Genomic DNA, 72,089 nt, shown 5'->3' with positions numbered 1-72,089 from the left:
TTGTACACTGGTCATCAGGGTATTAAATTGACCCTTTGACCACTTCAGTACCGGTAGACCACCACCGGTTGCACCACCATCATCATCTTCATCTTCATTAGCCGCCGCCGACGACTGTTGTTCAGGGTATTCACCCTCCACATTGTGTGGATTTGATGGTTCAGCCATAGAGATGTAGAAGAAAAGAAAATGAGTACTAAACTCAAACAATCTCATCGGAATTTCAGAAAACCTTATCGGAGAAGACGGAGGAATTTTTTTTCTCTCACCGGAAATTTTTGAAATTTTGAACAAGTGAGGGGAAACCACAAACGGTTTCCCCTTATATACTCATCGCAATAAATGCGGAAGGAAACTGAATCATCACGTCCGAAAAGAACGAATTATGCGGCGACACGTGTCAAGCGACGTTTCAGCTGACGGTTACCACGCGCGCGTGGCCGCACACGCGCCTGACATAAGAGACGTTTACACTCCTGCTACAGTGCATTTATGACCTCGGGCAGTGCAAATGTCCTTTCATTTCAGCACATGCCAGGAAATCTCACCAACTTCCACCAACTCACACGTGCGTTCAACCACGTATGGAATAAAAAGCAACAACATTATCCAAACACAAGCGGCATGCGGTTTCTCTGGTATACCGCACCATAACCCATACCGCATGTCGTTTTTTTACACCCCCTCAAAAAATGCAAAAAATATATATCTCTATATTATAGGGGGATATAAATTATATCCGCACGTGCCCACGAGCACACGTGGAATATGCGGAAGTGACACACACGAGCCCGTACAGGTGTGTCAAATGCTTAGAACCAGCGTTGTTCTTTGGACTGAACCGCATCCCAGAAACAGGTAATCTGCACTGCCTTCATTCTCTTCAAGCTTCAAATCCCTCATGCCCGGTTCACAACCACAGAGGGTGCGCAAACAGCTTCTCCTTAGAGAAAAAGGATGGGAATGTATGCGACCGCACATCAGCAACCCTGACTCCTGATCCTTCAAGAGCCACATCCAAGCAACACACTCTTTTCAAGTGAGTCTGGGGTTACAAAACCGCAGACACTCATGAGTTGCTGCGGACGCACCTATAGCTCCGCAAATGGTTGCTACGGTAGAGCCACAACTAAGTCATCAGGCAGATGAACGAAGCTACTTCAAGGAAAGCTCCTCGGTACTGGAGCGTGAAGGAAAGTGGCTAAAGAAGAAATGCGGACGAGATTTCCAATAATCATAAGAAATCTCGTTGAACAACTAGCGGCCGAACAGCGGTAACAAGTCTGCTTATGACTTTGCTGCCCCACTTGTGAGACAGATAGAATAAACAACGGTGGGCATAACCATGCCTATGACCATGTTTATTTGACCATTATCCAGATTCGAATTGTTCGACCAAACACAGCCAACAATGACGCAAGCCTCCCACATTGTTCGGCCAAACGCGACCAACAATGCCAAGCAACGAGGTAACCGCAAAGGACGTGCGGTTACTTGAGAGCTAATTGGAAGAACATGAAGACCCCACAAAAAACAGGGATCATCATTAGATGTCCAATTGCTTCTGAAGACCACTCTCTTCTTCATTCACCATCTCGGAGGTTGGTTCGAAGTTTGTGGGAATCTTCAGCCACGATCTCAGAGGTTGGTTCGAAGTTTGTGGACACCCCCAGCAAGATCTCAGAGGTTGGTTCGACACACCAACAGGTGGCACCCAACCTTGATGACATCAGAAACAAAAAAACCCTAGGCTGAGAATTTCGCATCAGACGAAACTTTTTCACCGGTACGGAAGAGACGTCACATGACTCTTCCGGATCTCCAGCTTGATTTACGAAGAGCAAAGACCATCTACATGGCCTAGAATCTTCTCCAGACTCCAAACTACCTTCTAGACACCATAGTCTAGTACTCCTCCCACACGCAACTTGCATATGGCAGCAACACTAGACTTGGGGGACTTGAAGGGGTATGGTCCCAGATCTCGCGTCAGCACGACCGCGAGTGACCATTATCCTTATCAAAATCCCACTAGCTAACAACTTACCTGTGTCCGTGCGGGAACGCGCGAACACAGTGGTCGAATCCAATCTGCCCAACGATGGAGGAGGACTTACCTGGAATATGAGAACGGTATAGTAATGCGGCATGGCACCGCATCTGGTGTATGAAAACGGAAGTACTCACAGCGATGCGGCCTAGCACCGCATCCAGTGTAGACTTCTATCAATACAAGGGAGCTGGATAACAGCAACAGTCACCACAGACGAGGATGCGGCTTGGCACCGCATCTCGCGTATTTCTTGATCAAGGAATGAGACGCGGGAACATCTAGAGTTACCACAAGCAGCGATGCGGCCCGCACCGCATCCTGAGCACTCAGCAAGTGGGACTGACACCACAGAGCAAGTGGCACCAATGACGGTCGCCTGTCAGACCACACGTAAGCAACAGACTGGCACTGCAGTAGGACGTGGCACCATCTCCGCAACCGACAAGCCTGACACACCTGCATAAGGGATGCACGTCGTCAGTCTGTCTCTTCAACTCCTCTTTCACTCCTCGGCTATAAATACCAACCCCAAACCAGGTTTGAGGTATCTCTTGACAACTCTCACTACTACTACTATCACACTTTGTTTCCCAAGCAAATTACTGATTCTCACGCCGGAGAGTGGTAACAAGGAGCACCCCCCAACCCCATCCTCCTTGTTACGAGTCACGGTTTGTTTCCTTGTGAAGGAGATCAACCAGCGAACGATCTATCCAGCGATCCTCGAGAGGAAGGGATTAACCCTTCTTGACGAGACCAGTGAGTTAACCCTGCCCGGTTAACCATTGTTTCATCAACACCCCACCTCTTATTATCACCAAGAATATGATATTAATCGATGATGTACCTTACTAAGAATAACATTGCATGTGTTCTTAGCTAATTCCTTTTTAACTATTGTAAATTAAACATATAATTTTTACACGAAGATTAAATAGGTAAATTTGGATTAGTATCTAAATGCACTAATCGAACCTACAAATTTGGATTACCAAAATTCCTCTTTAATGCACTCCAATTGCTCAGCCAACAACCTACAACTTAAAAAAACATAAATAAAGGAGTGAGTTTATCTAAGATTGTATCACCAACTTTCTTTTTGTTCCAACATATTAAGCACTGTTCTTGTAATTTTTTTTTACATGAATAAAACTAATTATGTGGTCCTGTTCAACCAAAATAGTGATTTTAGGGAGAAATAGTGTTAAACCCATGCCTTACAAATTGAAAGAGAGAATGTCTGAAATAATTAACAAATAAATAAGTTACTGTATACCTAAACAATTAATGTTACATTAACAATTTACATCAACAAAGTTTATTGACATTATATGATTAAAGTTCGCCATAATACAAATGCAAGTACAAAAGTGGTTTTAATATTTTGTAGTGAACTCAATTGTTAGAATGCATCCCCACTCATTGATACAACTCAACATAATACATAAGATTTATTATCTACAACACCAATACTCACCTGAACACATTCATTACACATTTCACATGTATGTTGATTCAACAACTATATAAACTAAGAAAAAATCACTTTTGCATATGGATGCTTTGTTGACTTGATTCATTAGTTTGAGCCATTGACTTCCTACAACTCTAAAATACATACAAAATAATTCTATAAATTGATATTAGTTTGCCCTGTATAACACACAGGTCATTTTGACCCGTGTGAAAACAATTTATTTCCTAAGAATCCAATCAGTCTTTAACAATGAAAAAAAATATATTGTATCTTAAACAAAAGAACTAATATATACTTTCCTTAATGAATGCTAGATAACATAAATATTTGTTTTTCTATTGACTTGTGCTCTCATAGTTTGCTAATAATTGGGAACAATAAAACAAACAAACCCACAACAGGTTTGCTTCTCCTCATCAAAAAGTATTCTCAACACCTCTCCTTAAAATTGTAAAACCATCTAAAATCTTAAGCACCCACCACTGTATTCTAATTCCCACATCCAATATTTAATATCCAAGCTTACTTATTGAATTCAGAAACTTACCACTAAAAACATGAAATCTACTTCCTGCAAGCCTTGAAGGAACCAAACTCGAAGCTTCATGTTCCCCTCGTCTTCCTTCTTAAATCATCTCTTCCCGTTAGCCCCTGTAATTTCATTACGAATGGTAAGTTAAAATACACTTATAGTTAAATAAAACGACCCTTAAAAGGCCCAAAAAAAACACATGGCTTTGATAGGCAGTGAAAGAACCCTTATACATGCGAATGAAAAAGATAAACAAAATCTTAACATACAACACTTGGCCATTAATCATATATCAAAATACGAACAATAAACTTCATATAACTGGTAAAAAATTTAACTAAAATTACAAGATCACTAACCCAATGGAACAAATTGTCCTTATCAAGCAACAAATGTAAAACCTCACCTTTAAAATAATGGGTAATATAAAAACTTTAAGAGTACAAAATATCAAAGCTTTAATCACACACCCTTTGACATAGTTCTAAAAACCCATCACCCGGAAATTATAACAATGAAAGATCAAAACTTTAATCACATGCCCTTCTATACATCTCTAAAGCTCGTCACTGGACATTAAAACAATGAAAGATCAAAACTTTAAGCACATACCTTTCGATACAACTCTAAGAACCAATAACTTTAATTGTAAGATTAAATATATTTATTTTATATTTAATCTAGTAGCCATTATAATCATTTACATTATATGGATCAAAATATATAACAATCCTATTAAATAATTAGTTGGTAATTGTTGATGGGCCCAATTACCCTTATTAACTAATTAGGGTTTCCTCTTGGGGTGCTTATATAAGGAGAATTATGTAGAGGTTAAAGGGTTACTCAGTTACACACTTAGACATAACCTAATTAGCATAACATCAATCGGCCTCTTCTCCATAACCAAATCCCATATTCGGTTTCTTTTACCACCATCATTAGATTGCATCCTAAGGAGGAACCAGACCAAAACTGACAACTATGTCAAACACTGTTGCTGCATCTACATCTGGATTCTCTGCTGGCCTGTACTGATGCAATCAAAGGTATGTTTTCATGTTTTCCATTATGCCTAAAACAGAACTGAACCAACATGTGGTATCAGAGCATATGTTGATTAGTCAGTTCTGTTTTGTATCCATAAATCTGGAATAAAACTGGAAAACGGAATTAGAAAACCCTAAATAAATTTCGGATTTTTCATCCGAAACCCCATCTCGGATCTGTTCAAACTATATCGGATCATATGTTTTCATCAAATATTACTGTTCCGAAATCATAATGTTCCAGAATTGATTAAATGATTGATAAATTTTCCAGATTTCGGATATAAGGTTAAGGTTATTTTTTTTTTAGGGTTCATCATGTTCTTAGATGAAATTCGAAATTTCCTTTATGTTTTGGAATGTGATTTGAATTGTGGAATGTTTTCCTAATTTTTGATCTTATTTTATCTAATAAGTTTTTTCGAAATCTGTTAATGAGATAAACAGATTATGATTTCGAAATTTTATGATAAAAAAATAGATCAATGTTATAATTGGAAACTCTATCACAATTCTTAATTTTCGAATTTTCGGTTGTTATAACAATAAACAGCAACTGGATCGCACAAGATCAGATCACATAAGAGATGATCTGACCACATAAGATAATCGCACAAGATCAGATCACATAAGAGATGATTTGATCGCACACGACTGCATAATCGCACAAGACTTGTGGATCGCACAAGGCATTACTGATCGCACAAGTTTTGGGCTTTACTGATCGCACAAGTTTTGGGCCTTACTGATCGCACAAGTTTTGGGCCTTACTGATCGCAGAAGTTTTGGGCCTTACTGATCGCACAAGTTTTGGGCCTTACCGATCCGCGCTAACAGGTGGTTTGCTATTAAATGATTGGTTTTTGTAATTACTTAGTTAATTAATGAGGATCAAATAATGTTTTACAAAACCAAAATGTCTTAACTTGAATGAGTTTTTGATATATCATTTCTGGCCAACGCTGACTTGATACATCTACTTATCGTTCAAGTATTACGAAAGCTATGTTAAGTGTGCATCATAAGCATGAATGTTTTTAATATCTGGCCAAAGCTGATTTAATTCCTTCATAGATGGCATACTTAACAAGTGCATAACTAAAGTGATTGTCTCAATTTCTAGCCAAAGCTGATTTGTTACAACCACTTTGCACACATGCTTAAATGATTACACTTCTGGCCAAAGCTGTTTTGTCTTCGTTTAAGTAGAACTTTAAGTAGTCTATTATTTTGATGTTAGTAATAGACATATCACAACCTCTTCACATAATGATCCTTATATTAATGATCCTCAATTAATTTTTGTGATCATTTTGTCTGCCTTATTCTTAGTACCCATAATTTTACTCACTATAATTTTCTTCTATAAATCTATATCTCATCCACTCTAATTCCTAAATCTAATATGTTTTGCTTAAAGTTTCTATAAGAATTAGCTCTTAAATTAAATCCTTTATTATCTCTTAAGACACGATAATCATATTGCTCTCTTATGATAAAGCACTACAGAAGAAAAGTAGAGCATGATGATTAGGATAAATCGAACATGATGTCTCTTATGATAATCAAGAACTCTGTAACATAAGTGCTGTCACTAAAAAGTTATTCCAGGTTAAGTCTTTCCTAAGACTAATCTATTATTGTGGAATAATCACTAGAACTCCTAAGATGCATGCCTTCATTTAAAATTATATATTATAAAGCTAAGTGGTATATGTGAATACATAACAATGTACAATACCATGACCCATAAAGTTAAGGGCTTATGCATGGAAATAAGTACATTTTTCTAGTACATTACATACTAAGATTTTCACTTGTACAATTTGATGCCTTATAAATCAACTATAACACTCAAAAATACCAAAGTATAATGAGTGTGTTGATAAGCAACATATGTACATAGAAATAAATGTTTGAAACTGGAAAATAAGATGTTATTCACCTTACAACCACTAAAACCTTAAGAGAGGATTGTTCTAAGGTCCATAGACAAATTACAAGTGCTACTCCCAACGTTAAGGTTCTTCAAGGGAAAATCTCACTGCATAATTATGTCATTAGACTAGGCATAAGCAACGAGACTATCCATTATTCTAAAGAACAGTTGGATAAATTAATTAGATAGTAACTTAGTAATGATATTTAAGTCTGATAATTCTTTAATATTCCTATTAACACATGTTTAGTTGACTCTAGTTTTAAACGTTTCCTTACCAGAAGTCAACAAATAACTAACATGAGAGTTAGTGACAAAATTACTTGTTAGATAAATTAATTAGATAGTAACTTACTAATGATATTTAAGTCTGATAATTCTTTAATATTCCTATTAACACATGTTTAGTTGACTCTAGTTTTAAACGTTTCCTTACCAGAAGTCAACAAATAACTAACATGAGAGTTAGTGACAAAATTACTTGTTAAGGCTATAAGAGCCATAATAAGCAATCTTCAAACAACGCTTTTCGATACCTTATATATTCTGATTAATCAGAATATAGTATCATAATTAAGCAAAGATATGAAGATTGTGAGGTTTGCATAGTCAACATAAAGTCACACTTACCGTAAACTCTCATTTTATTTGTTCTAAATATCTGGATAGAAACATTACTAAGATGGAACTAGATGATACCTTACTTTTTCACAACTTTTGTCATCATGCAAATGAGAATTTAACAAAAGGAAAATGAGACTTATAAATTTCATCCATTAGAACCAAAATTCATGAGAAATCATAACATGGTTAATGAGGATGATTTTTTCATCTAATCTCATTTTAAGTGATTTTAAATCATGACGTTAAAGCCCTAAAATATGACTTGGCTTAAGGAATAAGCATGGGTCCATCATAAGTCATTCATTGACATTCGTGGAACTTATTCCAAATGGAATATTCAGACATAATTCATTTATCATTTGAAAGACTATCAACTTGTATCTAAATTTTGTCGCATATGGCCCACGGTCTTAGAAGAACTCTATTCATATATGTACTTAATAAGATTTCTATTAAATATGTCCCTAAAGTTTCTTATGATATCTGGACATTAAAGAAATCAAAAAAAGTCTAACGTATATGTGATAGGTTCCCACGTCACGTAGCTCATTGAAACTTCTCTTGTAGCATTCTAGAGATATTAAAGATCAGTGGGAGCATTAAGTGTCTTAATAATAACTTGCAATAGTTGCAAGAGGTGGGGGAGTGAAAATTTTACATTACCTAAATTTGCACCTCTTGTACAAGACACCGCTCTATCATGACACTGTTCCATCAATACTTGTCTCCTTAAAATCTAATGCTACTCTTACAAAAGGTTCATTGTTGCTTAATTGTGGGCACACTTAGATTTCTTACCTAAACTAACATAATACTCAACAAGAGAAATCACAACGACTAACGTCATTAATTTGTTTTCTCTATTAGAATTTGTTGGTCGTTAAATATTGACCCTAAGCATGCTGAGTTCCTAAAGATTTCTAAGGTCAGTAGGAGCAGTCAAAGTCCTTATCATGACTTGCAAGGAATACAAGAGGCGGGGGGAAGAGTGTCATTAAATTTCACTCCGAATTTAACTCCGATTACACCTCTTGTACACCATACTGCACCAAATCTTACAAACTTAGAATCCTGAAAATGATAGCAACCTAACCAAGAGCTAATCCATAAAACTGAAACTTCTAATGAACCCAATAATCAACTCAAGAGGTCATCTAGGTTTAAAAGCCTACTAACTTTGATGATTACATAACCTCCCTAACTAAAGTTGAAATGGATTTTGGAAATGTTTACTGATCCTATCTCTTCAAATTAACCCATTAGCGTCAATTAATCTTATAAATGGAATAAAACAGTTTTCTAGTAAAACTGATTTTATGTGTTCGTATAACGTTTGGGATTTGATTGAATTACCTAAGAGTGTTCATAACTAAACCAAATCCTGATAAAAGCGTTAAGACACTAAGAAGCATGATTGATTGTCAAAAGTTATACTTAGGAAGAGATAAATTATCAAAGATTTCTTTGAGGATCATCACTGTTCTAGTAGCTTATAATGGTTTAAAGCTACATTAGATGAACATTAAAAACAAATTTTCCTAACAAATGGCTGACACATTTACATGTTCATTAGATAACAACCTAAAGTTTCAAACTGAAGGTCAAAGAACACTTTATTTGTAAGCCAATAAAATCCATGTATGGGTTAATGCAAACATTATAATGTGATGAAATCTTAACGTAATTATTTTCATCAACAATCAAGTGGATTAATGTACCTACCTCAAGATGAGTGGGAGCAACTAAAATAAACTTGTCTATATAGATGACATTCTTTTGACAAGTATATGTTACATAAGTCAAAGCATTGTTAACACAAACTTTGATATAATAAACCTCAGAGATATCTTTTACGTGATTGATATCATAATATACTGAGATAGACCTAATGGGATATTAGTTCCGTTCCATAAGTTTAACATTAAATGGGTCCTTACATATGTAACAATCAATATTGCTCTCCTTTAGAGGATAATAGGATAAATGAGATTATTTATTTACGCTTCATTAATTAGAAGCCTTATGTAAGTTTAAGTCTATACTCGTTTAGATATTACTCACATTGCAACACACTAGATATGTCTAGATTAATGTGAAGCATCTAATGGAGTATTACAATATCTTTAAAGGAAACGAGAAGCTATAATTTGAAGAAGAAGTGAGAATTAAAACCGGTTTATTACTCTAACTTTGAGATATTCAAAGATGACAAAATATAATTTCGGGTATATCTTTATGTCAGCAGACAAAACCTATTTCATGGAGGAGTCATAATGCACTGATATTAACAACCTAAGTTATAACGACATAACATAGTCACTAAATGTCGTTGGAAATTTATCAGTGGACTCATAAGTTTATTAACTCCATATAATTAATATTTTGAAGACTTAGTGTGATCAAGTCAGCTACCATGACTCCTTGAACAGTAACAGTTCAAGAGGTGCTGCATTAAGTTTCGATACGCAATTAATTATTCGTTTATGAACGAATTGAGGAAACTAAGTTTTGTATCGAATATATTCATGATATGCTTAAGGATCCTATAACTGAAGGGCTATTACCCATAAGTCTTATTAAGAGAGCTCATAGACGGGTATTAATTAATGGTCGTGCGCAATTGCATATCGTACTATGAATGACTGAGTATTAGTTAATTTTCCTCATCAGTTTGATTTTGTATGTCTCTAAGAATATGTCAAGCTAGCATAATGGCATATAGACAAATATAGTTACAAATCAAACAAAGGGCTTATGCGTATTTTGATCATAATGATTAGGTTTTAAATTAAGGCTATAGTATGATTAATGGAGGTCCTGAGTCGCATAATGATTTAACGGCTGTATTTCTCTGCTATAGTACTTGTTTAAGGCTAAAATGAGTGTTAACTCCTGATCAGGCTTATCTAACACTCATAGTAAATGATTACTCGGCTAAGTGGGAGAATGTAAGATTAAATATATTTATTTTATATTTAATCTAGTAGCCATTATAATCATTTACATTATATGGATCAAAATATATAACAATCCTATTAAATAATTAGTTGGTAATTGTTGATGGGCCCAATTACCCTTATTAACTAATTAGGGTTTCCTCTTGGGTGCTTATATCAGGAGAATTATGTAGAGGTTAAAGGGTTACTCAGTTACACACTTAGACATAACCTAATTAGCATAACATCAATCGGCCTCTTCTCCATAACCGAATCCCCTATTCGGTTTCTTTTACCACCATCATTAGATTGCATCCTAAGGAGGAACCAGACCAAAACTGACAACTATGTCAAACACTGTTGCTGCATCTACATCTGGACTCTCTGCTGGCCTGTACTGATGCAATCAAAGGTATGTTTTCATGTTTTCCATTATGCCTAAAACAGAACTGAACCAACATTAATCACATACCCTTCCCATCGATACAACTCCAAAACCCGTCACCCAAACAATTTAATAAATTGAAATAAAGAATTCGGTTTTTGGTTGGTTTTGAGATACCCAAAGGGGCCAAAACCAATCCATGCACACCCTTAGGGGTGTTCATAGTCCGGTTTTGATGGTTTTAAGTCAAACCGTGAGCCAAACTAGTATTAATGTTTTTCTTTATCAACAAAACCCGAAACCGAACCATTGAAAGGGAAAACCACCAATACTTACAGTTTGGTTCCGCTCTGGTATGATGGTTAATGTCGAAAATCAGGATCAACGTAAGTCTCCATAATAAATATACAAACGGTTTGGTTTCACATTTAACATCCATCATCATTTTAGTTAGAACGATAGAATTTATGGAGTAAATACATCCTTGGCCACCTCCTGGGTCAGCGGATAGATCTCTTGTGACGAATATGGTAACACTTTTAAGTGTCTTCAACAAACATACACATGCTAGAAGCCAAGAAATCAAAGATCAGTTATAGAGGAAACAAACGTTTAGGAAAGATTAGGATATACTGATACAACAATTGATGAATATCAGGGGCCGGTGTTTTTGATTTTCATCGATTTAGCCAGTTAGAATTTTAAATCATTTTACTGAGACATGACAAACCCAAATGACACATTTAAAAATTAGGCACTTAGTATTTTACTATCTTTGTCTCAATATGGTTTGATTTTATATCACATCTCCATATATGTGAAATATTTTTAAAATAATAATCTATCTAAATCTAATGGCCCTGTCCGGTTTTACACGGTCTGTTTCCGGTGTAAACCGCAAACCAAACCGCTCAATATGGTTTGAAACCGACCGACCGAAAACTTGGTTTAACTGTTTTAAATCGAATTGTAAACATCCCTACACACCTTTATAAACAAATTTAAAATCGACCCATTTGAGTAAATAGGTTGAAATAACAACTTCATCATACTTACTCCGTGTTATGTAATATAACTTCATATTTGATTCGTATCGCGGTGCTCGATTCTTGAATTGCTGAAACTCGACCTATATCAGCTATGAATTTTCTCTTAGCTTCATCTACAAAATAGCTAACAAAATTACGTTAACAATATGTAAAGATTGATTTAAAGTACATACAAGACATGAACTCACATCACATGACAACACATCATGACTCTGCAAGGTAATTAACCGTAGCAGATCACCAAATATTTTGTTGGTCCCTAACCTCAATCAAAATGTAGGTTGATTTCTGTTTTAAATTGTTGCTAGAATGAGAAAGTAATGAGTATACTAATGGTTCTACCATGGGCACGACTACACCACCACAATAATCAATCAACATGAAGTCTCAACGCACATATATATATATGGGTTAAGTTATTCTAGAAAGGCTTCTAATTGTAAGAAGTGTAAGAAGGATTTATAGAGTGACAAGTGTCCAATAAGCTAAAACTAAACCCACTACATCACCACCAAAAACCTAAATACCCACCCCCACCCCACCACCACCACCACCCAAAAACCTAACACCCCCCCCCCGGCAAAAAAAAAAAAAAAAAAAAAAAAAAACTATACCTCACCAAAAAAACCTAACCCCCCCCCCCACACACCCCCCAAAAACCTAAAAAAACCTAACCCCACCCCCCTCGGCAAAAAAAAAAAAAAAAAAAAAAAAATTGTTGGGGTGGGTGATGTGGGGGGGGGGGTGTGGGGGTTTAGGTTTTTGGTGGTGGTAGATGTTTAAGGTTTTTTTTTTTTTTGTAGTGGGGTTTTTTTAGGTTATTGGACACTTGTCACTCTATAAATGCTTCTTACACTTCTTACAATTAGGATCATTTGTATTTGATCCTAATCCTATATATATATATATATATATATATATAACAAAAAGTGTATAGATTTAGATGCAAACCTATTGGGAAGACACGTGAATCATGTCAGCTATGAGCTATAACTGATGTTGCCTTTTTGTCTCTCTGGTCATTGTGTTTTGCTCCCGCTGCATCACGTTAGAACATACATATAAGATATCAATTTGACCCATTTCCTTTAAAAAAATAATTTTACAAATTTGACCCGTTAGAATACGATAACCCAAATCAGCCCGTTTACACAACTAGGGGTGTGCATAAAACCGAATTAACCGAACCATAACCGAATTAACCGACAAAGCCGAACTGAAAAAACCGAACCAAATAAAAAACTGGTGGGTTGGTTAATGGTTTTTTTGAAAACTGAATATAGCGGGTCGATTATGGTTATCATTTTTTCCATACCCACCATAACCGAAGCGAACCGACATGTAATAAATCTTTGTAGGATTTAGGACTTTTCACCATATTTTTAATATTTGATGTTTCTGACTGAAGATTTTTAGTACTTATTAGTTTTTCATATCATTTTGTGGTTTTGGTTGAATTTTTATTTGAATTTATGCAATGTATCATATCACTTTATTTGAATATTCGATAATAATTGGTATTAATATTATAGATTATATGTATTTTTAATACTATGTAATATACTAATATATACAAATATGCAATAACAATTTATTCCATGTTAAAAAAAAATTAAGCTATTTTTAGCTAAGCTAAATACACGGTTAACCACCCATAACCGACCCGGTATAACCATCAAAAGCGAATAACCATAACCACTATAACCGATCAGTTATGGTTATGGTTATCCAATAACCGACATCGCGGTGATGGTTTTTGGTCAAAATCGACCCATGCACACCCCTCCTATACACAACCATATTCAGTAAAATGACAAAATAAAGCAGTTTAAAGATTAGGCGTATGCTAATTGTCGATGTTGGTTTAAAGCCTATTTCATGTTTATGATATCTCCATTATATATACTGCCTTGCATATAAGAATAAATACCGGTAATGAGCCAGTCACAGAAAAGAAAAAGACCAGAATCCAGTGGTCTAGCTGAATCTGACCAGCAAGTGGTACTCAATTTTATCAAAAGCAAAGGCGAAGACGCGACCACGAAACGTAACATACAAGAAGAAACAAAGGTGCCAACCCAAATTGTTACCAAGTGCATCAACAACCTCCTAGCTTTGTCACTGATAAAAAAAATACCACATGCCCAATTCAAAGGCGACTACTACATTGCAGCGGAATTCAAGCCTTTAAACACTGTCAGCGGTGGTGAATGGTATCTCGATGGTAAACTTGATACACAATTCATCAATAAACTCAAAGATGTATGTTTACACATTGCCTGAAAGTGGCAACAGCTGAGGGAGTTCATGAAGATTTCAAGAAAAGTAGGCTGACGAATGTAGAGTGCACAAGCCAGCAAAGAAGTGAGATCATGGGCGGACCTAGCCTTTGGTCAGGGTGCGCGGCCGCACCCCTTGAAAAAAAAAATTTAGTGTATATTTTAGGCAAAAAACCCAACCGCACCTCTTGAAAATATGGCTGAACACCTCATTCGCACCCCCAGCAAATAATTTCTGGGTCCGCCACTGAGTGAGATATTAGGTAGTATGGTTCATGAAAATTTGATTATTGAGGTTAAGAGCAGTGGGCATGGGGAGTATCATTCGATCCCGGTTGGAAACGTGTGTTATAGGTGTCCTGTAGGAAATCTTAAGCGGGGTCCGGACGGAGGGGCGATGGCTTCGATTCCTTGTGGCGTTTGCCCCCGGATCAGAGAGTGCACACCTGATGGGCTTATATCTCCAACTACTTGTGTTTATTACACTAAATGGTTGGATTTTTGATATAAACTATGCTCTCAGTTATCATTTATATTACTATTTTTATACATTCTTAAGAATTTGACCTTTATTAATGGATGGCCTTTTACCATAACAGAAAGTTATTTGCGTGTGTGTTATCAAATGAGTTAATTGGTTACAAAACTCATTATTGATATTGTAATTGTTTTTTCTCGTGCCTAGTAGATTGCTAGCAGTTGTTTATATATAATTCCAGATGTTAAAAATTTGAAACTCATATGTGCATCACTAGCGACTGACTATCGGTGCAAATGAGCTTGTTCGTAAGTTTCCACTGAGCAATAGCGCAATGTAATCCTCAGTAGTAAGTTACTACTGGCCTTGGTAAAAATGTTTAGTGGTAAGTTTCTACTACGCAACGGCAATTAAGTTGTTTATATCAGTTCATTAGAACTAACTAAGAGCGGTAGCAACTCTAATGATATTTCTACTTAGGTTTTCCCTGATACAACTACAACTGAGCAAAGTTATAACCGTCAACTGCTGTACTATTTCACGAAAAGTTGCAACGTCTCAACCCAATCATAGTGTTGGTTAGACCACGGATTCATTTTGTTCGTTTAACAGAGGAATTTACCACTTTCTTTTCACCAAGGATACATTCTTGTTCTTTAGATGTTTATAAATATGAGAAATATAACTGTCATTACCAATATCAAACAGAATCTCATGTCACGGGCTCACGGCTCAATCTTAGTTACTCAAGTTCTTTGGATTCAAAGGTTATCTCTGTCCTTAAAGTCATAGATAACCAAAAGTTTTTAAGGGGGTTAAATAGATCATCCTCGTGAAGATTATCTAATCGATCTTACCCTTAGTCAGCTAAGAGATGAACTCGACGACGATTCACTGTCTAGCCAGATTGATAGACAATGCTAAAGAATAATTTATGATTGCTAAACCCGGCGGCCAATTTCTACGTAAACACCCAATGCACAAAACTGTCTTTTTATGTTTATATCCTTTAATTTAAAATAGCTAGTACTTGACCATATCCATACAGGACCGGTCCATGGGTTATAGTTCCAAACCTACATTGTTTCAATTCAAACAGCCTCATCCTTTCATTCCAAATCAAACTTCATCTTCTAATGATAGTTATAAATCCTTAGAAACCTTTGTCATGGGTAAACTATTATTAACACTCTCATGGTGACCAAACCATCTCTAGAACCAAAGATTAAGATATTCAATTTTAATAATTGAAGTGTTAAAATATATTGTTACATTGTATAATTCATACATCTTATATTTTTGGATTTATGGTTATTATCTAACACTTCATGGGCCTTTCAAGTTGTTGGGCTGATAATTGGGTTTGTTATAAACTGTATAACAAAATTTTAAGTGTGCAGACTTTGTTGTTCAAGGGTTTGAATGCAACAGAAAAAGATGTTGTTATAAGAGAAAAAGATGTTGTTATAAGAGGCTGAAAGATCAGGGGGCTTTATGGAATATTTGAGGGATCGCGATCATCTCTTGGTATAGTTTTAGGCTAAAGTGTAAATGTTGGATCTGGACATATAAAAAGAGGAGATATGCACAGATGTTGATGTGTTCTCTCAATTTTCCACATTCAACCTTCTTCTATGTTACGCATCAGCCTTCAATTCTCTCTGTGAGAGATTATTAGGTTTATTTATTTGTTTTGAATGAAGATTCTTGTAATCTCTCTTATGTATTGTGTGAGAGATCAGTCTTCGAGTTCAGATAATCATCAGTAAGTGATTATCTAGTTGTTTTTGTATTTTCTTTGGAGGTTCTTGTTAAAACTCTCTACTGTTTGAGAGTTTGATCTTCATACGTTGATGATCATCAGTTGATGATCATCCAGGTAATCTTGTATCATTGTTTGTATAATTTCAGATCTCACATATTGTGAGATCTAGGGTTTGGGGGGTGTTTTTGGTTTGGGTTAAATAATAAAGTTTTAAGTCACGTTTTGTCGCTTCTCTTGTGTCTTGTGTTGTTATTTGATATTTGTATCGATCGTTCATACCATTTTGACATGGTATCAGAGCCGCTATGCTCCCGTTGATGATCGAGTACTCGTCTTCCGCTGTGTATTTGTGTGTCTTTGACTGATTGTTTGGTTTTGTGGTGTATCTAGGGTTTCTGTTTTCCAAAAATTGTTGTTGACAACAGATCTGCTTAGATCTGGTTCACATTCCACAGTTAGGGTCTTGAGTTCTTGATATTAATGGACTCTTGTTTCTGGTCTTGATAGGTTACAGTTTTGGTTCCTCGGATCGTTCTATATTTTGGTCGGTTAATTGTTTTCTTGATCTTAGAGTTTGTAGTCTTGGTCGGTTAATCAGATTAAGGTTTTTTTTTTTTTTGTGATTGACGAGTTGTTCGTGATTGTGGTTCTGTACACAATCGGTGGTTTCAACTATTCATCGATTGTGGCTCCATGTTTATAGAAGTCTAGTCTGATCTTCTTGGTTTTTTGAAGTTTAATTCAGATTATTGATTTAGTGGCAAGAAGAGGTACTTGATGTTTTTTTGGTCAAACTATAGCGTGTTGCAAGGCTTGACTAAGGAAAACATGAATTATGACTAAAGCTGAGAGGGAAAAGGATTATTGATTCTGCAACATTCACAAGTCTGGTCTAAGTGAAGCTGTATTTACTTCAATTAGACTAAAGAGTTTTTTTTGTCTGGACTAAGAGGAGTTGGGCTAAGGCGTAATGGGCTGTGAAATCATGTTGCTGATGGGTTCAGGGCTAAGTAACCAGAACTGTTATTGAGGCTTGTCTATATTGGAATTAGTAGTTCTTGAAAATTACTGTTCTGATATGTCTTGGAGCTTTGCACCCACTGTAAGACCATTCCTGTTTTTTACGTTTCTTTTATTTCTGTTGTTGGTTTAGTTGAAGTCGGAGTAGTAAGGACTGGCATTATTGATTGTTTGATATTTTTTGCTTTCTTGGTGTTCTGTTATCTTCCGCATTTGCATGATAGCTTGTTCTCGTATGTCAAGTGGTTGTTATTCTGTATTCTTTTTTTTCTGTGTTCAGTATTCTTGTTGGGTTGTTGTGTTCGCTATCTGTACTTATTGCCTTAATCCGTGTATTAGGTCAGATAGGTTTAGTTGTGGCTCCTGAGTAAAGGCGTGTCCAGGCACTAAAGAGTGACGAACCTGGAATCTGGTCCCTGACTCAGCTTCGCCCTAGTTTTCTTTATATTTGTCTGGCTCATATATTGTGTTATCTGTTGACAAATTTTGCGATCTATTATCTGATTGTTGTTGTTCTATTATGTGTTACTTGTTTGTTCTGTTGTGTTTTTTTTTTTGACTGATTCATTATTTGTTTTGTGTGTCTATGTAGTTTGTGGTAAAGAGGTTGTTTAAAACCTGTTACTTGGTGGCTATTAAAATTGTTGATTATTTTTCTTAAAACAAATAGAAGGTTTACATAAGTTGTTTTGATCTTCACTTGTTTATTTTGAAAGTTGTTCAAATGTTGAGTCTTGAGCTGATGTGTAAGCTTGTTGTTGCTTGGTCTTTGTATGTCTATGGGTTGGTAACACGTCTATTTCGGAGTGAGTTAAAATCATTTTGTTATCTTCATACATCGCTCTATTTTGTTCATCACATTTAAGTATTTCTTCGTGTTATTAGATCCATTTTGTGTGTTGATTCAGGTCTTATATGAGGTTCTTGTTGTTTATGTAGTTGTTATCTGTTTGGTTCTCATCTTTGTTCGATTTAGAGAGTTAGTTTTTTGTAAGTTGTGACTGTCTGAGTATCTTTTGGGTTTGTTAAGTGTTTAAATCTGTAGTTTCAATTGCGTCTTGTTTTTCAATCCAGGACATTGTTATGTCCCTTTAATCTTGTATGATAATTGAATGGTCATGTATTTTCTGTCATGACTGGTTGAGTGTTCATTGCATGATCCTGTTGTTTCATTGATGATTGAATGTTTGATTGTCATGTAATGTTCTATGTTTGTGGTTATATAATCTTGTATTTGCTGTCTAAATGTAGTTTAGATTGAAATGTTGTTTCTATTGTTGATTCGTGTGTTGTAAATCTTTATCGTGGATCATGTGATTCGATTTTATCTTGAACTGTCATTGTGTCTTTCGCAGGTAGTCTGAATGTCTTGTTGTCTCTTGTTGTATGGTTAGTCGAACTACGTGGTTCTAGGGTTTCTAACCTGTTGTGTTGTCAAGAGTGTTCTTGAATATGTTGTTCAGCCTTGTTTGCGGGTTATTTTGTTGTTTGTCTTGAATGCTGTTTGTTTGCAGTCTTTGTGTCTGCCTGTCTTTCATCTTGTTTTATGGTTAGACGAGATTTGTGGTTCAGGTTTAACCAATATTGTTGTCAAGATTTTTTGTATATGTGACAGCCTGGTATGTTATCTCTTGTGAGATGTATTGTTTTGATTGCAAGTTGTGTAATTTTGTGTTAATAAGATTTTGTTTGGCTGTGTTTTATTGTCTTGTGTATGTCTCTTTATTCTTAGCCTTTTGTGTGAGATATTAAATCGTGTGATTTTGTATTTCATTTTTTGTTTAGGTTGGAATTGTTGTCTGGTATAGAAGTGTGCACTTCTTGTTATTTTGTAACTTGTTTCTTGAATCTTGTTTCTCTCTACAACTTGTTTGCTTCTCATGTACTCATCATAGACTTAGGATTCTTGTTAGAATTCTGTTAAATTTGAGTAGAGTTGCTTTGGATTATGTGAGAGGTTTGTTAGATTTTTTCTTGTAGCTCTCGTACTGTTTGTTCCCGAAAGTATCTACGGTTTCTTAGATTTGCTTGATTCTTGTAGATTTTGTATAGATTATCGTGTGGTAAGGTAATCTGTAGGGTTGTCTTGTGAGAGTTTTATGTTGTATTTGGCTAGAAATTTGTTGAATTTGAGTATCGTTTCTCGTTGCTACATGTTTAAAGTTGGTTATTGCTGTTTGATGCTCATGTTTACAGGTCTTGTCTTTGTCGTGGAAGTCGTGTGACTTTATGTTTGTCAGATGTGTGTCTGATAGTGTTGTGTAATTGTATGCTTATATGATTTAAGTGTTTGTTGTGAAGTTGTATAAAGTTTTTTTTGCTTTACTCAAATTAGTCTTTGAGTTCTTCACAAGTATAATCTTTCAGACTTGGTTCTGAATTCTTAGAATCGTGTGATTCGTTGTTTTCAGACTTTGGTCTGATTTATGGTGTTGTCTTTTGTGTATTTCTGTTTATTAGAAGTATTTCTAGAAGAGATCTGGTCTTCCATTGTATTCCAAGAGTAATCTGGTCTGTCTGACAGTTGATTGTTAAAATCTTAATTGTAACTTCTTGTGATTGTTGAGGATTTGATTTTAGTATGTGCTAATTGATTCTGTTTACATGAATTTCATGTCTGTTGTATTCCGGTGGAGTTGATCAGAAGTTGTATCAGTGTATGTAAAATGTATTGTTGTCTTGCTAGCATCTTTGTGTAGAAGGTTGCTCGTGTATATTATGGCTGTCTAATTTGCTCCTTTGTGAGAAGTTTTTTGTTCTTGTTGCAAAATCATAGGATCTTTAGCTTCAATTAGAAGAATATTTGACTGTTATTTGTTGTCTGATTTAGAGTTGTATTGTTCTCACTTTATCAGATTCGTGTTGAATCGTGTGATTGTGATTCATGTCTTGTGCATATGTTTTTTTTTGGTAAAAAAAAACAAATGAGTCTTTATGTTCTTTATGGTTTCTTGACCAGTTTTTTGGTTCAGATGTGAATCTAAAGTTTTTTTTTAATTTGGTCTATATAGCCTCTTTCTTGATGTCACATTATGTGGTTTAAGTAAATAAATAATGGTGCTGATGATAATCATTAGTTGTACGAAGAGGCATGCGTGCTTCTGCGCATGAAGTTTTGTGGTTATTCGTTTCTTTCCACAAATTGCATATTGTTTTTTAGTTGTGCATATTGTTTTTATTGTATAAGCTGAACTGACTGGTGTGTTAACAAAAAGGAGATTTTTTCAACTTTTTTGTAATGTATGATTGAAGTTGATTCAGAAAATCAACTTGCAGTTGTTTATACAAAAAGGGTTGCATCCTAAAACCTATTCTCAAAATGTGCAACTGTTTAGGACTGTTTGATATGTTTGATGTATGAATTATGGGGCGGTGTTAAAATATATTGTTACATTGTATAATTCATACATCTTATATTTTTGGATTTATGGTTATTATCTAACACTTCATGGGCCTTTCAAGTTGTTGGGCTGATAATTGGGTTTGTTATAAACTGTATAACAAAATTTTAAGTGTGCAGACTTTGTTGTTCAAGGGTTTGAATGCAACAGAAAAAGATGTTGTTATAAGAGAAAAAGATGTTGTTATAAGAGGCTGAAAGATCAGGGGGCTTTATGGAATATTTGAGGGATCGCGATCATCTCTTGGTATAGTTTTGGGCTAAAGTGTAAATGTTGGATCTGGACATATAAAAAGAGGAGATATGCACAGATGTTGATGTGTTCTCTCAATTTTCCACATTCAACCTTCTTCTATGTTACGCATCAGCCTTCAATTCTCTCTGTGAGAGATTATTAGGTTTATTTATTTGTTTTGAATGAAGATTCTTGTAATCTCTCTTATGTATTGTGTGAGAGATCAGTCTTCGAGTTCAGATAATCATCAGTAAGTGATTATCTAGTTGTTTTTGTATTTTCTTTGGAGGTTCTTGTTAAAACTCTCTACTGTTTGAGAGTTTGATCTTCATACGTTGATGATCATCAGTTGATGATCATCCAGGTAATCTTGTATCATTGTTTGTATAATTTCAGATCTCACATATTGTGAGATCTAGGGTTTGGGGGTGTTTTTGGTTTGGGTTAAATAATAAAGTTTTAAGTCACGTTTTGTCGCTTCTCTTGTGTCTTGTGTTGTTATTTGATATTTGTATCGATCGTTCATACCATTTTGACAATTAATATATGATAAAATGAAAAGTGAATGAACAATATCATTCACTTTTCATTTTATATATATTAATTCTTTATTTATTATGTGATTTTTTTTATATTGAGCAATAGGGCTGCAAACGAACCAAACGTTCGGCGAACAGTTCGTGAACCGTTCGGCGGGAAGTTCGTTTGTGTTCGTTCGTTTACTGAACAAACGAACACGAACAAGAAATTTCGTTCGTTTAGTTAAATGAACAAACATGAACAGAGGTCGTGTCCGTTCGTTTATGTTCGTGAACGTTCGGTAACGTGCTCGTTTGTGTTCGATACTTCATTAGTGTTTTTAGTTTTTATATTTAATTAAATACTTCAAAATTCCGACAAATTAAATATCTAATAAGTGTCAGTGTATTATATATTCTATTCATGAACGATTGTTTGTGTTCGTTTGTTTCCATTTGTGTTCATGAACATTAGTTTGTGCTCATTTGTGTTCGTCAATATTCGTTGCCTAAAATTAACAAACAAACACAAACGAACACGAACAAGTTCATTTCCTTAACAAACGAACACGAACATAAAATCTGGTTCGATAAGTGTTCGTGAACGGTTCGCGAACACATATATTTCTTAACAAACGAACACGAACAAGGTCTTGTTCGTGTTCGTTCGGTTCGTTTGCAGCCCTATTGAGCAATGCCTTATATTCATTTATTAGACTATCAGGTATGGGGTGAGGGTTGGGGCGTGGTTTGGGTACAAATGCCCAAGTCACCACCACGGGTGGGTTTGGGTTTCGGCGTGGCCCTTTGAGCGGGAGTTTCAGCCCGGGCGTTGGGCATGCCTAGCGGTACTCCGTGGCCGGCTCTCATTGGCTGGGTTGGCTAGGCCTTAGCGGCTAGGTTTAAATTTTAAAAAATAACCGTTTTGCAAGTCACTATAAAACCCCCCAATCCCACCGCCTGTCCACATCGCTACCCCAACCCTTCACTCCACCTACCCGAACCCGCTACCCACACTTGATACCGGCACAACGCGATGAAGGGCCGCCAACCCGATGAGACCCGTTGCTGGCCAGAAGCTTTCGCTAGCTACCGGCACAACGTGGGGAACGACCAGCACATTTAAACTCGTGCCAACACAAGTGGCGCGAGCTACGACCGAAGCTCTACCGTTTTAAAGCCTACTACGATAGTAGCCCGGGTGGTGATATAAGTCACGAAAACCGGGTGGCGGTGGCCAACATCGAGTTCGGGGCAAGGAGTGGAAGCCGTTTGACAAGCTCGCCCTGTTCGAAATCTACCTAACGCTTTAGGTTTTTTTTTATTAAACGACCCAACACGTCATTCATCAGTGGGGAGGCTCGAAGTCCACGTGTCAACCTATGCCCCAAACATGAATCCTGTAATTTTTACAGTGATTAAGTGGTGAAACAAGAGTTAGGGTCTACGTTCAGTCTTTGCAAAAAGTGAAACAGTTACAAGAAGAGTTGCAGGATGATGTCGGTCGAAAACACCAATATCTTTCGCGCAACGCGCGTCATTGAAACCCCTGCTCTTAATAACCAACCCATTGATAACTTATGATGCATCATCATGCCACATAAAAGAAGTTATGTTGCAACACTTGCAAAACCAATCCTTCACTTTCAAACAGAAAATGTTGCAACAATTGTAATTCCGTCGTCCATTTCTTACAACTTACCATCAATCAGTTGTTTAAACCAACAGTAGACACAAGTTATACCCTCAATTAGAAACTTCCATTTGATCTCATTCAAAACCGAAACCAGTCTTGAAAGACAAATCTCATGGAAATAGAGGCAGGTACAACACCCTGCCAATCGAAAAACATCAACGCCATTAATAAACTCACATATTGATTCAATTCATATTTCTTTAAAAGTTGTAACATAAAGGTTTCTGTCATTAGCAGTGAGACTAACCCAAAACCAACATAAAATCTTTACAAGGTAATCATAGAACCAACTTTATTACGCATAAAAGACTGATTTTCTTCTTCAGTGATATCCGATTGGAGCCGGAGAATCCTTAAGCTCGAGTCCTTGGTAATGTATGTCCTGCAACATATTCAATACACAAAGGTCATAAAATGGCATATATAAAATCAAATTTGGCATAAAAGAGCACATTAAAAACTGAAAGTGTAACAAGTACCGAAGCAAAGTGATTAACATCACGATGATGGGCCTCATCTGCTCTCACAACCATAACAACATCACGAAGCGTCGAATCAGCTGGAAGACGCCAATAGTCAATAGCAATGGCTGGCGCCTTAACATTTTCTATGTTGCCTTTGTCAAGCTCCTTCAAGAACTCAGTGTACGAGTGGATTGCTTCTTCCTCAAGGTACCCAGTGATCCGGTGAGCCAACTTAGGCGAAGCAAGGTACGCAAGAAAGTAGGCATTGAAGAATATGCCCTGAACAGTGAACACAAGAGCGCGCTCATACCATTTCGGCTTAGCAACCTCCATGAAAGTCATTAAGTGCATTCTCTCATTCTCAGCTTCTTCTAACAGCGCTTTGATCCATCCACCACTGTGCTCGAACCGCCTAAGGGATTTACAGTGAAGAAGCATTCCTCCAACCATTCCAGGAACCGCAGCCACGGTTTCAAGCATCATTGCTCGACACCCGTATCTCCTCTGTTATATAATTAAATCAAGTTTTAGCACAACTATTAAGTAGCAAAGTCAAAAGGTTATAATTAATTTTTTTTTCTAACAATTCATTTAACACATAATATATTTTTTCTTAAGTCATTTGTAATATTTAATCAAAAAAAATCTACATATACACTTTTGTTTTTAAACTTTTCTTTTTCCCGATATTCCAACATAAACTTTATAAAAAAAAAACAGTTCCAATAAAATTAATTTATTTCATAAAAAAATATATTACTGGAATCAACTTGATTTTTAAAAAAATATACCAGAATATTGAAAAAAAATTATACAAAATTGTATATACTTTTTTTAAAACTTAAATATTACTAGAGAAACAGCCACATACCTAAAAACACCAAAAAAACACTTTCCATAATCATTAACCACCTAAACATATTTTTTTCAATAATTTATTCAAATCAACTTGATTTTTAATAAATTATATACCAGAATGCTGAAAAAAAAATTATACAAAATTGTATATACTTTTTCAAAACTTAAATATTACTACAGAAACAACTAAAACCTAAAAACCACCTAAAAACACTTTTTATAATCATTAACCACCTAAACATACTTTTTTCACCAAATTAACATATCTTTTGCATACCAACATATAACCTTATTATTTATATACATTTCATACCAAAAAATCTACAACATTTTTTTCCTCAAAATATCTATAAACATTTAGAGAACTAGAGAAGAGAGTTAGTCAAAGTAAGTCAACCTGAAAGAAAATATCAGTAGGCAATCGGAGCGACTTAACAGTCCAGTACGCAAACTTATCCAAAAACGTCTTCGGAACATGATGCTTCTTCAAATCAATCGACAGATCCGCTTGATACGTCTCCCATGGCTACAATTAACACTCAATCAAATAACTGTCTACTATATTATGAATTAGTGATCAATAAACCCTAAAAAAATCATCTAATTAACATTAACAAACTAGAAACATACCCTAAAACAATTCCACTTCCACTCAGTACCATCTTCTTTCGTAACTTTCGACGGTTGCACTCCCCAATAACTCACCACCTCTTTCTCTTTCTCACCTCCGGCGGCTGCACCACCGCCGGCCACCGTATCCTTAATATCCGGCTGTTCTTTCACTTCTTTCTCCCCCAACGTCATTGTACTCGCATTGCGACCACCAGCCACCGAATACGATCTAATCCACGACGTCACCACCGCCTTTTCAGATCCACCGGTTCGAACCGGGCGGATCACGGAACCGGTTGAGAATAGCCGAACGGATCGGACAACAGTTGTTGATCCGCGACTCATCATCTTCGTTGATAACACTTTTGAAAATGTTTGTTGCAAGAAAATTGGAAATGTAAGTGAATTGAGAATTTGTGTGAATATCTTTTTTTTCTGTGACAGTTGATTTTACTTGGAGAAGGGTTTAAGGGTTTATGGGTTTTATATGGTGTAGAAAGTATGGCGGTGGAATGATACGACTGTGTTTAGTGTCGTATTGTTTTGACTTACGTAATTGAATACGTTTTTCCTATTTTAGCCTTTAATATATTGTGATACTCATTAAGACACCATGATGAAAGAAGACTTGTCAAAAACACATTTTTTTGTATTATTATAAAAAACCTTTTTTGTTGTTTTATTTTGAGTAAACTGTCAAAATCGTCTCCGAGTTTTGGTCATTTTTACATTGAGTTTTTTTTTTCGACTACTAGAGCGAGTGTCGTTATCATAAAGAAGCGAAACGATACCAACCAGACATCCACTACGAAGCATGGGGTAATTATTCTAGTTACAATGAATTATTAGATGTTGATATAATTTTCCTTAGGGAATATAATAAATGATTAAGATTTAAGAATTAAGAAAATCATAATAATCTAAAAGAGGGAATATAATAAATGATTAAGAATTAAGAAAATCATAATATTCTAAAAGAGTTTGGAGTGGACAAGGAAGCCAGAAGGCTTGAAGACCGTGAGGGATTGGTTGGAGGGTATAATAGTAATTAACAAAGAGAGGAAAGATGCCACACGAAAACTTTTCTTGGGCTCCAAGTTTGTCCCACATTTTCGGTTGAGGGTTTGTTTGTGAGTTAAAAATTGCCAACGAGGCAACAACTTGGCTCCCCCAATGACGTACTCTTAGAGTGGTTGGGAAAATACTTGATGTTCAATGTGATTCAGGCTTGACTCATACTTTTCTCGTTATTTTCTGTGGCATCCAAGTGAAGGGTGAATACGAGTGGCACTGGTTCGTCTTGGATAGGAGGTGAGATTTTACCAATTATTCCAGTGTTGTGTCTTCGGGCGGGTGGAGGTCGGGTTTCCGCGCATCTGGGAGAGCCAAGGGGTTGGCGACGATCGAGTAGTCGACCTTGGTCTCAGCGCCCGATGTTACGGTGATTGGCACGTCGTTCCTTACGATTTTCAACTTGTCTCAGGTTGTCAAATTTGAAATTTCATTCACTCTCATACATAAACACCACCAAACGCAATGCGTATACCCGAAGCATAGACACGGGAACGTTAATGTGGCACGGCCCCCCAAAATCCCTTGCCGCTTGTGAAGCTCTCAAATCCTTTGCACCATGACACGTGTGATGAGTGATTACTTATTTTTTAATATTTCATTTAAAATTTAATTTTATTTTTAAGAATCAAGAAAATCTTCTATTTAATATGTGTATTTAATATTATTTATAAACATTAAGAATCAATAAAATCATGTATTTAATATGTGTATTTAATGTTATTATAAGTATATATAAGACTAGAAGGTATGGGGGCCGGCTTGGCCCGGCGCCGGACCCCCACACCGCCCCCTGGCCCGGCTTCCATCACAATCGGCCACCCATAGCCGGGTGTGCCGCCCCTCTTTTCAAAATAATACCGTTATTCAACGGCTATTTTAATAAAAAAAATCAATTTCCTTTTAAATAAATACCATAATCCCAATCCATTTTTAAACCAATTTCTCTCATTCTACTCCCATTCTTCTCCATTTCTCATCCTTTTTTATAAAAATACTCTATATTTTTTATACCATTCTCTCCCAAACATGAATCCATTCAACCCAAACAACCCCAACCCAAACAACCCCAACCCGAATAATCCCAATCCGAACCAACCTAATTTTTTTTCGAGTCCCGCTTACACTCCGACTATGGATCCTTCGTGGGGGGCTTCGCAATTTCCGTTTTCGGGTTTCCAACAAACACCCAACGCCTTCTCACAAATGTCTCAACTACAACAAGTTCAACAATATCAAGCGCTCCAACAAATCATGCAACGCAACACGTTTGAACAACTCCAATCCCAATCGCAACCCCCGGTTCAAGTTGAAGATGATGATGAAGAAGTCGTCCCGAATCACCACCGCAAGAGCTCACGCGCAAAAAAAAGAAGGGGAAGGGAAAGATGGTTGAACCCGAAACCGCGCAAAAACCGAGAGCAAAGGGGAGGCAATGGACGAAAGTAGAAGAGGAGGCGCTAGCTATGGCGTTTACTAAGGCCTCTAATTGCCCGATAGTCGGTATAATTTTTTTTTATTTTCGGTTTCTATTTTTTTTATAAAATTTAATTTTTTTTTTTACTAATGCACTATTTTTAAAATTTTAGGAAACAACCAAACGGGTAGTAGTTTTTGGAAGAAGACAACGGATAGGTTTAACGCGATTATGGAGCATGGGGAGGCTCGTGATGTCGAATCCGTCTCGGGCAAGTGGCGAAAAATGATCAAGGTCGTCAACGCCTTTAATCAAATTTATAACCAAATTTACCTTTCTCCTCCAAGCGGGAGTAACGAGCAAGATATTCTTAACCTTGCTATCGCCAAGTGGGACTCCCAAAATTCAACGCCTTTCCCGCACTTCCGAGCATGGAACGTTGTAAGGAAAGAACAAAAATGGAAGCCGGTTCCAAATGAGGTCGCAACGGCCAAACGCACTAAAACTTCCGAGTCCGGAAGCTATAGTGCGGGAGGCTCCACCGCTCGATGTCAAATTGACATAAACGACGACCCGGAAGATGACGAGGATGTGTTGCCCATTCACGAGTCGGATCGTCCCACCGGGAGGGACAAAGCAAAAAAAGAAGCGGTCGGAAAGCGAAAAGTGTCCGGCTCGAGTGGAGGTGGCGGCTCGAGTGGAGGTAGAGGCGAGAAGGCATCGTCAAAAATGGACGACTTGATAAACGAATTCCGTTCGTTCAAAGAGTTCGCGACCGAAAAGTATAGTCACAAGAAAACCGTGTCGTCCGACTATGCTCGAGCGGAAGATTTTAGGATTATGCGGTTGGATCTCGACTCGGTTCCGGAGGATGAACGTGAGGTTTATCGGAGGATGAAGGAAGAGGTGAAAAAAAAATGGACGTCGTAGGTTTTAGGAAACGTAATTTTTTTTATTTTTTATTTTCGGTTTCTTTTTATTTTTTAGGAAATGTAATTTTTTTTTTTATTTTCGGTTTCTTTTTTTTTAGGGAATGTAATTTTTTTTTATGGAATGAAATTATTTATGTTGTTTGATGTGGTGTTTTTTAAATTTTATAAAGTTTTTATTACCTTGGTTATTAAATTAAACAATAGAAAATTATAAAATAATGAGGTGGGGCCCCATCCTCCATCCCCCTCCATCCCTCATTTGGCTCATCCTCCACGGGCCGTCTACGTGGCGCCTACGTGGAGGCTCATCCCCGTGGGGATGAGCCGAACCATACCCACTAGTCTAAGTAAATCCATAGTTTTAATTAATTATTGTATTCATCTAAATTAGCTAATTAATTAAACTTATAACTTATTTTAAAATATTTTATTTAAAAATTTCATGGAATAATAGAGTACGTAGATTTTTTTCCCCAATCGACCGATCATATCGTTCTTAGTAGCAAACACCTCTTTTTCATTGTTTGTTGGGTTTGCAAGTATATGAGCACTCTGTAAAAGAAATACCAACTATATGTCCATTCAAGTATCTGATTACGGTCCTAAGTCCAACGATCCTTTTGGTAGTTGGAATGTTTTCGAGAATGCTGAGGAAGGAGAATTTACGGCGGCATTTAATATGGGTAGGGACGGTAAAGGACAGGTTTCTAAGACCGGGTGTAGTGGTTAGGGTGTGCGGGGCACGTGGCAGTACAATCAGCATGGGGTGTTATTGCAAAAGTGACGTAGTGGGAATAATGCCCAAATAATGCCCCTTCCAATCATTAAAAAGGATTAATGGGGGGAGGCGTTTTTGGGCGTTTTATTTAAAACGCTGCTCAACATTTTTTTCAAAAAAAATTGCATAATAACGCCCTATGTAATGGGGGGAGGCGTTTTTAGGCGTTTTTTTTTAATTTAAAAAAAAACGCCTACTACACATGGTCTAATATCAGTGTGTTTTCTAGATTGGGTAGGCCCCACTTAAGATCTAAAGGTAAAAAGGCCCAAGCCCAGGGTGGGGGTTCGCATGGTTCTGAGGGGCCCAAATCTAAAAAAAGGAGAAGGGAGGAAGGCCCAGTGGGGAATGTCTCAGGCCAGGGTCAAGAGAGAAAGGACGATCCATTCAAGTTAGGTGAGAGTATTTCTTGTCCTCTGGATTTAAACCTTGAAGCTCAGGAAGATTCTACTGTTTGCCCGAATGTGGAGGAACCCCAGCTGACCAATATGATCGGCAGTGAAGGTTCAGTTCCGGATGTGAGTAGATCGGATCACGTTTCTGTGACGTTGGCAAGGTCTATGGAAGCCGATTGCACTGTTGAGATTGGGAAGGTGTTGGGTGTGAATTTGGAGCAGCATAAAGATCTAGTCGAAGAGCTTATCGTTGGAGAAGGAATTCAAACAGGTTTGTCATGAATTTTCTGTCTCTTAATGTTAGAGGTGTGGGGGGTATTCGAAAGCTGGATGGGTTAGCTCGATTAGGTCAGAGCATAAGATTTCTTTTGTCGCTATACAAGAGACACAAATAGATCAGATTAATACGGAGGTGGCCGCGAAATTTTGGGGATGAAATAATTTTAAGATGGAATTTGTGGAAGCTAATGGCAAATCTGGGGGTTTGCTATGCCTTTGGGATCCAAGTGTGTTTCGTTCGACGGCGGTTGTTAAGAATAGCCATTATCTCTGGATTAAGGGTCACACGTTTGGCAACAATCAGGAGATCAACATTTTTAACGTCTATGCTCCGCATAGGGCGTCAGAGAAAAAAGTGCTTTGGTCCAATCTTAAGGAGATCATTGAGGCTGGATCAGGCTATTGGATCTCTTTATGAGACTTTAACTCTGTTAGAAGTCATGAAGAAAGAAGGAATTCGGGTTTTAACAGAGCAAGTGCGGATGACTTTAATGAGTTTATCGAATCGGTTGGTTTAGTTGAATACAGTATGAGAGGACGTAGCTTCACGTTTCTTGCTCCTAATTCCAACAAGCTGAGCAAGATTGATAGGGTTCTGGTGTGTAATGGTTTTTTCAAGAAATGGCCTGACACGTGTCTTCGGGCGTTACCCCGTTTATATCCGGACCACTGCCCCCTTATTTTGATCACTAGTCGATGTAACTTTGGTCCTAAGCCGTTTAATTTTTTTAATTCCTGGCTTGATAAGGAGGGTTTTGATAGTATGGTGGTGGCAGCGGCTGGGTCTTTCGTTGGCGGTGGAGCTCGTGCTGACGCTAACCTTACTCTTAAACTAAAACACATCAGGAATGTAATTAAGAGATGGATTAAAATCGAGTCTAGTAAGGCTAAGGAAGACATGATCAGAGAGAAGGAGGAACTCGAGTATCTAGACAAGCTTTCTGAGACCAGGGATTTAAATGAAGAAGAAAGATGGGTTAGGGAGGAATGCTCTAAGAACATCAGGGAACGGGATTTAGCAGCCGCCTTGGATCTGAAACAAAAGTCGAGATGTCGTCGGGCGTTGGAAGGTGATGAGAACTCGGCTTTTTTTTTTCCACAGGCTTATCAATAATTGGAGGAAACTCAACGGTATCCTAGGTTTATCGATGGATGGTACGTGGGTGTCTAAACCTAACAGGAAACTCAAAAAAGAAGTACTGGCCTTTTTCAAAAATCACTTCTCTGAAAAAGTTAGCGGCAGACCGTATTTGGTTTGCCCGGGAGTGAAAAGGTTGTCGGAGGATGTGGCCGAAGGGATTTCGGGTCAGTTTTCGACTAAGGAGATTAGAGAGGCAGTGTTCGACTGTGGGGCTGATAAAGCCCCTGGCCCTGACGGGTTTAACTTTATGTTCCTCAAACGCTTTTGGAATTTATTTGAAAACGATTTTTGAGATATATTACTTCAGTTCCATGAGTCGGGTATGATTGACAGGAGCTCCAGCACTTCGTTTATTACCCTTGTCCCCAAAAAGGTGGACCCGATCCATTTAAAAGACTATCGGCCTATTAACCTTGTGCGGATTATCAGCAAAACTATCTCTACAATTTTGGCTTGCCGTATTAAGAAAGTTATTGGGAATGTTATCTCGGAATCTCAGTCGGCTTTCATCAGAGATAGGTATATCTTGGATAGCCCTTTCATCCTTAGTGAGGTTTGGTCTTGGTTAAGAAAATCGGGTAGAATAGCTTTTGTATTTAAGATTGACTTCGAGAAGGCCTACGACAACGTCAACTGTGGTTTTTTGGTGAATATGATGGAACAAATGGGTTTTTCTCCTGCTTGGGTGAAATGGGTGCTGGTTTCGGCTAGATCCTCGGTCTTGGTTAATGGCTCGCCTACATTTGAGTTCCAATGTCAGAAAGGAATTAGGCAGGGTGATCCTTTGTCGCCTTTCCTTTTTCTTATACTTATGGAAGCTCTTTCTTGCATAGCCGCTAAAGCTTGTGAAGCGGGTAGATTGAAGGGGATAAAGTTACCTAACGGGGGCCCGGTGATTTCCCATTTGCTTTACGCTGATGACGCTCTTATTGTTGGGGAGTGGTCGGAAGAGAACATAAAGGTGGTAGCTAGAATTCTCCGGGTTTTCCACGCTTGTTCGGGCCTGAAAATTAATTTCCATAAATCTAACCTTTTTGGGGTGGGTGTGGAAGAAAACGAGATCATTGATATGGCAGAAGTGGTTGGGTGCCGTAAAGGGGATATTCCTTTCAACTACTTGGGTATTCCATTAGGAGCGAACATGAATAGAATTAAAAATTGGGACCCCATTATCAAGACTTTTCGTAATCGACTCTCGGCTTGGAAAGCTCGTTCTTTATCTATTGGGGGTAGATTGGTGCTCGTCAAATCGGTACTCGAAAGTCTCCCAGTTTATTTTTTCTCCATTTTTAAAGCGCCTAACAAAGTGGTGGAAAAGCTCGAATCTCTAATGAAAATTTTCCTTTGGGGTGGGACGGAGGAAGCGAAAAAGATGAATTGGGTCGCTTGGGATATTGTAACTCGTCCAAAGAAGTCGGGTGAGTTAGGGATCAATAAGCTCAAAGTAGCCAATAAAGCTCTTTTGACGAAATGGATGTGGAGATTTCGAACGGAAGTGGATAGCCTTTGGAGGAAAGTTATTTTCGCTTGTCACGGTAAGAGAAGAAGGTGGTCGTATTTTCCATCTAACCCTGCTTTGTCGGGGGTATGGAAAAATATCATGAGTCTAGAGTCCAAAATGTTGGTAGATGGTAAAAGAATTAATAATTTATTCAAAGGGGTGCTGGGTAAAGGAAACTGTATCCGCTTTTGGATTGATGTTTGGATAGGTAATGTCCCTCTTATGACCAAGTGGCCTCTATTATTCAATCTGGAGATGGATAAATGCTGCGTGGTCATGGAAAGGGCTCCGGAGTCTGGTACGAACGGGCAGTGGAAGTGGAACTGGTCCAGACCCTTGCTGAATCACAAGGAGCTCGCTGAATTTTCGGAGTGCTTGTCCTTCCTGAATAACGTGAGTGTTAGTGAAGATAGAGATAAATGGCTGTGGGCTCCGGATAATTCAGGCCGATTCTCTACATCTTCATTTAAATCTATGTGTTCTATTGATTCGGGCCAGGGGTATAATTTATGGAAGGGAAGCTGGATTCAATCCAAGTGTGATATTTTCATATGGAGAGTTGCATAAGATCGGATCCCTACGAGAGAGGCGTTGGCAAGAAGGAACATCCCGATTGCTTCGACGGAATGTGTTTTATGTGGGGAGGCTATTGAAACAGTGGACCACCTTTTTTCTGCTTGTAGGATTGCGGCATCGGTTTGGGAGAAAGTCAGTGATTGGATTAAAATACCCCCTATATTTGCTTTTTCGTTTGGGGATATACTTTCTATTCATGAAGGTGTCGGGGCGAACAGGAGAGCCAAAGATATTATTCGGGGCCTTGTAATGATTGCTTGTTGGTGTATTTGGAAAGCGCGTAACGAAAAGCATTTCTCAAGTGGCAAAGGTTGCAGTGCTGAAATCTTCGGGGAGGTGAAATCTATAGGTTTTCTTTGGTTAAAATGTAGATCTATTCATAAGGGTATTGTTTGGGGTGATTGGTGTAAGTCTCCTTTGTATATGTTGTAAGTTAGTCGGTTCGGTCTGGTTTTTTTGGTGGGCTCGAGTGGCTGGTGGTTGTTAATAAAGTTTACCTTTCAAAAAAAAAAATATGTCCATTCATTTTAACCAATTTGTTTATTTAATCTTTTACTCACGGTTGCATAACAAATAAATAAGCATCAAAACAGAGTTAAAGTCTGGTACAAATCTCGTGTTATCTAAAAACAGTGAGAACAGAAACAGATCTTGATTGTTGATTAATTGAATCAAGGGCTAGGCTATACGGTGTGAAAGGCCTTAAAAATATGGCGTTGTGCGACATGTGGACACCACGTCAGCACACGTCAAAACGCGTCACGACACCTTTCAAAATGCCTCCACGCCAGTGGAAAACTCGCCACCTCCAACTTCACACCGTCCTCCACACCGTTGGCGGGCTGGTGTTCATGCCGTGGAGATGCCACGTGTAACACCCCGCCCCGACTAGGGCTGACGTGTCACTATAACAGTAATCAGAATCAAACGTCATTCCATTAAATAACTTAAAACGTTACAATAGTTTACAATAATTACATAAAAAAACATTATTAATTTTATAAAAATCCTATGAGTCTTTCATCCCCTGAGCTCTGTTTCCCAGTCTTCTCAGATAAACCTGTAACCTAACGTACATAAAACACATATGCACGCCAGAGTAAAACTTACTCAGTGGGACAACAACTATAAAGCGTATAAATCCTTAACTATATCTATATATAACAACCAATATACGTAACACATTGAGTTAGCCACATTCAGTGAGTCACATTCGGTAGTTCGGTGCGTAGTTAGTTCACATTCGGTGCGTCACATAATCACATTCGGTAATTCGGTGCGTCATATTCTATAACTCGGTGCGTCATATACGGTAATTCGGGGCGTCAAATTCATATTTCCTATAAACAATATTACTATATCCATATACGTATATCATATCACATAATCTTAAAGACCAAAAAACCATATAAAAACGACTTTAAATTTCTGACGAAGAGGTTGCAAAAATCTATATCCGTACACATAAGTTGTTTAGAGTCCATACCTTAATTGCGAAAGCGAAACCGTAGATAACTTGTGCACGTGAAATAATGTTGCAAAGCCTACAATTATATTCGCAAACTTTAATTCTAGTGTTCGTGTTATTGATACGTTTTATGTAAAAGTATTTTTAACACCCCTAAGTTTAAGGAATTTGAAGCTTTCAAAGGTTGGCTAAAAAATAAATAACAAAACTTTTTCCTTTAAAAAACAAATATAATAATTTATTTGAATGAAATACATCGTTACCTTTTAGTTTACCTTTTAGTTTTAATCTAAACAAGTTTCGTAACTTATTTTATGCAAAATAAAATATACTCAATTTCTTTACTTCATTTATGATCAAATATGTGATGTCTCTAGAAATAATAAGTTTTACTTATCAAAGATATAATTAGACAGTTCGTTAATTTCACATAAACTCAAATTTACAGTGTGTATGTATCGAGGTTCATGGTTTCATTATGGAAAACACATTTTATTACATATGGTCACAGGTTCAGACCAAAAGAAAATAAATGTACATTGGCATCATGCATGAACTCATGACTTTTGCTTTGTAACTAAGAGCCTAACCAAAGGGTTGGCTCGCTTGTTTAGTTTTGAAACAGAAACACAGTGCATTGATTAGTTCGTCACTTCCCCAATCTAAACTCTAACAACCCGTCCCCACTTAAAAAAATCTTGCAAAAGAAATTCGTTTCCGCTGATCACATAATATAATTATAATAATTGAAGCCATAGCGCTTTTCGGGGGACGATAACAAAAACAGGTAGGAAGACACAAGAGTTACCTCGATTGGTGCTTGATTCGACGCCGGCAGACTTGGTCGGGAACCGAGTTCAGCGACTGCGGTGGCGACACAGTAATGGGGAGGCGATTTGAGTGAGGAAAGGAATCGGTGAGTGTGGTGCGTAAAAAAAACGACCGCAACATCTAAATATATACGGTTCAAAACGCTTACATCCATTTTGTAAATTCCTATGATTACGGGTGATGATTTGAACTCAGTTAGGAAACATTTTGACAGTTAAAATACGCGTAATATGATCTCAAAATTCTTGGTTCGAGATTTGGATTAGTTTGGCAAGTTTCTTCATTGATTTAGAGTAGATTTAGGGGGACCGAAATCAAGCAGAAATGGTCGGTTTATGTCTGACAAAACGTGACCGGAAGGAAGCAAAAAAGATGGTTCTCTAAGAAATTCACACATTTGCCCCTTGCACTTCCATAAATTTTTAAAATAGTCCCATACATGATACACCTTTACTCCCAAGACCCAACAATTATTTTCTTATTTGTTTTATTTATTAGTTTAAATAACATTTCTATATTAAGTTTATTTCAGAAAATTGTTAATTAAATTGTATAACCACGTTTTCTTTTATATTCACTTTAAATGTGATAGCTTATTTTTTTAATGGCAGAAAAAAATAATAAATAAATAAAGTAGCATTTAATAACATACATTTTAGGATTTGGAAAACCGGGTTATTACAATTATTACCCCCTTAAAAATAATTTTGTCCTCGAAATTTCATGATATCATATATCAATCATTAATCATAAAACGATGGTCAAGAGAAATTCGTTATTGAAATCAAAACAACGTTTTATTCCATGATCAAATGAGTCCAAAATAAGAAATGACAAAGTCTTTAACATCAAATGACAAGAATTTAAACTAGGGAAGCCTTTTTCTTATGGTTCTTGACCAATCACATCGTATCCATGGTGTTTCTTTGCAAGCTCCGTTGGTTTGTTGTCAGCGGTTAAAGCAAACACTCTTCCGTCTGTAGTGCGCGACACTGTGTTTGCCCCAGTAGCAGCAGGTGTATCAGTATTCTTCCCAATGTAGTTAGGTTTAGGTGGATGTGGGCAGTCCCTGGATAAATGCCCGGTTGTTTACATCTAAAACAACCTCCTGTGAGTTTGAGGCATACACCGTCGTGGGGTCTTCCGCATGTGTTGCATAAGGGGTGAGATTGCTGCTGGTTTTGCAGAGGAGTAGTTTTACTGCTTTAAGAACCCCCATGGTGGTTCCCATTGTTCCGATTGGAATTTGACTTTTGGTGTCCAGTGGTTGGGGTATGAGAAGAGGATTGTCTAGAGATTAGGGTGGGATTATTCATGAGGTTCCCATCGTATTGCAGTTTCATTGACTTATTTGCAATTTCAAGGTTTGTACTGCATTTGCTACTTCAGTAACATCTTTAAATTCTTGATTCACAATTAACCATTTAACCCTTTCACAGAGAGCCCATTTCAATTTCTGGGCCTGTGCAGCTGGGTCCCAGCCTCAGATCCAGCGAAACTAGCAAGCCTTGTGAACCGTTCCATGAATTCTGACATTGGTTCATATTCTCTCTGCTTAATCGATGCAAACTCCCGAATGTATTCCTCCCTGAATGCAACCGGAAAATATTGCTGGTAGAGCAATGTCTTGAAACCCTCCCATGTGAGTGTAGCAACAAATGTATCACTACCTCTTGAACGTTTAACAGTTCGCCACCACGTTTGGGAGTTGTCTTCCAGCTTGTAAGCAGCCGATCTTGCCTTAAACTCATCACTCACTAGGGCTGAGCAGTATACGGTTCAGAATCGTTAGAACCAGGGAACCGAACCGGAACCGCTAGATCCAAACCATATTTTTGGATATAGGGTCCGGTTTCGGTTCTTAAATTTGGGTAAAAACGGTTCCCGGTTCGGTTCTGGTTAAAACCACGGTTCCGGTTAAAGAACCGCTAGAACCAATTGGGATTATAAATATTTAAAACCCTATTTTATTAATGGGCTTTTCAACATCATACGACCATCCTAATTCTTATTCCCTCTTCTTATATTCATTCCAGGATCTCATCTTTCATCTTCTAATTCTTCTCCATCTCTCAACCCTAACCCTAATTGCTATCATACAAGTTCATCTCCATCAACACCCTGCAACTATTCTACATGACCTTTTTTTATGATTGCATATATTTTCTTTCTAGATGTTTGCTTTCTGATACATATAGTTTTCTGTATGTAAAAATAAAAATTGAACAAAAATAATCAAATCAATGTTGATCGAATTGTAAATGTGTATATAAATAGTGTATCGCTTGTTTTAATTGTTAACACGATGGTTGTAATAGTTTTATTTAGAGATTGTTTATGGCTTGAAATTTTTTATTGTTGCTTTGCTACTTTTATTTTGGTTGGTTTGAATTTGAATGTTACAACTCTTAGTTAATGTTTTGTTAATTTTAGGATTTAATTGTCAACCGGTTCCCACGAGAACCGTTTACACGAGAACCGTTTAACCGGTTCAGAACCGAACCGGAACCGTTATAATACGGTTCGGTTCCGGTTCTTAAATTTAGCAATTAACAGTTCTGGTTCGGTTCCGGTTCGGTTCGGTTCGGTCCGGTTTTGAACCGTTGCACAGCCCTATCACTCACTCCCAAGGCTTCAAAAAATTTCTCCATGTGATCAATCCAATTTTGTGCTTCTATCGGTGTAGCACCAGAGCTAAAGGATCGGGGATGTTGCTTTAGAAATCTTGAGAGCCATTTGTGAATGTCAATAATGGGCGGTGCAAGAGTTTCTTTCTCTTTCTTGGCTTTGGGTGGCGAACGAGGTGGGATTGGCGAACGTGGTGGGGTTGGCGAAAAGGGGAGGCGTTGGCAAACGAGGAGGAGTTGGCGAACGAGGAGGAGTCGGAGGTGCCTTGTCGTTCATTTCTTCTCGGATTTGTTACATAACAGACTGCATAAGGTTAGGAAGTAACTCGACATACATGTTTTGGGTGACTGTTTGCATTAAATTAGGGAGTAGTCCTTCGACAGCACGCTGGACTGCGCTGTTAAGGTCGCGACGCCTAGACGATGTGCTCGAACTACGTCGGCTAGTTCTTCTAATCGGAGGCATCTACAAGAATATTGTACAATGATGATGGCAAATTTAAGAGGACATATTCCAAACCCGGTTCTACCCATTGCCTCACAGGTTTTTATTTATTAATACTTTTTTTTAAAAAAGTTTTATCGACAGGAAAGTGCATGGGCTCTAATACCATGCATGGGCTCTAATACCATAATTGTAACACCTCGCCCCGACTAGGGCTGACGTGTCACTATAACAGTAATCAGAATCAAACGTCATTCCATTAAATTACTTAAAACGTTACAATAGTTTACAATAATTACACAAAAAAAAAACATTATTAATTTTATAAAAATCCTGTGAGTCTTTCATCCCCTGAGCTCTCTTTCCCAGTCTTCTCAGATAAACCTGTAACCTAACGTACATAAAACACATATGCACGCCTAGTAAAACTTACTCAGTGGGACAACAACTATAAAGCGTATAAATCCTTAACTATATCTATATATAACAACCAATATACGTAACACATTGAGTTAGCCACATTCGGTGAGTCACATTCGGTAGTTCGGTGCGTAGTTAGCTCACATTCGGTGCGTCACATAATCACATTCGGTAATTCGGTGCGTCATATTCTATAACTCGGTGCGTCATATACGGTAATTCGGGGCGTCAAATTCATATTTCCTATAAACAATATTACTATATCCATATACGTATATCATATCACATAATCTTAAAGACCAAAAAACCATATAAAAACGACTTTAAATTTCTGACGACGAGGTTGCAAAAATCTATATCCGTACACATAAGTTGTTTAGAGTCAATACCTTAATTGCGAAAGCGAAACAGTAGATAACTTGTGCACGTGAAATAATGTTGCAAAGCCTACAATTATATTCGCAAACTTTAATTCTAGTGTTCGTGTCATTGATACGTTTTATGTAAAAGTATTTTTAACACCCCTAAGTTTAAGGAATTTGAAGCTTTCAAAGGTTGGTTAAAAAATAAATAACAAAACCTTTTCCTTTAAAAAACAAATATAATAATTTATTTGAATGAAATACATCGTTACCTTTTAGTTTTAATCTAAACAAGTTTCGTAACTTATTTTATGCAAAATAAAATATACTCAATTTCTTTACTTCATTTATGATCAAATATGTGATGTCTCTAGAAATAATAAGTTTTACTTATCAAAGATACAATTAGACAGTTCGTTAATTTCACATAAACTCAAATTTACAGTGTGTATGTATCTAGGTTCATGGTTTCATTATGGAATACACATTTTATTACATATGGGCACAGGTTCAGACCAAAAGAAAATAAATGTACATTGGCATCATGCATGAACTCATGACTTTTGCTTTGCAACTAAGAGCCTAACCAAAGGGTTGGCTCGCTTGTTTGGTTTTGAAACAGAAACACAGTGCATTGATTAATTCGTCACTTCCCCAATCTAAACTCTAACAACTCGTCCCCACTTAAAAAAATCTTGCAAAAGAAATTCGTTTCCGCTGATCACATAATATAATTATAATAATTGAAGACATAGAGATTTTCGAGGGACGATAACAAAAACAGGTAGGAAGACACAAGAGTTACCTTCATTGGTGCTTGATTCGACGCCGGCAGACTTGGTCGGGAACCGTGTTCAGCGACTGCGGTGGCGACACAGTAATGGGGAGGCGATTTGAGTGAGGAAAGGAATCGGTGAGTGTGGTGCGTAAAAAAAACCCGACCGCAACATCTAAATATATACGGTTCAAAACGCTTACATCAATTTTGTAAATTCCTATGATTACTAGTGATGATTTGAACTCGGTTAGGAAACATTTTGACAGTTAAAATACGCGTAATATGATCTCAAAATTCTTGGTTCGAGATTTGGATTAGTTTGGCAAGTTTCTTCATTGATTTAGAGTAGATTTAGGGGGACCAAAATCAAGCAGAAATGGTCGGTTTATGTCTGACAAAACGTGACCGGAAGGAAGCAAAAAAGATGGTTCTCTAAGAAATTCACACATTTGCCCCTTGCACTTCCATAAATTTTTAAAATAGTCCCATACATGATACACCTTTACTCCCAAGACCCAACAATTATTTTCTTATTTGTTTTATTTATTAGTTTAAATAACATTTTTATAATAAGTTTATTTCAGAAAATTGTTAATTAAATTGTATAACCACGTTTTTTTTATATTCACTTTAAATGTGATAGTTTATTTTTTTTAATGGCAGAAAAAAATAATAAATAAATAAAGTAGCATTTAATAACATACATTTTAGGATTTGGAAAACCGGGTTATTACAATTATTACCCCCTTAAAAATAATTTTGTCCTCGAAATTTCATGATATCATATATCAATCATTAATCATAAAACGATGGTCAAGAGAAATTCGTTATTGAAATCAAAACAACGTTTTATTCCATGATCAAACGAGTCCAAAATAAGAAATGACAAAGTCTTTAAAATCAAATGACAAGAATTTAAACTAGGGAAGCCTTTTTCTTATGGTTCTTGACCAATCACATCGTATCCATGGTGTTTCTTTGCAAGCTCCGTTGGTTTGTTGTCAGCGCTTTAAGCAAACACTCTTCCGTCTGTAGTGCGCGACACTGTGTTTGCCCCAGTAGCAGGTGTATCAGTATTCTTCCCAATGTAGTTAGGTTTAGGTGGATGTGGGCAGTCCCCGGATAAATGCCCGGTTGTTTACATCTAAAACAACCTCCTGTGAGTTTGAGGCATACACCGTCGTGGGGTCTTCCGCATGTGTTGCATAAGGGGTGAGATTGCTGCTGGTTTTGCGGAGGAGTAGTTTTACTGCTTTGAGAACCCCCATGGTGGTTCCCATTGTTCCGATTGGAATTTGACTTTTGGTGTCCTGTGGTTGGGGTATGAGAAGAGGATTGTCTAGAGATTAGGGTGGGATTATTCATGAGGTTCCCACCGTATTGCAGTTTCATTGACTTATTTGCAATTTCAAGGTTTTGTACTGCATTTGCTACTTCAGTAACATCTTTAAATTCTTGATTCACAATTAACCATCTAACCCTTTCACATAGAGCCCATTTCAATTTCTGGGCCGGTGCAGCTGGGTCCCAGCCACAGATCCAGCGAAACTAGCAAGCCTTGTGAACCGTTCCATGAATTCTGACATTGGTTCATATTCTCTCTGCTTAATCGATGCAAACTCCCGAATGTATTCCTCCCTGAATGCAACCGGAAAATATTGCTGGTAGAACAATGTCTTGAAACCCTCCCATATGAGTGTAGCAACAAATGTATCACTACCTCTTGAACGTTTAACAGTTCTCCACCACGTTTGGGAGTTGTCTTCCAGCTTGTAAGCTGCCGATCTTGCCTTAAACTCATCACTCACTCCCAAGGCTTCAAAAATTTTCTCCATGTGATCAATCCAATTTTGTGCTTCTATCGGTGTAGCACCAGAGCTAAAGGATCGGGGATGTTGCTTTAGAAATCGTGAGAGCCATTTGTGAATGTCAATAATGGGCGGTGCAAGAATTTCTTTCTCTTTCTTGGCTTTGGGTGGCGAACGAGGTGGGATTGGCGAACGTGGTGGGGTTGGCGAACGGGGAGGCGTTGGCAAACGAGGAGGAGTTGGCGAACGAGGAGGAGTCGGAGGTGCCTTGTCATTCATTTCTTCTCGCATTTGTTACATAACAGACTGCATGAGGTTAGGAAGTAACTCGGCATACATGTTTTGGGTGACAGTTTGCATTAAATTAGGGAGTAATCCTTCGACAGCACGTTGGACTGCGCTGTTAAGGTCGCGACGCCTAGACGATGTGCTCGAACTACGTCGGCTAGTTCTTCTAATCGGAGGCATCTACAAGAATATTGTACAATGATGATGGCAAATTTAAGAGGACATATTCCAAACCCGGTTCTACCCATTGCCTCACAGGTTTTTATTTATTAATACTTTTTTTTTGAAAAAGTTTATTCGACAGGAAAGTGCATGGGCTCTAATACCATAATTGTAACACCCCGCCCCGATTAGGGCTGACGTGTCACTATAACAGTAATCAGAATCAAAATTCATTCCATTAAATAACTTAAAACGTTACAATAGTTTACAATAATTACACAAAAAAACATTATTAATTTTATAAAAATCCTGTGACCCTTTCATCCCCTGAGCTCTCTTTCCCAGTCTTCTCATATAAACCTGTAACCTAACGTACATAAAACACATATGCACGCCTGAGTACTCAGTGGGACAACAACTATAAAGCGTATAAATCCTTAACTATATCTATATATAACAACCAATATACGTAACACATTGAGTTAGCCACATTGGTAGTTCGGTGCGTAGTTAGTTCACATTCGGTACGTCACATAATCACATTCGGTAATTCGGTGCGTCATATACGGTAATTCGGGGCATCAAATTCATATTTCCTATAAACAATATTACTATATCCATATACATATATCATATCACATAATCTTAATGACCACAAAAGCATATAAAAACAACTTTAAATTTCTGACGACGAGGTTGCAAAAATCTATATCCGTACACATAAGTTGTTTTAAGTTTAAGGAATTTGAAGCTTTCAAAGGTTGGTTAAAAAATAAATAACAAAACTTTTTCCTTTAAAAAAAACAAATATAATATTTTATTTGAACGAAATACATCGTTACCTCTTAGTTTTAATCTAAACAAGTTTCATAACTTATTTTATGCAAAATAAAATATACTCAATTTTTTTACTTCATTTATGATCAAATATGTGATATCTTTAGAAATAATAAGTTTTACTTATCAAAGATATAATTAGACAGTTCGTTAATTTCACATAAACTCAAATTTACAGTGTGTATGTATCGAGGTTCATGGTTTCATTATGGAAAACACATTTTATTACATTTGGTCACAGGTTCAGACCAAAAGAAAATAAATGTACATTGGCATCATGCATGAACTCATGACTTTTGCTTTGCAACTAAGAGCCTAACCAAAGGGTTGGCTCGCTTGTTTAGTTTTGAAACAGAAACACAGTGCATTGATTAGTTCGTCACTTCCCCAATCTAAACTCTAACAACCCGTCCCCACTTAAAAAAAAACTTGTAAAAGAAATTCGTTTCCGGTGATCACATAATATAATTATAATAATTGAAGCCATAGCGCTTTTCGTGGGGACGATAACAAAAACAGGTAGGAAGACACAAGAGTTACCTTGATTGGTGCTTGATTTGACGCCGGCAGACTTGGTCGGGAACCGAGTTCAGCGACTGCGGTGGCGACACAGTAATGGGGAGGCGATTTGAGTGAGGAAAGGAATCGGTGAGTGTGGTGCGTAAAAAAAACGATCGCAACATCTAAATATATACGGTTCAAAACGCTTACATCCATTTTGTAAATTCCTATGATTACGGGTGATGATTTGAACTCGGTCAGGAAACATTTTGACAGCAAAAATACGCGTAATATGATCTCAAAATTCTTGGTTCGAGATTTGGATTAGTTTGGCAAGTTTCTTCATTGATTTAGAGTAGATTTAGGGGGACCGAAATCAAGCGGAAATGGTCGGTTTATGTTTGACAAAACGTGACCGGAAGGAAGCAAAAAAGATGGTTCTCTAAGAAATTCACACATTTGCCCCTTGAACTTCCATAAATTTTTAAAATAGTCCCATACATGATACACCTTTACTCCCAAGACCCAACAACTATTTTCTTATTTATTTTATTTATTAGTTTAAATAACATTTCTATAATAAGTTTATTTCAGAAAATTGTTAATTAAATTGTATAACCACGTTTTCTTTTATATTCACTTTAAATGTGATAGTTTATTTTTTTAATGGCAGAAAAAAATAATAAATAAATAAAATAGCATTTAATAACATACATTTTAGGATTTGGAAAACCGGGTTATTACAATTATTACCCCTTTAAAAATAATTTCGTCCTCGAAATTTCATGATATTATATATCAATCATTAATCATAAATCGATGGTCAAGAGAAATTCATTATTGAAATCAAAACAACGTTTTATTCCATGATCAAACGAGTCCAAAATAAGAAATGACAAAGTCTTTAAAATCAAATGACAAGAATTTAAACTAGGGAAGCCTTTTTCTTATGGTTCTTGACCAATCACATCGTATCCATGTTGTTTCTTTGCAAGCTCCATTGCTTTGTTGTCAGCGGTTAAAGCAAACACTCTTCCGTCTGTAGTGCGCGGCACTGTGTTTGCCCCAGTAGCAGGTGTATCAGTATTCTTCCCAGTGTAGCTAGGTTTAGGTGGATGTGGGCAGTCCCTGGATAAATGCCCGGGTTGTTTACATCTAAAACAACCTCCTATGGGTTTGAGGCATACACCCTTCTTTTTGTCTCTCGCATGTGTTGCATAAGGGGTAAGATTGCTGCTGGTTTTGCGGAGGAGTAGTTTTACTGCTTTGAGAACCCCCATGTTGGTTCCCATTGTTCTGATTGGAATTTGACTTTTGGTGTCCAGTGGTTGGGGTATGAGAAGAGGATTGTCCAGAGATTAGGGTGGGATTATTCATGAGGTTCCACCGTATTACAGTTTCATTGACTTATTTGCAATTTCAAGGTTTTGTACTGCATTTGCTACTTCCGTAATATCTTTAAATTCTTGATTCACAATTAACCATTTAACCCTTTCACATAGAGCCCATTTCAATTTCTTGGCCTGTGCAACTGGGGTCCTAGCCTCAGATCCAGCGAAACTAGCAAGCCTTGTGAACCGTTCCATGAATTCTGACATTGGTTCGTTTTCTCTCTGCTTAATCGATGCAAACTGCCGAATGTATTCCTCCCTGAATGCAACCGGAAAATAGTGCTGGTAGAACAATGTCTTCAAACCCTCCCATATGAGTGTAGCAACAAATGTATCACCATCTCTTGAACGTTTAACAATTCACCACCACGTTTGGGAGTTGTCTTCCAGCTTGTAAGCAGCCAATCTTGCCTTAAACTCATCACTCACTCCCAAGGCTTCAAAAATTTTCTCCATGGGATCAATCCAATTTTGTGCTTCTATCGGTGTAGCACTAGAACTAAAGGATCGGGGTTGTTGCTTTAGAAATCCTGAGAGCCATTTGTGAATGTCAATAATGGGCGGTGCAAGAGTTTCTTTCTCTTTCTTGGCTTTGGGTGGCGAACGAGGTGGGCTTGGCGAACATGGTGGGGTTGGCGAACGGGGAGGCGTTGGCAAACGAGGAGGAGTTGGCGAACGAGGAGGAGTCGGAGGTGCCTTGTCGTTCATTTCTTCTCACATTTGTTGCATAACAGACTGCATGAGGTTAGGATGTAACTCGGCATACATGTTTTGGGTGACAGTTTGCATTAAATTAGGGAGTAGTCCTTCGACAACACGTTGGACTGCGCTGTTAAGGTCGCGACGCCTAGACGATGTGCTCGAACTACGTCGGCTAGTTCTTCTAATCGGAGGCATCTACAAGAATATTGTACAATGATGATGGCAAATTTAAGAGGACATATTCCAAACCCGGTTCTACCCATTGCCTCACAGGTTTTTATTTATTAATACATTTTTTTTGAAAAAGTTTTATCGACATGAAAGAGCCTGGGCTGGGCTCTGATACCATAATTGTAACACCCCGCCCCGACTATGGCTGGCGTGTCACTATAACAGTAATCAGAATCAAACGTCATTCCATTAAATAACTTAAAACGTTACAATAGTTTTCAATAATTACACAAAAAAAACATTATTAATTTTATAAAAATCCTGTGAGTCTTTCATCCCCTGAGTTCTCTTTCCCAGTCTTCTCAGATAAACCTGTAACCTAACGTACATAAAACATATATGCACGCCTGAGTAAAACTTACTCAGTGGGACAACAACTATAAAGCGTATAAATCCTTAACTATATCTATATATAACAACCAATATACGTAACACATTGAGTTAGCCATATTCGGTGAGTCACATTCGGTAGTTCGGTGCGTAGTTAGTTCACATTCGGTGCGTCACATAATCACATTCGGTAATTCGGTGCGTCATATTCTATAACTCGGTGCGTCATATACGGTAATTTGGGGCATCAAATTCATATTTCCTATAAACAATATTACTATATCCATATAATATATCATATCACATAATCTTAAAGACCACAAAAGCATATAAAAACGACTTTAAATTTCTGACGACGAGGTTGCAATAATCTATATCCGTACACATAAGTTGTTTAGAGTCCATACCTTAATTGCGAAAGCGAAACCGTAGATAACGTGTGCACGTGAAATAATGTTGCAAAGCCTACAATTATACTCGCAAACTTTAATTCTAGTGTTCGTGTCATTGATACGTTTTATGTAAAAGTATTTTTAACACCTCTAAGTTTAAGGAATTTGAAGCTTTCAAAGGTTGGTTAAAAAATAAATAACAAAACTTTTTCCTTTAAAAAAACAAATATAATAATTTATTTGAATGAAATACATCGTTACCTCTTAGTTTTAATCTAAACAAGTTTCATAACTTATTTTATGCAAAATAAAATATACTCAATTTCTTTACTTCATTTATGATCAAATAGGTGATGTCTTTAGAAAATAATAAGTTTTACTTATCAAAGATATAATTAGACAGTTCGTTAATTTCACATAAACTCAAATTTACAGTGTGTATGTATCTAGGTTCATGGTTTCATTATGGAAAACACATTTTATTACATATGGTCACAGGTTTAGACCAAAAGAAAATAAATGTACACTGGCATCATGCATGAACTCATGACTTTTGCTTTGCAACTAAGTGCCTAACCAAAGGGTTGGCTCGCTTGTTTGGTTTTGAAACAGAAACACAGTGCATTGATTGGTTCGTCACTTCCCCAATCTAAACTCTAACAACCCGTCCCCACTTAAAAAAGTCTTGCAAAAGAAATTCGTTTCCGGTGATCACATAATATAATTATAATAATTGAAGCCATAGCGCTTTTCGAGGGACGATAACAAAAACAGGTAGGAAGACACAAGAGTTACCTCGATTGGTGCTTGATTCGACGTCGGTAGACTTGGTCTGGAACCGAGTTCAGCGACTGCGGTGGTGACACAGTAATGGGGAGGCGATTTTAGTGAGGAAAGGAATCAGTGAGTTTGGTGCGTAAAAAAAACGATCGCAACATCTAAATATATACGGTTCAAAATGCTTACATCCATTTTGTAAATTCCTATGATTACGGGTGATGATTTAAACTCGGTTAGGAAAGATTTTGACAGCTAAAATAAGCGTAATATGATCTCAAAATTCTTGGTTCGAGATTTGGATTAGTTTGGCAAGTTTCTTCATTGATTTAGAGTAAATTTAGGGGGACCGAAATCAAGCGGAAATGGTCGGTTTATGTCTGACAAAATGTGACCGTAGGAAGCAAAAAAGATGGTTCTCTAAGAAATTCACACATTTGCCCTTTCCACTTCCATAAATTTTTAAAATAGTCCCATACATGATACACCTTTACTCCCAAGACCCAATAACTATTTTCTTATTTATTTTATTTATTAGTTTAAATAACATTTCTATAATAAGTTTATTTCAGAAAAATGTTAATTAAATTGTATAACCACGTTTTCTTTTATATTCACTTTAAATGTGATAGTTTTTTTTAATGGCTGAAAAAAATAATAAATAAATAAAGTAGCATTTATCTACTACTTCTAATAAAGCAAAACCAACTTATGCCACATGGCATTTGCTTAAACCATCTCTTTTTGGTTTAGGAGGGAAAAACTTTTCTCCTATTTCACATAACGCCCCCTCCTTCCTTCCACGGTACGATTCATAATTTTCTTCTACACAATGTCTTTTTCTTCCATATTAAGATTCACAAACCCTAATTCTCAACTAAACTCTTGAGCCGCTTCTCTCTGTTTTGATATCTAACATGTCTGCTCTGTTTCATCCACATTTTCTATGTCCTTATCCTTTTTCAGTTTAGGGTTTCTATTTACCCCCTTCATATTATTTAATTGAAGAACAATTATTGGGTCTCTATTGTTCTAATTCGCTTCTTCTAATCGAGATCTATTTATCAGAAGTTGCACAATACTAATGGGATTCTAATCCTCTTTGATCGATTTGTGTATTAAACGATCAGTAAGATAGGATGACTCCTCAATTGGGTTTTTATGCTCTCGGTATTCTTGATAAAGAGACGCAGAGGTTGAAGACCATTAAGATTGAAGGCAATATGATATCATCTTTTATCCCCATTTCCATATTTTATACAGAATGCTAAATGTGATTTTGAAACGTGTTCATGTGATATGATTGAAGATTAATATGCTAATAATTGATTGATTGATTGAGTTTTTGATTCTTCTAATGTTCTGATTGTTAATTATTGCCTGGTCAATTACTTATGCTGATTTCAATTATGGCTTCTCCGCTTGGTTGTTTTTAGTTATTGCCTTGGTTAGCGCTGCCTTGCTGAGTTAACTAGGTTGTTTAATTGTGTGTTTTTTCATGGGCCATATTTGCACTAAGGTCAGTTCAATACATAACCTAGGTACCAAAATCAGTTTGTTCATTTGAAATCCAATTTCTTTGAGTCTTGATCTGCAAATGGGGTGATTTGTTTTGGTGTCCAGCACAGCCGCAAGCTTGATCCAGGGCTCGATAGATGATTCTTTTTTCTTCATTCGATCAAAAATAGGAGATTTTCGGTAAGTTTACATCATCCTCTTTGATTAATTTTGCTTTCGATTGGTTGGAATTACAGAAAACTTCAAGATCCTAATGTTCATTCTCATAATCAAGATCCTAATGTTTTTAATGAACATAAATGACAGATCTTCCTCCAGGCAAAAAACCATTAGATTGGATCTCAAGGATGAAAGTTGCAGCAAGAGACGCACATGCTGTGGAGCATTTACATAAAAAGGTTAATCCACCAGTTCTATGTGGCAATGTTAGATCTACAAATCTTTTCTTAGACAGAAACTTTGAGCCGAAGGCTGCGGATTACGGGCTTGTGAATCTAGAAAGCTCATCCGGTAGTAATGTGCATAAAAGGGTGGTGGGATCAGTTGGTTGTGCTCCAGAATCCGAACATACGAGTGTATTCAAAGTAATTTAGAGTAAATTACAAGAATTATGGTTTAATGATTGAAATTATCAATGTAATTTAGAGTAAATTACAAGAATTATTCGTGTAGGTTTAGGATTATTATATCTTGAAGAAACAATTAGATAAGATCTTTTTTGTTATAATTATAATTTAGTTCTTTAAAAAGTACTTAAATAAACTGGTGGCATATCGCAAGTCTATAATTTGTATATGATCTGTCTTTTATTGTTTTATGGTGAATCATTGATATGTCTTTGTTTAAATTGGTGGTATATCGCAAGTCTATAGTTTGGCGGCAACCCGTTTTGATGGTGAGTTTCAAATTGTTTGCTTACGCTAGATAGAATTTCTTGATTTATTGAGTTTTGAACCTTCCAGTGTCACTATGTTAACTCATTCTATTTGAGGATTTGATAGAATGTCTTTGTAAAATTCTACGGAAATTACAAGGCTTTGAAACTACAAAACTTTAAACACAAATTAAACGATGTTCTTTTGGGGTTTTATGATTTATTCAACTTGGTGTGCAAGAAAGTGAAGAACAATAAATGGGTCTGCAGGTAGTGGAGCATTAAATACTGGTGTAATTGAGAGAAAAGGTTGATCTGGAGGTCGCAAGCTTGAAGGATTCTTCAACAACGGTGGTAAAGAAAGAAAACAATGTAGCAACTTCCCAACGACAATTTCCACCTTAACTGATACTACACTGGCAGTGACTCCCGCTATCAGCAGTGAAGACGCCACATCAGAAGATGAAAGTAATTTTTATAGCTATGATTCAAATTACATGTATGTTAACACATACGATCCTAGGATGTTAACATTTAGTAAAATAGCTCTGTTTTTTTGCAGGCCAGTCGCAAACAAGCAATGGCAGTTTATGGTGATGGAAACAAGCACGAAGTTTTCAATACGTCTTTAACTTGGTATGCTATTTCATAATCTCTGGGATAATTGTTATTAAACTTTATAGTGAAATGGTGTCAAACAAATACTAATTTTGCCCTTCTTGACTAATGGCAGGAGAGTTTACCATGTTAGAACTTGCTCAGGTTAGTCTGCTCCTAAATAATTAAAAAAACCCCTGTTTTAACCCGTCACCCGATCTACCCATTTTCCACCTCTAAACTTCAAGTTAATAATTCACTACTTGAACTATGAAAAGGTAGGTATAACTAATACATCAAATACCATGATTTTTTATTACGTACATATATAATTATCATCATCAACTAAAATACCAAAGGTTTCAAACAAATCAAGCTGTTTTTTTTACAAATTGTGATGATATTGCTATACTGTTTTAAGGAATAGTGGAATGCACGATGTTAATAGTCTAATTAATGGTGTTGGATGGTTAGGTATTTTATTTAGGTCACATGTGTTGTTTGGTGTCTTATCGATGGCTGAGGTCTTTTGGAGAGAAATGGGATTCGGGTCATTCCTCCGATAAACTTCTTGGCAGGCGTCGACCTCAAATACAGTCAAAATGATGGTATTGTAGTTCGCGACAAAGGGCGGTGGCGGCTCTAGGGTTCCGGCTGTTGAACCCGGCAACTACCACAAGCCACGTTTCATTTCATCCCACTTAATATTTTCTCCTCTGACTTTGCCGCTTTTCTTCTCCACCACCTAGACGAATGATTCATCAACAAAGGTTAGTTTGTTTTACTATGCAACCAGTCGATTGCTTCAACTGGCTATTCAATTGGAACCTTCGGTTTACATAAATATTAGGTAATTATACTCATAGGTTAATAAAACCTTAACAGTGACCAGAGATGGCAATTAATTATGGTCAAGGCATTACAACCTTGACCAGAGAACTTTGTATGCTAACAATTTGCATGCATTCTGTTAACAATCTCCATCACTCAACTCTGCACTCCTCTTTTATCAAACAAAAAAAAAAGATATGGAGGAAGAAGGTGTCGGATGTGATGAGATTGTCATGTTAACCACCTGACCCGTTACGGCGTGTCAAATGGGTAACAATGCCAAGCATATATCATTCTGTTTGATGTATGCCGCTTGGCTCTCATCTTAGAGGGTAACCCTCTTTTTCGTCTTATAAAATCAAAACATTATGTATTTTCAGCTGCAATCTTTGATCCTTTATCTTAAATACTGTTTTTAAACCGCAATTTCTGCAATTCAATCTTAATTACTCTAGACTTAACCATAATGTATTTGTTCTTTTGCTGGAATATGATCTTTTTGTGTAATTACGGTTTAAAAACAGTTGTAAACTTAGCAATTTTTTTCTTCTTCATCATTATCAGAACAGATTAAATGGTATAATTGCTAATGATATTAGTAAATGTATTCGAAGAAGAAGCCGTTGCTTACTACTTCTATGCTAGAAAAAGCTACAAAAAAAGGAGACCATGTATTACTTAATATTTGTGCTAAATTTTGAAGCATATATCATTTGATAAAGTTAAGTTATTTTGTTGCTCTTATTGCAGGTTGTATTGAGCTATGGAACATATACTTGGAGCTTCTAGAACACTAAGGTTTTCGCCGAACCTCTATTCTCTATATTTTTGGCCATTATATTCGCTATACATTTACCAAAAATGGTAAACCGTCATTTGATCTTCTTGCTGTGATGCGATTATTGGCAACCCTTATAAACTTATAAAAATCAGTAATGAAAATTGTATGCCTTTCCTAATTTATTAAATGTCTACTTCATATTTTTGAACTTATGTAATTAGAAGTATGAAAAGGAGCCGGTCGGCGTAACGGGTCAAAATAGGTGGCTGTTTGGTAGCCTCTTAATGACCATTCAGATGCTACCTCTTAATGGTTTAAAACCTCTGAATGAATAAGAGGTAACCTCAAGTCTGAATGGTTAAGAGGTAACCTCTGAATGGTAAATCATCACATGTCACATTCTTCTACCTTCTCATTGGTAAAATTCTTAATGGTTCCATTAAGAGGTAGCCTCTTGATGACCATTCAGAGGCTACCAAACAGCGTAGTCTTGATAATATTTATGCATTAAAAATGACTTGGGTGACTTCCGACCCATATACTCTCTACAACTATATATTTATATCTTTTTGATCCTTTAGAGACAACATAACCTCAAGCTATCCACTCATAATTACACATTCCAAATTACCACCTTTAAATGTGATTTAGTTATCTGATATAGCTGGGAATGGATAAATCCATCTTTAGTAATCCAAAGACATTTCACTTAACTGTGCTTATGCTAAAGTGGTGGAACAAGGAGAGTCGACGCCGCTATTAAGATATTCCAGGTTAGTTCAATTGGTCTCTCTTGGTTGACAGGTACTTTAGATGAATATATGATAATATTTTAATTATTTTCTCTGTTGAAGCTCACTTTCATCGTTGCAAAGCAACACAAATGTTTAAAAACAAAGCTTAGTGCCGAAGATGAAGAAACAAAAGTGTCGTATGAGGGAGCAAATACATATATTAAGTATAAAATAAGGTAAGTTTAGCAGTTTTGAATTTATAAACATGGTTATAGTTATTTGAAGTTTTGTGATACACTAAACCCATTTTTTTAATTTGGAAAGGGGAATTCGATTGAAGAAGACGTATTGTGGTTACAAAATGAAAAGACAAATTCAGATCATGTTGACTAGAATTAACATTATTCTCCATCATCTAGGAAAAAGGGTGCTCATCGCTTCATATAGGAACCCTAAAACAACTGATTACAACCCAATGGTCGAGGAAGTTAGTTTTAGTTGTCACTTGGAACTCCATTTCACTATAGTTACGCATAACAGGTAAGCACTACTCACGAATTTAGGTTTTAACAGTGTATTTGTATGTGTATGATTGTAACTTATGCTTTTGTTCGAATTAATCTGGGGATAATACTAGATATGGGGCACTTTCTGAGTTAATCGTGACTTTTGCAATGTAACAATTGCATAAAGGGCCGTAGGTACTCATTATTAGGTATGGGGCACTTTCTGAGTTTATCAAATACAGATTGCTTTTAGCGTCTTATTTCTACTCTTTATTGTTAGCTTTAGCTCTATTTAAGCCCTATTTATTTTGCAGTTTTTATTATACACTTTAAATCGTTTATATACCTACATCAGCCCGGTGGCAATGGGTAGTTCAATCATCAGAACTTCCAAGAACCTTCACACCCTTAAAAAACCTAAATGCATCAGATGTGGCTACGACACCATTCCAGGAGGTCCAATTTGTTATCTTTGAATTCAATTAGTATATTTAGTTTTAGATGTTATTTTTTTCTGATTTTAACTCTTAGTCTCTGAACTATGTAGATGTGATGAATATTTGTTAAAAGTTCTTTTTATCTAGAAACAAATTTAAGAAAAATCTTACGACTCAAATTTAGTGGAAGGTGATGGTGATGGTGATACTGATGGTTTAAATGTAGTTTCTCTTAAAAGCAGGTTGAAGAAACGGGCCTCGATTGTCACTGTCTCAGTTGCAGAAAATAACCGTTATATGGTTGAACCCGAGCCCATATAACAAAGTGCTAGAAGGAGCGTGCATTGGTAACAAAATATTCTTTTGTGGACTTTTTTTGCGGGTACTACTTATCATTAAACAACTTTTGCAAGAGAATATATACGAGTCAAAAAGAGATATATATTACATGCATCCTTGGGTGTTCTTAATGTTTTCCACATTAGCTAAAAGGTGTTGTTTCTAAGATGTCTAGGTTAAATCTCAAGTGATAAAAACAACATTTATTGATTTGTTAAAATCCGAGATGGTAATTTTTTTAGTTTTTAAGTATATACTCCTTTTTTTCTGGCGAATCGACGAGTGACTAAGCTTGGTTGGATTTTTAGCTCACAAAGATCGTTCAGAAATAAAACAAGTCCGAGTAATCGTGATATATAAGAAAGAAGATGCAAGACATGTGGATAAGATACACGTGGTGTATAAAGAAATCTTTAACTATATTTTTTTTTTGTATTTCTTTTTTTTTTCAGTTCGTTGTAATTTAATATTTACCTAAGTAAAGGAATGATCTCAACGCCAATAAATATTATATGTTGGTGTGAAGCCACCCATGTAACTTCATTTGATACATTACGTATCCGCGGGTAGAGAGATGGATTTCCTTACTTGAATGTTCATTTCTTTCAAAGGATTTTTTTTAACAATTTTAAGTTATATATTTGTTTGTTAAGCCATCCGCGAAACTCGCGGGATCTTAGGCTAGTAACATACATTTTAGGATTTGGAAAACCGGGTTATTACACCATGGCGCCGGAAAAAGAACGCCCATACCGTGTGGTCTAAGATTGATTACAGATCATAATTAACAATTAGTGTATTATATAATGAGATGAGATTATGGGTAGTTTATTCATTTAGTCATTTTCAATTAAATACTAATAATTTCATCAACTTTTTAAAACTAAAATAACTTTTATATACTTTAAGTACGTGATCACACCCTCAAATATCTATTTTATTGTATTTATCACAATTCACAATGCATTAGCTAAATTTAATCACTTCTAACGACTTGTTCATGGTCTTAAAAAGTTACGGACTCAAAATGTTGGAAATTTAATAATTAATATTATACTAGGTTAGTCCCCGTGTGTTACACGGGTTGAACAATTTAAATTATATAATAAATATTCTTGTAAACGTAAATCAAAGACGGAGACATTTATATATTTTTGATAAATAATGAAACTAATAATAATAGTAAAAAAATCTCATACATGTGTACAGAGGCGTTTCTGAGAATTCATGTACCCTGTTTGAGCTCGAAAAAATATCTTCTTCCTTAATGTTTTATTATTATTAATTAATTTTAAAATCAAATAGGTATTTGGCTAACTATAGCTAATGCCAATGGGCTAACTTCCAAACAATAAAAATTCGAAAAAATATGTTCTTCCGTATTGTTTTATTATTATTATTATTATTATTATTATTATTATTATTATTATTTATTTTTAAAATCAAATGGTTATTTGGCTCACTAAAGCTAATGTCAATGGGCTAACTTCCAAACAATAAAAGTTGTTTTGTAAATGAGTCTATCTTTGAGTTGGTATAGGTATACTATTTAAAAAAATTAACATATATATCAGATTTTTTTTTATAAAAAACACGTGCCCCTCGATATCACGGACCCTGTGCGGTGGTTAGGGGCGATGCTTTGAAGGGGTCGGGAGGGGCGCCCAACCCCCCGAACTTTTCGGCTAGTAATGTTATATATGTAGTTTTCGTATAGAAATTTTTGGGTATATATGTTTTCGACCCCCCGGTTCTATAGAATTTTTTGGGTATATACGTTTTCGCCCCCGCCCCCCTGGTAAAAAATTTCAAGCTTCGCCGCCACTGGCGGTGGTCCTCCCCGCACACCCTTATCACCGCCCATGCATGTGTATACTCATTTAAGTAATCGATATACATTTGATGATATCCTGTATTTTTTTTTTGTATTCAATTAACATTTTTCTATTTAGTATTATTATCTACAATTATTAACATTTTTCTAAATGTATATATAGAGTACGGATTCTGAGAATTCATGTACCCAGTTTGAGCTCGAAAAAATATGTTCTTCCGTAATGTTTTTATTATTATTATTATTATTATTATTATTATTATTATTATTATTATTATTATTATTATTATTATTATTTAATTTTAAAATCAAATGGGTATTTGGCTCACTAAAGCTAATGCCAATGGGCTAACTTCCAAACAATAAAAATTCGAAAAATTTTATTCTTCCGTAATGTTTTATTATTATTATTATTATTATTATTATTATTATTATTATTATTATTATTATTATTATTATTTAATTTTAAAATTAAATGGGTATTTGGCTCACTAAAGCTAATGTCAATAGGCTAACTTCCAAACAATAAAAATTGTTTTGTAAATGAGCATATCTTTGAGTTGGTAAAGGTAAAAATTAACATATATATCGGATTTTTTTTTATAAAAAACACGTGCCAATCGAAATCATGGACCCTGTGCAGTGGTCCTCCCCACACACCCTTATCACCGCCCATGCATGTGTATACTCATTTAAGTAATCGATATACATTTGATGATATCCTGTATTTTTTTTTGTATTCAGTGAAAATTTTTCTATTTAGTATTATTACATCTCTTATACAAAAAGCAACATGCACCCCTTTGTTTAACATACACACACCCCTTTGATTAACACATACCCCTTTGTTTAATACACACACCCCTTTGATTAACACATACCCCTTTGTTCCACCTCTTTGATTAAGACATACCCCTTTGTTTAACACAGATACTCCTATGATTAACACATACCCTTTTATTTAACACATATACTCCTTTATTTAAGACACATGCCCCTTCCTTTTAATTGATCTTTTGTTTAACACACCCCTTCCCTCTGATTGATATTACCAAGCTTTCGTCCCACAAAGAACATATTTTAAACCATTACAATGTTTCACAAAGTGGTATATCACCATTCGGTAACTTATACATACATATAATATAAGACATGTATCTCTTTAAATTTTATTATTTTAACTCTCTCTTTCTGATATTATAATTAAAAGCATCGATGAACAAATTGGAAGTTCCCACGAAAATGGTAAGTGCCTCCAAGAAGCCATCCCTCACTTGAATCTCATGTTTACAAACCTTCTGTTTGTTTGCATTTTTTCCCATTTAGAACTTAATAATTGTATTTGCATATTCTCGCTCTAATATATATCCATAACATCATGATCCCCTGTTTTGCAATTCATTTTCTAACACAAATTCGTAAAACAACAATACATATATGTTTATTCATTCTTGAACACCATCATCAATATATTATAAAGGGTCAACTGATTATGACACATAACCGTTTCATAACCAAATCGGAGACAACCGATTCCCTCAGATACGCACCGATTCCGTGGAAAATTTCTATATTTAAAGTATAAAGAGTGAATCGCCGAAAAAACAACTAGCATTTAAAATCTGAATCCCTCATATACGCACTGATAATCTAATAATAATCGAATACAAGAAGATTGTTGTTCAAAATAAAACCCATATTACGAAGTCTCTGTTTTTGTTTGGAACTCACCGAATGAAATCAAGAAACATAAAAATCTCATTCATGTTCTGGGTTCCTATCATAAATGGTAATAAAAAACTTTTGTTTCAATATCGTACAATGATTCAAAAGAATCATGAACAACAGATCTGATCCTCAAATTTTGAATAAAACCAGATTTTTTTTCTCCAACCGTATTCAATTTTAAAGAAAACTGGATTTATATACAGATCTGATTAGGAACCAGACTTAAAAATTCATTCAAGATCAAAAGGAAACTTAGGGTAAGATTATTTGGGGAGGTTGAGTCTAGAAAACTCAAAATTTATGGATAATCAATCATCAATTTTTTTAAGGAATAAGAGGGAAAGGTCAAAATTGATTTTGACTTTACATATTTTTGGAGGAAATTGATTTTAGGAATCATTCAATAAGTTTTGATTTTTACTATTAAAAAATCCAGAATTTAGTATCTTTTATATATTTGGAAATTCTACAGATATTCAGAAATTATAATTATTTTGATATATGTATTTATTTTTTTATCATATATGTTGGTGTTGGTTGTACAAAAAAAATTATTTACCATCATCTAATTTAATTCTGGCTTTTTTATATCATGTTATATTATGTGTATGGGTGTATTTGTTCATTCGAAGAACAGTCATGTTTATGTGCTAGATCTTATGGAAGTACCACTCAATTGCTAATTTATTTTATTGCCATCCGTTAATTTTTGTTTTTACGTAGATATTGCATTGGTCTGTATTATTGCTTGGATAGAGTTTTCAGTTTCTAATTTAGATAATGTGTATCTTAATTTATGTTCATAATTATATTTCAAGACATTAATTTATTTTTTTGAACGGCAATTTTTTTTTTATTTCTGCCATATGTGAGACTTGAACCCAAGACCTCCCGCTTCTAAGGTGTTTAAAGGCTTTGACTTTGCCAATAGACTACCACCCATTGGTCAAGACATTAAATTATTGTGGGTTTATCATCCTTACGTTAAATTATTGTGGGTTTATCATCCTTTAATAACTTTGGGGTATTGCATAGAGATGAACTATTAATTTTTAATTTTGTTCAAAGACAGTTTGTTTCTCTTACATAAAAAATAATATTCTTAAACTTTCTTCAATAGATTCAAGCTTTCACTACTAATGTTTTTCCCATCTTATATAGTTATAACAATTACATTAATAATCAACATCCCGCCGCAACGCGCGGGTTAATGTCAACTCGTTACCTACAATTATTAACATTTTTCTAAATGTATATATAGAGTACGGATTCTGAGAATTCATGTACCCAGTTTGAGCTCGAAAAAATATGTTCTTCCGTAATGTTTTATTATTATTATTATTATTATTATTATTATTATTTTATTTTATTTTAAAATCAAATGGGTATTTGGCTCACTAAAGCTAATGCCAATGAACTAACTTCCAAACAATAAAAATTCGAAAAATTTTGTTCTTCCGTAATGTTTTATTATTATTATTATTATTTAATTTTAAAATTAAATGGGTATTTGGCTCACTAAAGCTAATGTCAATGGGCTAACTTCCAAACAATAAAATTCTTTTTGTAAATGAGCCTATCTTTGAGTTGGTAAAGGTATACTATTTAAAAGATTAACATATATATCGGATTTTTTTATAAAAAACACGTGCCAATCGAAATCACGGACCCTGTGCGGTAGTCCTCCCCACACACCCTTATCACCGCCCATGCATGTGTATACTCATTTAATTAATCGATATACATTTGATGATATCCTGTATTTTTTTATTCAATTAACATTTTTCTATTTAGAATTATTATCTACAATTATTAAAGTTTTTCTAATTGTATATATAGAGTACGGATGTTACTGAATTTTTAAAGAATAATTTTTAATTTTGACACATATATTCAAGCTTATAATTATATAATGTAGTCATGAATTTTAATAAAATCCAAAAAAGCGTGTAACCCTTTGTAAATTTTATAATTATCAGATAAACATTGTTCTATTTAATATTATCTACAATTATTAAAACACTTTTCTATTTAATATTATCTACAAATTAGAAGATAAATTATTAGAAAATAAATATGAAAGAAAGGCGGGAAAACCCAAAAATAGGTGCCTTCAATTAATGACACGTGTCACATATTGGTTTACTTTATTATATGTATAGATTATGAGTTAATATAATGATTTTTTAATATTCAAGCCAAGATGAATGAGAGATCTTGTACATTAGGTTTGTGTGTTGGAACCATAAACATGTGGGAAATTGAGCTTGTCCCACATAGGTGGAGAGATAAATCTTTTGTAGATTTATAATTAGAACTTTCTACACGAATGTATTCTTGTGTGACAACTCACACCCAGTGGTAGCCAGAAGGGGGTGCGAAGCACCCGACACGGGCACGGGACCGGGACCGGGACCGGGACCAGGACGAGGGCGATGGGCGCACTTTGCACTTCGCACGCTCGCATCGCCACGAGCCGCTTGGAGCCGCCTTTAGTACTTTTTATATATGTCTTGGCCGGGTGTTGTCAACTAGAGACTGTTCAAACTATACCAGTCAAATGTTTGAGTTACAAAATTTATTATGCCATTGAATTCTAAATTTATTTTATACGTTTCAGAATTCATTGTGCTATTGAATTCTATAACTGATTTTATTAAAGGGTGCATTCAATATTCAGTTATCTTATTCGAATTCTAATCAGTATAAATACAAAGCTTTGCGCTTTGTTTTAGACACTGAAATTCGTATGGTTCATACCACACACACAGCTTCAAACGATTTCCCTAATCTTGAATCTCCACGCACTCTTGTTTCATGTATTTTTTCAGGTGCTAGGCTAATCCCGGCAATACAGTCTGCTTAGGCTGTTGTACCCTGGGAAACAGACGGGTTCACCTGGGTGGCCCGAAATCTGTTTTAAGGGAAGCGTGATCTTCACGTGCCTCAGTCACCGTTGTTTTCTTGTAACCTGTTCTTAGTTTAATTTACATTTCTTGTATTGTATTTTCTTTCAGTTTACATCTGATCCTCTTTATGTTTGCAATCAGATTGTTTATTAATAAAATTGTTATTTTATTTATTTTGTGAACGGTTGTCCTACAAGCTTAAAACAGATTTTTAAAACCCGTTCACTGTTTTGGTTTTAAAAATTTTTATAAACAGTTTGTTTTGTTCATTAGCAAACTTTTGTAGTTTGTATTGGTTTTTTGTAAACCAATCTGTTTCTGCTATAAACTGATTGAATTTTTATTCTTGTTTCAGAAATGGCTACTGTTTCAGCAACCACGTCAACCACTGTTGGATCCACATCCACTACCATGGGACCATTGGTTGGTACCCAAGCGGCTCAAGCAGTTGCTAACCATGCTGAAAAACCAGAGAAGTTCACTGGTTTGAATTTTAAGAGATGGCAACAAAAGATGTTGTTCTATCTGACCACTCTAAACCTTGCGAGGGTTTTGACAGAGTCCCCTCCTGTTCTCGCAGAAGGGATAACTGAGGTCCAATCTATGAGTGCTGTGGAGGCTTGGAAACATTCTGAGTACCTATGCTGCAACTATGTGTTGAATGGCCTCTCAGATGCCTTGTATAACGTGTATCTCAAGGTTCCAACTGCCAAAGAATTATGGGAGTCATTGGAACGGAAATACAAGACTGAGGATGCAGGTACTAAAAACTATGTTGTGGCTAGGTTTTTGGACTATAAAACGATTGATTCAAAAACTGTGATGAGTCAAGTCCAAGAACTGCAGATTATTCTTAGTGATATTCTGTCAGAAGGGATGAATCTGAGTGAAACATTCCAAGTGGCAGCAATTGTTGAAAAATTGCCTCCTAGTTGTGTAACACCCCGAAAACATAAATCCTTATATTAGAAATTTAAAGATTTAATAAACAAGAATTAACCAACTAGAAATTTTAACCTAGTTAAAATTTCAAGTCTTGAAATAGCTTGCACTAAGTTAAAACAATAGTATTTAAAGCTAGATGATAAGTGAGGGACTAAACTTGCCAAAACACGAAAGTTTAATGCTAAAATAGTAACAAAAAAAATACCAAACACACCATTTTTGGTGTGTCTGGTCGATCAAAGAGGAGGGGGCGACCAGGGACTTCTCCAAGCCCTAGCTTCACATCAAAACCTGCAAAATTGAAGTCTAAATCAAGTTCAAAGCGAATTCTAAACACAAATTAGTGATCACCTCGTCATAAGGATCAAAAGGTATGTAAAAATTTGAATGTTTTGATTCACCATGAACACTAGGGTAATGGTGAAAAACTGAAACTGAGCCTAGATTTGCTATGCATGAACGAATCTTGAAGTAAGATGATGTTTAGGGATTAAACCCTAGGTGATTATTAGTAAAAATCATTTCATGATACTTGAAGAAATTTCAATCACCATTGTGGGTGGGTTATGATATTGTAAAGACTAGACAAACACTAGGATTATGATTTTTAATCTAGTGAAAGGCTGAATTGTATGATGAAATTCAGCAATTTGAATGTTTGAGTGTGTACAATTGCTTAATTGAAGTGAAACTAGGTGTAAATAACAAGCCATGAACTTGGTAATGACTATGTAAAAATCTAACCCGCTTGGTGTTTGTTGAAATGCCTAAGTGAGGATTCGGATGTTAAAAGTAGGATGAAAACGCAGATTTGATCATGGCTCATAATGATGTGGTTATGGTCATAAAAAGAGTTCTAAACAAGTTGTAAACTGAATTTTCCAGGCAAAGAGTCCGGATCATCAAGCGGATAAGCCGGAGAGAATTCACGAGGGAAAGGCGTGCTCTAAAGGTATGAAATTTATCGTTTCATTACATTGTACTTATTGTTAGTTTCATGTCGTTATTCAAAAACATGACAATCAAGAGCTATCAATATGTCATGAATTTGATTATAGTCTTAAACAAGTGAAAAACATGGAAATCGAATCCCCGCAAGCTGCTTAATCCAGCACCCAAACGGGTCAAAATAAGTCTCGTAGTAACATGAAGCTAGATATCATTACTTAAAGCGAAACATGATAGCGGGTAATAATCAGAATATGAGTATCCTAAACTTGGTTAGGTGGTAATCATGTTCGAGATAAATTTTACTGCAAAAACGGGAATAGAAGGACAATAACCAAAACAAGAAAACAAGTACAGAGACTACCGTAAGTTACAGTGATACCGTAACTTACGGTAGCAATCAAATGGCTACGGTGGGAACTCCTGCTTTACGGCAGGTCATAAACTTCCAGGGGCCACCGTAACTTACGGTGGCTACCGTAAGTTACGGTAGCACCCAGTTTCAAATAATGAATTTCATTATTCTTGATTTCTTTAATTGGTTTTAACACACCGTTTTGATTATATTATTGTTCAAGGACCATAATACTAACATTGGTCTAAAATGCTCAGTTTTCAGGTTTTCTAGTAGAAGGATGATGATCAAGCATATGTATCCGAACCAAACACTCTAACAAACGCTTCCGCACATGATCTTTTGTTTTAAAAACTATGTAAACAATTGTAGTTATCGTCTTGATTATGGTGTCGTAAGATCAATACATGAATGTTGTGTCTAGTTATGGCTTAAAATATTGAAAGTTTTTGTAAACTCTAAAATTGGCATGAAATGTAAGGTTCTATGTTATTAAATCTAGTATTATAAAATGGGTGTTACAAGTTGGTAATCAGAGCTCAAGGTTGTCAATAAGTGTTCGGTTCAAGCTTGATCAAGTATCCGGTAAGAATTAATTGTGTAAGTAAATTTTGATAAAATAGAAATAAATCACGAACAAATATGCATGGAAAAGAGTGTGTAAACACACTCAAACACAAGAAAAGCATGAAACAAGAACGATAGAATCAAGAGTGTGTAAACACACTCAAACACAAGAAAAGCATGAAACAAGAACGATAGAATCAAGAGTGTGTAAACACACTCAAACACAAGAAAGGCATGAAACAAGAATGATTGAGTCAAGTCATGAGCTTGATTAAATCAAAACAAGTAAAACATGTGTTACAAATGGAATGCTTAAAAATATATGTAAACATTTCAGTATTAAAGATGGCGGACGGAAGTGATGATGATGCGGTGCCAAGAGTCACCGAACAAATGAGGATAGTGATTGCCGAAGAGGTTGGAAAGGTGATCGAAAATAGTTTGTCGAACTTCATTGATAAAATTCAAAACACGGTTTTATCAGTAGTAGAAGAGAGAATCAAGAAGCTAGAGGATAATTCGAATCTAGCAAAGGAAAGATCTGGAGGATGAAAGCCGTGTTCATACAAGGAATTCATGGCTTGTAAACCACCCATATATAATGGGGAGGTTGATCCAATTGTGTGCCAACGATGGATAGGCGATATCGAAGGAGTATTCGAGAGAACTCATTGCGATGAAAATGACTACGTAGCTTATGGTACGGGTTAATTAAGAGGTCAAGCAAAAGACTGGTGGGATAACAAAAAGAAGGAGATTGGAAGTGAAGCGGCTAAGACCATGACCTGGGAGGAGTTTAAGACGCCGTTTCTTAAACACCATAGTCCCAAGGCGGTCATAAATAAGATCAAGGAAGAGTTCATGCAACTCAGACACAAAGGTGAATCCATAGACAAGATCACGGGGATGTTTATGGACAAGATAAAGTTCTGCGATGATTTAATAACGAATGAAGAGCAAAAGGTCTATTACTACCATAACATGCTAAGCGCAGAGTATAGAGAGTTCATAACCCCTTCAAAGTACGAGACCCTTACCGAGATTGTCAATGCTGCTCGGGAAAGGGAGATCGAACTGAAAAAGAGTATAGAACGGGGTGGACGAAGGGCACAAGATGTAAATCCAAGCCCTACCAAGAAAGCAAGAACAAATGAAACAGCGAAGAAATCAGACGCAAAAGGTAGTACACCAAGTTGCAAAATTTGTGGCAAGAATCATAAGGGTGAATGTCGCTTCAAAGATAAGCCTTGTCCCATATGTCGAAAAACGGGACACATGGCTATATCATGCCCGGAGAAAGTGACTGTTTGTTACAACTGTTACCGAACGGGTCATAAAAGATCGGAATGCCTGGAACTGGTTGGAAAGAAAGAGGGGCAAGACTCGAAAGGTGAAGCCTCGAAAGCAAAAGCAAGGTCTTTCCAATTGACCGCTGCTGAAGCAAAGGTCGAACCTGACGTGGTCTCAGGTATATTCACTGTAAACTCATCCCGCACGTGTGTTATTTGATATGGGGCGAATAAATCCTTTGCTTCGAATGGATTTATTCGGCATCCTTCATTTGTTCTAACAAAATTACCTATGCCTTTAGAAGTAGAGATAGGTAATAACAAAAGCTTTATTGTTTGCGATGTATGTGAAAATTGTAAAATGAACATTAATGACGAGGAATACGCAATAGACTTGATTCCGATGTCGATGGGGGAATTCCAAGTGATAGTGGGAATGGATTGGTTATCCCGTTACCATGCGAAAGTGGTTTGTTTCCGAAAGGAAATAAAACTAACGTCTCCTAACGGAAAGCAAGTTACGATATATGGTGAAAAAGGAGGTAACCCGGTGATATGCACAATGCTAGAAGCCCATAAACTCATGAAACATGGATGCAAGGCTTATATGGTATACGCAAGCGAAACGGAAAAAGAGCCCCTCAAAATTGGGGACGTACCGGTGGTGCGGGATTATGAGGATGTGTTCCCGGAAGAACTACCGGGGATACCACCAGAGCGGGAGGTAGAGTTCGGAATCGAGTTGATTCCGGGCGCGAAACCCGTGGCCAAGGCGCCATACCGACTTGCGCCGTCGGAATTACAAGAATTGATGTCTCAAATTCAGGAATTTCTCGACAAGGGGTTTATCCGACCGAGTGTGTCTCCGTGGGGCGCACTAGTCTTATTCGTGAAAAAGAAGGATGGCAGTATGCGCATGTGTATCGATTAACGAGAGTTAAACAAACTCACGGTGAAGAATCGATACCCACTCCCAAGAATTGATGATTTATTTGACCAACTACAAGGAGCAAGTTGGTTCTCCAAAATTGATCTCCGATCTGGTTATCACCAATTGAAAGTTAAGGAGGAAGACGTACCGAAGACGGCCTTTCGTACACGGTATGGGCATTATGAGTTCCTTGTAATGCCCTTCGGATTGACAAATGCACCCGCGGCTTTCATGGACCTCATGAACCGGGTTTGCAAACCCATGCTAGATAAGTCGGTAATTGTATTTATCGATGACATTTTGGTATATTCGAAGAATGAAGCTGAGCACGTGTGTCATTTGCGGGAAGTATTAGACACACTCAGACGAGAAAAGTTGTATGCAAAATTCACAAAGTGCGCTTTCTGGCTACGAGAGGTACAATTTCTTGGGCATATCATTAGTGCTGATGGAGTACTAGTAGATCCGTCAAAGATAGAAGCTGTGTCGAAATGGAGCCCTCCAAGAAATCCCTCGGAAATCCGAAGCTTTTTAGGGCTCGCGGGATATTATCGGAGATTCATACAAAATTTCTCCAAAATTGCCTTGCCATTAACCAAACCGACACGAAAGGTGGAAAAGTTCGTATGGGGTATTGAGCAAGAGGAAGCCTTCTAAATGCTCAAAGAAAAGTTGACACACGCTCCGGTGTTAACATTACCGGAAGGGACTGATGACATGGTGGTTTACTCGGATGCTTCTCATTCGGGACTCGGGTGTGTTTTAATGCAACGATGTAAGGTCATCGCCTATGCCTCGAGGCAATTGAAGATTCATGAAAAGAAATACCCGGCTCACGACTTAGAATTAGCGGCGGTGGTGTTTGCCTTAAAGATATGGAGGCATTACTTGTACGGGGTAAAATTTACAATCTTTACCGACCATAAAAGCTTGAAATATTTCTTCGATCAGAAGGAATTAAACATGAGACAAAGGCGGTGGTTGGAAACGGTCAAAGATTTTGATTGTGAAATACATTACCACCCTGGGAAGGCCAATGTAGTGGCTGATGCACTGAGTCGCAAAGCAGATTATACCCCGATACGGGTACGATCAATGCAACTCATTGTGACTTCGAGCTTACTAGAACGAGTTCGAGAAGCACAGAATGAAGCTGTGAAGGTGGAAAATTGGAAAAAGGAAAGAATTATCGGCCAAGTTAAAGACCTAGAGATAGGCAGTCACGGCCTGAAGACCCGTTTCAATAGAATCTGGGTCCCTAACACGTGTGGGGTTAAAAAGCTTCTACTTGATGAAGCACACAAATCCCGTTATTCCATTCATCCGGGAGCAACCAAGATGTATAATGACTTGAAACAAAACTATTGGTGGCCCGGAATGAAACGAGACACCGCTAGATACGTGGAAAAGTGTTTGAAATGTCTACAAGTCAAGGCGGAACACCAAAAGCCATACGGTAAACTCCAACCATTGGAAATCCCCGTTTGGAAATGGGAACAAATCACCATGGATTTGTTGACCAAATTGCCCAAAACTAACCGCGGGTTTGATGCTATATGGGTAGTTGTAGACAGATTGACTAAAAGTGCTCACTTCATACCCATTCGTGAGACCTATACATCTGAAAAGATGTCGGAAGTGTACACCAATGAAATCATAGCACGACATGGGGTACCGATATCCATTGTGTCAGACAGAGATACTCGGTTTACTTCGAAATTTTGGCGTGAATTCCAAGAACAAATGGGAACTAAGTTGTTCCTTAGCACTACTTACCATCCACAAACGGATGGGCAGAGTGAAAGAACAATACAAACGTTGGGAGATATGTTGCGGGCTTGCATTATTGACTTCGGAGGTAGTTGGGACGTCCATCTACCCTTGGTCGAATTTGCATATAACAATAGCTATCACACGAGTATTAAGATGGCCCCGTATGAACTGTTATATGGCAGAAAGTGTCGAACTCCGGTATGTTGGGGAGAAGTGGGCCCACGAGGGCTAGCACCTACCGATATAATCCGAACTACGAATGAGAAAATCGATATAGTTCGGACACACTTGAAAGCGGCTCAAGACCGGCAAAAGGCATATGCGGATAAAAGGAATAGGCCAATTGAATTTCAGGTTGGCGACATGGTAATGCTAAAAGTTTCCCCACGGAAGGGCATTATTAGATTCAGAAAAAGGGGAAAACTAAGCCCAAGATTTATTGGGCCATTTAGAATCATTGAACGGGTTGGTAAAGTAGCTTATCGACTTGAATTACCCGAAGAGTTGAGTGGGATTCATAGCACATTCCACGTGTCACATGTCCGAAAATGTTTGGCCGACGAAACTACTCATATCCACTACGATGATATCGAGGTGGATAACAGCCTCAACTATGCAGTAAAACCAATTGCGATTTTAGATCGTAAAGAGAAAAGTTTGAGGAACAAGGTGATAAATCAAGTCAAGGTCAAATGGGAGCACAAAAAAGGGTCAGACACTACATGGGAGTCCAAAGAGGAGATGCGACGTCTCCACCCTACATTATTTGGTACGTAATTCGGTTTCGGGGACGAAACCCTTTTTAAGGGGGGTGGACTTGTAACACCCCGAAAGCATAAATCCTTATATTAGAAATTTAAAGATTTAATAAACAAGAATTAACCAACTAGAAATTTTAACCTAGTTAAAATTTCAAGTCTTGAAATAGCTTGCACTAAGTTAAAACAATAGTATTTAAAGCTAGATGATAAGTGAGGGACTAAACTTGCCAAAACACGAAAGTTTAATGCTGAAATAGTAACAAAAAAATACCAAACACACCATTTTTGGTGTGTCTGGTCAATCAAAGAGGAGGGGGCGACCAGGGACTTCTCCAAGCCCTAGCTTCACATCAAAACCTGCAAAATTGAAGTCTAAATCAAGTTCAAATCGAATTCTAAACACAAATTAGTGATCACCTCGTCATAAGGATCAAAAGGTATGTAAAAATTTGAATGTTTTGATTCACCATGAACACTAGGGTAATGGTGAAAAACTGAAACTGAGCCTAGATTTGCTATGCATGAACGAATCTTGAAGTAAGATGATGTTTAGGGATTAAACCCTAGGTGATTATTAGTAAAAATCATTTCATGATACTTGAAGAAATTTCAATCACCATTGTGGGGGGGTTATGATATTGTAAAGACTAGACAAACACTAGGATTATGATTTTTAATCTAGTGAAAGGCTGAATTGTATGATGAAATTCAGCAATTTGAATGTTTGAGTGTGTACAATTGCTTAATTGAAGTGAAACTAGGTGTAAATAACAAGCCATGAACTTGGTAATGACTATGTAAAAATCTAACCCGCTTGGTGTTTGTTGAAATGCCTAAGTGAGGATTCGGATGTTAAAAGTAGGATGAAAACGCAGATTTGATCATGGCTCATAATGATGTGGTTATGGTCATAAAAAGAGTTCTAAACAAGTTGTAAACTGAATTTTCCAGGCAAAGAGTCCGGATCATCAAGCGGACAAGCCGGAGAGAATTCACGAGGGAAAGGCGTGCTCTAAAGGTATGAAATTTATCGTTTCATTACATTGTACTTATTGTTAGTTTCATGTCGTTATTCAAAAACATGACAATCAAGAGCTATCAATATGTCATGAATTTGATTATAGTCTTAAACAAGTGAAAAACATGGAAATCGAATCCCCGCAAGCTGCTTAATTGTAACACCTCGAATTTTTGTGTCCAATGATGTGTTAACACGTGTCATTAGATTACACGTGGCATCCATAATAAATAAAGGACTAATTTTGACAAACCTTGAAAGTATATAAATTCGAGGGTTATAAATGTCAACAAGGGTAAATATACTGTATAGTATCCCTAAATAATGCTTAAACCTTCAATCGAATAAATTATAGATCGTACAAAAAAAAAAATAAAACGCGGAAGAAAGTGAGAGATTACAAACTACAGGGGTTAACTGTGTCAACATGTTTAATAATACCTCTGAGTGACCCTTTAACGTCCCAAAGACTTTGTAACGGTATTATACCCTCACTAAAATAATATATATGAATTTCGCGAAGTTTCGATATGAAACGAGGAAGTTACGATCGAATTCGTAGAAGAAGGGTTAAAAGCGTCAACAGTGAAAGTTAAGGCTTTCCAATATAATTAATAAATAAACCGGGGACTTAATAATGCGGGTAATTAACACGAGGCCCCTATCGGTAAATAACCGAGGGCCAAACCGCAAAGTTACCCCTTCAAAACCGAAAGGTCAGGCAAATCATTACGAAAGATTTCGTTATTAATGGCCAGATTCTGTAATAATTACAAAAAGATTTAAAAATTCAGAAAATATAACCTTAGGCGACCCGCGTAAGGTTTAGACATAAGTTGAGGCGGGCCGCGAGCCTCCTCTATTTCGCATCTGATTTTTGAACTTTAGGCGACCCGCGTTAAAATGGCATGGAACTCCCATGCGGGCCGCGTAAAGTGCCCAGATGCAGAAACCTTGTAACTACTTGGCTTTTGGCACTTTTGAACGATCATTTGATCAATTATGGCAGCATGGGTGCCCCCTACTCGACCCATACACTCTAGGACACATGCCATTCATCCCATTTCAGTTGTAGAGTGATGTGGAGTGATCTTGAGCTTGGTCTTTGGCTATAAATAGCAAGGCATATGTTCATAAGTTCACCACAACACAAACACTCTCATCTGACTATTTCTAAGGCATACAAGTCTTCTTCTCTGCTATATATTCAAGCCTTAGCTTCTGTAAGTTACTTTGATCATTCATACTTCAGTTTTTGCTTAGTTCTTAGCTAAAAAACTCAACCGTCGTAACTAACGGTTGTCATTGCAATGTCTTGCAAATGATTCAGTCTTATGACGAATCAAAAATGGTTATGAGTTGGTATTTATGTGGGTATTAAACCTCTAAAATGGTTCCCCCTGGTCACCACTCTAACTATGTCAATTATCGGGTCAAACGTGCGGTCAAAAAGTCAACAGAAAGCTATTTTGGCGATTTAAGCATAATCTGTAATATACATGTTATGGAACCTGTTTTGACAATCATAAAACTTGATAATAAGTATATAAACTTGTTTGCGCTCGTTTGAATCGATCATTTACCATATAGAACCGGTTCGGAGCCGAATGTCGCAAAAGTTTGACTTTTGCTTTGACTTCAGTTCTGACCCGTTTTAGTGAGGTATAAATATACCTTAGGACTCTCTTAGGACCAGGTCACATGTTGGTATACGCCTCTGTGGTCGGTTCATGAGTTATCCGAGTCTTTAGCACATTTCCGTCATTCGCCTAAAAGTTGACCGTAACGGCCTTTTAAAATTAAAACGAGTATTTCGGACACGTGAACGGACCAAAACCTTGCTTATTAAATTATAAGCATGTCCCTGAAGTTTCACGTCAATCCGAGGTCTAGAATGAGAGTTATGCTAAAAGGCGCACTTTTAAGAAAGTTTTGTATTTAACGGCGCAATTAGCATAACGCCCATCTAACCCAAGTTTTCGTCACCAAAACTTTTACCCACTGTGGTAAAATAATATTTTGGGAATTTTAAAGATTTTTAATAATTTTTACCTTGCTCATAACCTGCGGTTATGGCTACGGTTCGGTAAATACCGAATATGCCCTTTTTGGCCAAAACGGGAGTTCTACAAGGTCTTTTGACCCGATTCCAATTGCCACTGGTTTTAAATAATAAATAAAGTATTTCAAGCTTTGTAAGCTGTTCGGGAAACTCAGATTTCCTGTAGAACTCGAAAATCCCTTTTAAAGTCTTTAAAATGACCGAAAAGCCCCTACGGGGCATAATATAAACTTAAACTCGTTACGGGCATTACGGAAGGTATCCTACTAATACCAGAATACTTTTAAGGCATATTGACTTAGGAAATAAGCGTACGACTCTTATGGTTAACCGTTTCGCCTATTTGCGCACACGGTACGGCCCACGGAACTAGTTTTCGTGCAATAGCCGATATGGGTCAAATTATATTATTTGAACCCCAAAATCCAGAGTATGAACTATAAACCCATATAAAACAAGTCACTGAACTTGTTGGGTCCAAATCATACTCCATTCTCGGTTTTCGCCTTTTCGTGCGAATTAACCATATCTATATATCGGAAC

The 72,089-nt window shown here is 36.6% G+C and overlaps 4 protein-coding genes and 1 long non-coding RNA gene across 10 annotated transcripts; 4 read left to right on the top strand and 1 right to left on the bottom strand.

The window, feature by feature from the left end:
- The first annotated feature begins 13,979 nt into the window (after window positions 1–13,979).
- On the top strand, window positions 13,980–14,938 carry LOC110932229 (probable DNA-directed RNA polymerase III subunit rpc6). The gene is made up of 2 exons (XM_022175580.2): window positions 13,980–14,306; window positions 14,580–14,938. The coding sequence occupies exons 1-2, from the start codon at window positions 13,980–13,982 to the stop codon at window positions 14,826–14,828; spliced, it is 576 nt and encodes a 191-aa protein (XP_022031272.1). The 3' UTR covers window positions 14,829–14,938.
- An 8,425-nt stretch (window positions 14,939–23,363) lies between these two features.
- On the bottom strand, window positions 23,364–25,856 carry LOC110930044 (ubiquinol oxidase 2, mitochondrial). Of its 3 annotated transcripts, none has more exons than XR_002587614.1 (5): window positions 25,388–25,832; window positions 25,155–25,283; window positions 23,915–24,403; window positions 23,683–23,817; window positions 23,364–23,573 (listed from the first exon to the last, which is right to left on the bottom strand). XR_002587614.1 is itself a non-coding variant. In XM_035987575.1 (5 exons), the coding sequence occupies exons 1-4, from the start codon at window positions 25,715–25,717 to the stop codon at window positions 23,758–23,760; spliced, it is 1,008 nt and encodes a 335-aa protein (XP_035843468.1). In that variant the 5' UTR covers window positions 25,718–25,856; the 3' UTR covers window positions 23,364–23,573; window positions 23,727–23,757. The 3 variants fall into 3 exon arrangements, 2 of the variants coding, with proteins under 2 accessions (XP_035843468.1, XP_022028949.1); XM_035987575.1 differs by having other exon boundaries at window positions 23,727–23,817; window positions 25,388–25,856; XM_022173257.1 differs by lacking the exon at window positions 23,364–23,573 and having other exon boundaries at window positions 23,600–23,817.
- Window positions 25,857–27,291: 1,435 nt separating this feature from the next.
- Window positions 27,292–28,855, top strand: LOC110930043 (glutathione S-transferase T3-like). The gene is made up of 2 exons (XM_022173256.2): window positions 27,292–27,943; window positions 28,030–28,855. The coding sequence occupies exons 1-2, from the start codon at window positions 27,829–27,831 to the stop codon at window positions 28,785–28,787; spliced, it is 873 nt and encodes a 290-aa protein (XP_022028948.1). The 5' UTR covers window positions 27,292–27,828; the 3' UTR covers window positions 28,788–28,855.
- Window positions 28,856–30,410: 1,555 nt separating this feature from the next.
- Window positions 30,411–31,355, top strand: LOC118490529. Its single transcript, XM_035988218.1, has 3 exons — window positions 30,411–30,639; window positions 30,688–30,839; window positions 30,990–31,355. Exons 1-3 carry the CDS (start codon window positions 30,411–30,413, stop codon window positions 31,353–31,355), a joined length of 747 nt encoding a protein of 248 aa, XP_035844111.1.
- Window positions 31,356–48,570: 17,215 nt separating this feature from the next.
- LOC110930042 lies at window positions 48,571–55,032 on the top strand. 4 transcript variants are annotated; one of them, XR_004888590.1, is made up of 13 exons: window positions 48,571–49,507; window positions 49,634–50,222; window positions 50,472–50,669; window positions 50,764–50,837; window positions 50,935–50,963; window positions 51,273–51,568; window positions 52,380–52,672; window positions 52,894–53,183; window positions 53,265–53,380; window positions 53,469–53,684; window positions 53,782–53,859; window positions 53,965–54,106; window positions 54,330–54,508. It is a non-coding gene; the product is annotated as an uncharacterized LOC110930042 (long non-coding RNA). The 4 variants fall into 4 exon arrangements; XR_004888591.1 differs by lacking the exons at window positions 53,782–53,859; window positions 53,965–54,106 and adding an exon at window positions 54,735–55,032 and having other exon boundaries at window positions 52,380–52,427; window positions 53,075–53,183; window positions 54,330–54,434; XR_002587605.2 differs by having other exon boundaries at window positions 52,380–52,427; window positions 53,075–53,183; window positions 53,469–54,106.
- Window positions 55,033–72,089: the final 17,057 nt, after the last annotated feature.

This window comes from Helianthus annuus, chromosome 3 (genome assembly GCF_002127325.2).
Source record: "Helianthus annuus cultivar XRQ/B chromosome 3, HanXRQr2.0-SUNRISE, whole genome shotgun sequence".
NCBI lineage: Eukaryota > Viridiplantae > Streptophyta > Magnoliopsida > Asterales > Asteraceae > Helianthus > Helianthus annuus.
The sequence above is the reverse complement of the archived record's forward strand: the minus strand, read 5'-3'. Positions and strand labels throughout refer to the sequence as shown.

Bases quoted from the DNA above. Each gene is read 5' to 3' on its own strand.
- LOC110932229 (XM_022175580.2), top strand. From the start codon at position 13,980: ATGAGCCAGTCACAGAAAAGAAAAAGACCAGAATCCAGTGGTCTAGCT. The intron at 14,307-14,579 runs GTATGTTTACAC...CCACTGAGTGAG, and splicing joins TCATCAATAAACTCAAAGAT to ATATTAGGTAGTATGGTTCA.
- LOC118490529 (XM_035988218.1), top strand. From the start codon at position 30,411: ATGGAATTTGTGGAAGCTAATGGCAAATCTGGGGGTTTGCTATGCCTT. The intron at 30,640-30,687 runs GCTATTGGATCT...GAAGTCATGAAG, and splicing joins GATCATTGAGGCTGGATCAG to AAAGAAGGAATTCGGGTTTT. The intron at 30,840-30,989 runs GTGTGTAATGGT...TGGCTTGATAAG, and splicing joins GCAAGATTGATAGGGTTCTG to GAGGGTTTTGATAGTATGGT.
- LOC110930043 (XM_022173256.2), top strand. From the start codon at position 27,829: ATGGTTGAACCCGAAACCGCGCAAAAACCGAGAGCAAAGGGGAGGCAA. The intron at 27,944-28,029 runs GTATAATTTTTT...TTAAAATTTTAG, and splicing joins CTCTAATTGCCCGATAGTCG to GAAACAACCAAACGGGTAGT.
- LOC110930044 (XM_035987575.1), bottom strand. From the start codon at position 25,717: ATGATGAGTCGCGGATCAACAACTGTTGTCCGATCCGTTCGGCTATTC. The intron at 24,404-25,154 runs GTTGACTTACTT...ATTATATAACAG, and splicing joins CTACTGATATTTTCTTTCAG to AGGAGATACGGGTGTCGAGC. The intron at 23,818-23,914 runs GTACTTGTTACA...AATATGTTGCAG, and splicing joins ATGTTAATCACTTTGCTTCG to GACATACATTACCAAGGACT.